This window comes from Pagrus pagrus (genome assembly GCF_965226575.1).
Source record: "Pagrus pagrus genome assembly, chromosome: 1".
Lineage (NCBI taxonomy): Eukaryota > Metazoa > Chordata > Actinopteri > Spariformes > Sparidae > Pagrus > Pagrus pagrus.
The window spans coordinates 2578268-2650356 of NC_140185.1; the positions used below are offsets into that span (position 1 = coordinate 2578268).

General features: G+C 40.8%; 2 protein-coding genes across 2 annotated transcripts; one reads left to right on the forward strand and one right to left on the reverse strand.

The window, feature by feature from the left end:
- Positions 1–24975: 24975 nt before the first annotated feature.
- On the forward strand, positions 24976–31624 carry ccnd1 (cyclin D1). Its single transcript, XM_084352004.1, has 5 exons — positions 24976–25535; positions 26912–27127; positions 27617–27776; positions 28395–28543; positions 28647–31624. The coding sequence occupies exons 1-5, from the start codon at positions 25338–25340 to the stop codon at positions 28800–28802; spliced, it is 879 nt and encodes a 292-aa protein (XP_084208130.1). The 5' UTR covers positions 24976–25337; the 3' UTR covers positions 28803–31624.
- Positions 31625–48513: 16889 nt separating this feature from the next.
- On the reverse strand, positions 48514–56231 carry lto1 (LTO1 maturation factor of ABCE1). Its single transcript, XM_084361626.1, has 5 exons — positions 55998–56231; positions 55502–55607; positions 54183–54253; positions 50897–51014; positions 48514–49431 (listed from the first exon to the last, which is right to left on the reverse strand). The coding sequence occupies exons 1-5, from the start codon at positions 56054–56056 to the stop codon at positions 49360–49362; spliced, it is 426 nt and encodes a 141-aa protein (XP_084217752.1). The 5' UTR covers positions 56057–56231; the 3' UTR covers positions 48514–49359.
- Between the last annotated feature and the right edge of the window lie 15858 nt (positions 56232–72089).

Consider the following 72089-nt stretch of genomic DNA (forward strand, 5'->3'; position numbering starts at 1 on the left):
CAATACTGCAGCATTTTTTCCTTTTGATATTGCAAAATTTGGTATCATTACATCCCTAGTTAATAAAGTAATGCATTTGATAAAACTCACAGGCTTACCTATTTATCATCATAAAGGCCACAATAAATTGCTGACCATATATGAAGTGGATTCATTGAAGCTGCAAGGACTTAAAGGATAACGTTTTTTACAACCTGGACCTTATTTCTAGCAAAAAATATTATCATTTACTCACCCAGATAACTTTGGTGTCATTTGAAGTCGTTCGGACGAAATTAGATCCAGTGTAGCGCCGGTATATCCATATAATGCGAGTGACGGGGCACTGAAACACAGCCTCTATATAACACATTATCTGCCACGAAACTAGTTCATTTCACCAATATTTTGTTACGATATGCTAGCGCTATTCCCCTCTGAGTCCGGGCTCGTCTGTTATCAACATCCGGGGTCAAACTAGCAGTAGCAGCTACAGGTAAACAAGCCGGCTGTCGCGGGTGCGCGCGCAGCTCAGAGATGACATCTCCTTTGTCAGGCACAGGCACGGTTGATTGTACGTACGACGGTAAGCGTGTTGTGTCATTGCGTAATTTCCTGTTGTTGTGTTACTGATAGTGATAGCGTAACTGTGCTGCTCCGGCTCGTCCGAGCAGATTATTGTTATATTCCTTACTGCAGCAGCCGAATTCCCGCTTACAATTAAGCACGTACTAGTCCACTAAAGCATTTAACAGTACTCTGTGTTTATAGCTTAATCGCTAAACTTACTGCTGTTTGTAGCTCTCCTAGCTCTGCTAGCTAATCTATCGTATCCTAGCTTAGCCGCTATCAGCTAGCGATGGCATCTCTCTCTCCCTCTCGCTCTCCTCTTTTCTCTTGCTCGGTGTGCCAGATGTTCAGTTACACCTCTGCCTCCCTTAGTGATACTGGTACATGTATTAAGTGTAGTTTATTTGTAGTGTTGGAGGCGAGGCTCAGTGAGTTGGAGGCTCGGCTCCGCAGCATGGAAACTCCGACTGTAACCGCTGCAGTTAGCCAGGCCCCCTTAGCTAGTGCGGACCGAGCAACCGTAGCTTCAGCTAGCCGTCCCTCGGCAACTCCCGAGCAGCCGGGAGAGCAGGGCGGCTAGGTGACTGAACGAAGGAAGCATAATACCAAGTCAAAGCACACGTTACACCATCTGCCACTTCACGTTTCTAACAGATTTTCTCCACTCAGCGACACACCTGCTGAGAAACCAACTCTGGTTATTGGCAGCTCCATAGTACGAAACGTGAAGTTAGAGGCACCAGCGACCATAGTGAAATGCATCCCAGGGGCTTTTGAAATTTGAAACTGCTGGCTAAAGCTAAACGTAAATATAGTAAGATCATAATACATGTCGGCGGTAATGACTCCCGGCTACGCCAGTCGGAAGTCACTAAGATTAATGTTGAGTCGGTGTGTAACTATGCCAAAACAATGTCAGACTCCGTAGTTTCCTCTGGGCCCCTGCCAAATCTAACTAGTGATGACATGTTTAGCCCCATGTCATCATTCAACCGCTGGCTGTTGAGGTGGTGTCCAGCAAACGATGTGGGCTTTGTTGATAATTGGCGGACTTTCTGGGGAAAACCTGGTCTGATTAGGAGAGACGGCATCCATCCCACTTTGGACGGAGCGGCTCTCATCTCTAGAAATTTAACCCATTTCATTAGCCAACAACCAGCCTGACAACCCAGAGTTGAGACCAGGGGTCCGTTTCACAAAGCAGGTTCAACAAACTCTGAGTCTAACCTTGAACTCTGAGTTGATCTACTCTGAGATAGGAAACTCTGAGTTTTCGGTTCCAGAACAGCTGATTTGAGTTAGTTAGATAAACTCGGAGTAGTTTCACCTGGAGTTAAGCGCATGCGCCACAAGTATAAAAAGACAGCGTCAATGGAGCCTCGATTCGACGAGTCACCATGGCAACTGGGAAGAGGAGGGCTACGTTTTTCACCCCACTGGGCGTTTCAGGGCGAGGCACACTTTTCTGACAGCTCTGCATACAGTTGCCTTGCTCAAGTGCTCTGCATCTCCGACGTTGTATAAAAAAACTCCCTATTCAAAAAAAAGAAAAAAAACGCAGCGCAACACACAATATCTGCTGGGATGTGAGAGCATGACTTCAGTTGGTGATGTTGGAAATGTAAGGACGGATTAGGTTGTGTATGTAAATGATGGACTGTGACGTGAAACGGTACCGCTCAAAAAGATAATTGTCTGGAAATGCAAGAACGTCTATGCGGGGTCTGATAATCATCTCCCTACGAATATTTAATTCTCTGCGCAGTAATGCTGCACCTTCATCCACAGGATCATTATCAAAAGGACATGCCATGGTAGTGAAAATAGTCACCTAATATAACTCCTAATGTCGGCCTACTGACTGATTTTTGCAATGATTTTCTCAAAAAACAGACGGCAGAACTATGTTACGCCAAAACTCGTCTGCTGACTGAATGAATGAGGAAATCAAATACCGTGTGTGGCTGAAAGAGGGCGGAGACAGAGAGAAACTCGAGGTTTGTTGAGGAAAACCTGGTCCCGACCAGGTTAGGTTCATAGAGTATGTTACCATGGTAACTGACCGAGAGCTTAAGTTACCTCTCTCTGTGAAACAGGCTAGAGTTACCCCTCTTTCTCTGGTTTGAGTTACCTCCCTTTGCGAAACGGAAAACTCAGAGTTTCCCTCATTTCAGGGTTAACAGACTCAGAGTTTTCACTAAACCTGCTTTGTGAAATGGACCCCAGGAGGCAGAGCTGCAGTCTTACACGCTTCTCTGAGCTTCCATTAGATCAGTTGCACACCCAAAACTTTATTGAGACTGTGTCTGCCCCCCGACCACCTAAATTAATTAAATTAATCAAATCAAAAGTCTGCAGAAGAGGAGTTGTGCATGAAAATCTAATAAAAATTAACAGCAACTCTGCAATTTCAAAACAAGACAAGAGAATTAAATGCGGACTCCTAAACATCAGATCCCTGTCATCGAAAGCTGTATTAGTAAATGACTTAATTTCAGATTGTAATATTGATTTATTCTGTCTTACTGAAACCTGGCTGCATCCTGAAGAATATGTCAGCCTGAATGAATCCACTCCCCCTAGTCATATTAAAGGATAACTACCGTTTTTTACAACCTGGACCTTATTTCTAGCAAAATATATGATCATTTACTCACCCAGATAACTTGGGTGTCATTTGGAGTCATTCGGACGAAATTAGATCCAGTGTAGCGCCGATATATCCATATAATGCGAGTGACGGGGCACCGACACACAGCCTCTATATAACGCATTATCTGCCACGAAACTAGTTCATTTCACTAATATTTTGTCATGATACGCTAGCGCCATTCCCCTCTGAGTCCGGGCTCGTCCGTTATCAACATCCGGGGTCAAACTAGCAGTAGCAGCTACAGGTAAACAAGCCGGGCTGTGGTGGGTGCGCGCGCAGCTCAGAGACGACATCCTCCAGGTCAGAGGTAGTAGGTCAACCTACAGACCCCGGATGTTGACAATAGACGAGCCCGGACTCAGAGGGGAATAGCGCTAGCGTATCATAACAAAATATTGGTGAAATGAACTAGTTTCGTGGCAGATAATGCTCATAAAGGCTGCGCTTCGGTGCCCCGTCACTCGCATTATATGGATATATCGGGGCTCCACTGGATCTGTATTCGTCCGAACAACTTCAAATGACACCAAAGTTATCTGGGTGAGTAAATGACCATATATTTTGCTAGAAATAAGGTCCAGGTTGTAAAAAACGGTAGTTATCCTTTAATACTCACATTCCTCGAGCCTCCGGCCGAGGAGGTGGTGTTGCAGCTATTTATGACTTTAAGTCTGTCAATCAATCCTAAACCTAAATTAAATTATAACTCATTTGAAAGCCTTGTTCTTAGTCTTTCACATCCAACGTGGAAAACTTTACAGCCAGTTCTATTTGTTGTAGTGTATCGAGCACCTGGTCCTTACTCAGAATTTTTATCTGAATTCTCTGAGTTTTTATCAAGTCTAGTCCTCAAATCAGATAAAGTAATTATTGTAGGTGATTTTAATATTCATGTGGATTTTGTTAATGATAGCCTTAGTACTGCATTTATCACATTATTAGACTCTATTGGCTTCTCTCAGTGTGTACATAAACCAACTCACTGTTTTGACCACACCTTTGACCTTGTTCTAGCTTATGGTATCGAGATTGAAAATCTAACAGTTTCTCCACAGAATCCTCTTTTATCAGACCATCACTTAATAACTTTTGAAGTTCTATTACTGGACTACACACCATTAGGCAAAAACTCCTTCACTAGATGTCTATCTGATAGTGCTGTAGCTAAATTTAAGGAAATTATACCGCTGGCACTAAATTCAATGCCATGTCTTAATATAATAGAGGACTCCTCCGCTAACCTCAGTTCCTCACAAATTGATCATCTTGTTGATAGCACTGCAGGCTCATTGCGAACAACACTGGACTCTATTGCCCCTCTGAAAAAGAAACCTATAAAGCACAGGAGGTTAGCACCTTGGTATAACTCGGATACCCACAAATTGAAGCAAATATCACGGAAATTTGAAAGGAAATGGCGTTCCACCAATTTGGAAGAATCCTGCTTAGCCTGGAAAGATAGCCTTAAAATATATAGGAAGGCTCTCCGCAATGCCAGAGCAAACTATTACTTGTCATTAATAGAGGAAAATAAAAACAACACCAGGTTTCTTTTCAGCACTGTAGCCAGGCTGACAGAAAGTCACAGCTCTACTGAACCATGTATTCCTACAACGCTCAGTAGTAATGACTTCATGAGCTTCTTTAATGATAAAATTTTAACTATTAGAGACAAAATCCATCATCGCTTGCCCTCAACTGGCACTATTGTATCTTTAAACACAGGAACCTCAGAAACAGTTGTAAATTCTGACTTATATTTAGACTGCTTCTCTCCCATTGACCTCCACCAACTAACTTCGATGATTTCTTCATCTAGACCAACAACTTGTCTCCTAGACCCCATCCCAACTAGGTTGCTGAAAGAAACTTTACCTTTAATTAGCACATCTCTACTAGAAATGATCTACCTGTCTCTATTAACAGGATACGTACCATAGTCCTTTAAACTAGCTGTAATTAGACCGCTCCTTAAAAAGCCTAATCTTGATCCAGAAGCTTTAGCCAACTATAGACCTATATCCAACCTCCATGCATTTGTTACTTCCAGGCTGGACTATTGTAATTCTCTATTATCAGGCTGCCCTAACAAGTCTCTAAAGAGTCTCCAGCTGGTCCAGAATGCTGCAGCACGTGTACTGACAGGAACTAAGAAAAGAGATCATATTACTCCTGTATTGGCCTCTCAGCACTGGCTCCCTGTAAAATCAAGAATAGAGTTTAAAATCCTTCTCCTCACTTACAAAGCTGTTAATGGTCAGGCACCATCATATCTCCAGGAGCTCTTACTACCCTATCACCCAACTAGAGCATTACGCTCCCAGAACGCAGGATGCCTTCAGTTATCAAGCTCCTCTTCTGTGGAACCATCTTCCTGTTTTGGTCCGGGAGGCGGACACCCTCTCTACCTTTAAGAGTAGACTTAAGACCTTCCTTTTCGATAGAGCTTATAGTTAGGGCTGGCCCAGGCCTGTCTTGGACCAGCTCTTAGTTATGCTCCCAGTCCGGGGGACAAATGACACACTGAGCTTCTCTCTCCTCCTCTCCTCTCCATCTGTATACATTATGCCTGTATACATGCCCCATCTCTGCATGTCACTGACTTCACTTCTTCCTCGGAGTCCTTGTGCTTTCTAGTCCTACAGGCTCCCATGGATCCTGGCCGCGCCCGGGTCGTGGATCGTGGATGCGCCTACTGCTATGGCCCTGCCTGATCGTGGATGCGCCTACTGCCATGGCCCTGTATGATCGTGGATGCGCCTACTGCCATGGCCCTGCCTGATCGTGGATGCGCCTACTGCCATGGCCCTGCATGATCGTGGATGCGCCTACTGCCATGGCCCTGCATGATCGTGGATGCGCCTACTGCCATGGCCCTGCCTGACATGGCCCTGCTAATATTAGTCATATCTGTGTTACATACGTTTCACTACTATTATTGTAATGCATTACTACATACTATCCTTACCGTTAACCACTGCTACTGTTATCACTAGTAATCACATTTCCATGTGCATTTCATTATTATTGCTGTAATACATCTTTATGTACTTTCATTCCTGTCAACCATCCATTATAATTGTATACATTGTGATCTCGTTGATCTGCTCTGTACATGCGACATCTATTGCACGTCTGTCTGTCCTGGGAGAGGGATCCCTCCTCTGTGGCTCTCCCTGAGGTTTCTTCCGCATTTTTTTTTTTCCCTGTTAAAAGGGCTTTTTTTGGGGGGGCAAGTTTTTCCTCACTCGAATCGAGGGTCGAAATACAGAGGGTGTCGTCTCTGTACAGACTGTAAAGCCCTCTGAGGCAAACTGTGATTTGTGAATTTGGGCTATACAAATAAAATTTGATTTGATTTGATTTGAGGTAGTAGGTAAACCTACAGACCCCGGATGTTGACAACAGACAAGCCCGGACTCAGAGGGGAATAGCACTAGCGTATCGTAACAAAAATATTGGTGAAATGAACTAGTTTCGTGGCTGCACTTCAGTGCCCGGATCACTCGCATTATATGGATATACGCAGTGCTCCACTGGATCTAATTTCATCCGAACGACGCCAAATGACACCAAAGTTATCTGTATGAGTAAAGCATCGTATTTTATGCTAGAAATAAGGTCCAGGTTGTAAAAAACGGTAGTTATCCTTTAAGGGAAATAAAGGGGCTGTAATTTCCTGTTGCCACTAGCTGGCACTATGACTATGAGCTAATATGAGCATGTAAATGTTGTCAGACCAGGGGTCTCATTTAGAAACATTGCGTACGCACAAAATGGGGCCTGAAAGAGGCGTACGCCGTTTTCCACACAAAAGTTGTGATCTATAAAATCAAACTTGACAGGAGAACGTGTGCGACTGCAAATAAACTCTGACCCATGCATACGAACATTTTGGAGGCAAGGGGAATTGGCAGCACATATGTTGAGGTGGTGAATTGAAGCAGATTGTAGAAATTAAACATGAGAGGCATTATTCTGTGCATAATAATACATCTCACAATTGATTTCACTTCATATCAAATGTTACCAACTGTCCTGGTAGGCCTTTTTTTAAAACGGCCATCATCTCCTCCCATCATGCTCAATATCACAACCCTCTGCAGCTAATCATAAACATTTAATTCAAGTTTTCTGCAAGTTCTGTCACCATCTGCTCCTCAGAATACTCCTGTTAACTTTGGTCTTTTAAATATCAGATCAACAAAAAATCCTTTTTATTTTCATGATATTTTTTTATGCTAATTTTCTTTTTATTATCACAGTGACTTGAAGATTTTAGTTCACTTATGAAGCAACCCCCCGATTTTACTCATCTACATCAACCCTGGCTGTCGGGCAAGGGAGGGGGTGTTGCTGTTATCTACAAGAAGGATTTCAAATGCATCATCCTGTCATTTCACCGATGTCACACAAGAAACATATGAAAAAATAAAGTTAACGATATAAGACAAAAGATTATCCCCCTGACCGTGATTTACATGCCCGTTGGCATATTCATCACAATGTTTCTTTTCATTGCTATGCAGATGACACACAGGTATACCTTTTCCTGAGACCTGATGACCCAAAAAGCCTAGCTGCTGTTTTAGGTGTCCCAACAATATCAAATGTTGGATGGCACAAAATGTTCTTCAGCTCAACAACTCAAAATCAGAAATCATCTTTTCAACTCCCCACATTAGCCCAACTGACCAACTGAGCCAACATAAAGTCTGCTGCCAGAAATTAAGGAGTTATATTGGATTCAGACTTTACCTTCGAACCACAAGTCAAAAGTCTTGATTAGAACCCCATCGAGAACATGTGGACTGTGCTGAAGAAACAAGTCTGTGCCAGGAAGCCAACAAATTTGGTTGAACTTCACCGATTCTGTCAAGAGGTCACAAATTCTGCCAGAGGACTACCAGATGCATGAGGAAAAGTGCCTAATTGAGGTGTGAAAAGGAACATTTTACCAAATATTAGAATTACTGTAAGCATGTTTGACCTAGCAGATTTGGTCACATTTTCACAAGACCTATAATTATTGAACCAAATTTCATGAATGTTTTCTGTGACGCAGTAGTATGTGTTCCTCATTCCATCACAGAAAAATGAGAGCTGTAGAAATAATTGGAACTGAAGACTGCCATGATAAACCATGCATGATTTATTTTTACAAGTGTATATAAACGTTTGACCATGACTGTATATTTGTATGTGTATGTATGTATGTATGCATGCATGCATGTATGTATGTGTGTGTGCTTTTTTTTTTTTTTTTTTTTGCCTTCTTGTTTTTACTTCAACTAGGCTTGACTGTTAAGCATCCTGTCATATTGTCTTCCTGAGTCAGGTTTTTGTTCTGTCAAAGCACTTTGTAAACCTTGTTTTTAAAAAGGTGCTCTACAAGTAAAGTTATTATTATTATTATTATTATTATAATTATTATTATTATTATTATTATTATTAAACTGGTAAAAAAAAAAAAATTAAGTAAACTGCTACATTTAGCCATCCCTGCTGCATTTATAAAATACTAAATAAAATAAAGAGCCCCTGAAAACTGAATAGAGCACAACTGTGAGATTTTCAATTAAGATCTTTCACCTATAAAATTGAACTTGAAAACTGTCCTCTTACACCCTTTGACCTCATAAAAGTGGAAAATAAGGTACACAGGAATTTAAATAAGTAAAATATCTATTTCATGACATAAACTGCTACATTCAGCTGTTCCTGCCCATCCAGTGACTGCTATAAGAATAAATATAATAGAAATATAATAGATATAAACTGTATATGTGCTGCCTTCACCTGACATGCAATGTCTCCACCAGTGGTGGCTATATTCTAAACATTAGGAATTTTAATTTTGAGTTTTGACCATTTGAGCTTGCTGTACATGTCTCAGTGTTGTGGATGCAGAGCAGCAGATTGAGTTAACAATGTGAAATCAGCAGTTTTAGTTGGCTTACAGAGCATACAAAATAATATATACACCTGTTAATATAAGCACACATGTAATTTTATGTTAAGTATGTAAATTGAAGTGGAACTTTTGTAAATATACTTTTATCGTGACCTAAGCTGGTGCACTGACCGAAAGCCTATCTATACAGAAACATACCTTGGATCACACTAGCTGTTTTTTGTCATGACACAATTGACCACCTTTAGATTTGCCAGTTTCCTCCGTCCTGTCCATGGAAAACAAAGACAATGTTTCAGCTGGTTAAACAGTATTAACCAGCACGGAAGCGAGAACCGTGTCTCTGTGAAACAGAGGATATTAATGTCTCAGTTGTCCTTTTGGAAGTGAACCCTGGCCCTGTAGTCCAGCTCGATATTCATGGATTGAATGAGAGCAAGCAGGATACTGGGTGGGGGTGCTTCAGACCCTGGCACATCCCTGCCATATTTTGCCAGTTTGTAGCCCCTTCATATTATACGTCAGATATTAGTTGGTCACAACCTAGCTAGGAGTAGAAGTTGCCTCATTCAGAGACACATACCAAAGGAACACCCTGTAGACTTAAGTTGTGTGAGTCTGATATGGATACATGCATTCCAACCCACCCTTCCCCCCTCCCATTCTCCAACTGACTCATTGTTCCAGGAGGTTTTTCCTCTTATCCTTGCCCTTGGCCCTACATGACCCCTTAGCACCCACCCATCTAGCCAGACCAGAGGTGCTGTTAGGTTATTTGTGGTGCATCACAACACACACACACAGACCCCCTGCCTATCCGTGTTCGCGGATCACTTCACAGGACAAGCCCCTATCCATCTTTGCAGGGTCATTGTGGACCTGCCCTCGGCTGAAAAAGGAGCTTCATTCACAGGGAAGAACCCTTTCACTCAGTTCCTCTGGATGATAACTGGAGGAAGGGAAGCCTTCGTGTGTGTGTGTGTGTGTGTGTGTGCGTGTGTGTGTGTGTGTGTGCGCGTGTGCTGTTGTAGGTCACATTTAGAATGTGAAGAGGCATCAGGACTTCAAAGCTAGACATAGAATGAGGGTGAGGACAAGTGTCACCACTTCAACACCCCTGCTAACTCACACAGCAGCTTTCCTTTTAGGTGTTAATGCTGTGGTTAGCTGATGGCAAGACAACAGAATAGCCCTTAATATGCGAGAATATTTCTTTGCGGCAAAAATATCCAAAGTTAGCAAGATAAAGTTTCTGTAAGCATATGTACGCTTGTATAAAAACCTACAGGCAACAGAATTAGGAGGATAATCTGGTACGCAAAACCAAAAGAAATAATCACAGGCAAATGGTTACACATGCAGGTATGTATGTTACAGTGTAATGGTTTGGTGGCAAGGGTCGGAGGAGGAGATCAGTGAGCACACACAAACACACACCAGCAAAACCACAGAATGAATGAAAGGCAGGACGGATGAGATGGATGGATGGATGGATGGATAGATGGATAGATATTTTGTATTTCTTTTAACCAATCATTATTGTCTTAAGTGGCGCAAGACCTAGAATGCAGCAATGGTACCTCTGCAACACAGTGTCACTTGTGTCACTGGAACATTTGTACATGGGGAGGCTAGTTTGTACAATAAAATGGCTAAATCCCAGCAAAGGAAAATAAGAAATATACGCCATTATCAATCATGGTTAGGGTTAGAGTAACTTGCAGTTTCCAGCATGTTGGTTGCTAGATCAAAGGTTGTTGTTGTTTCCTGTGGAGACAGGGATTTTCACAGATATAAATCACATATGAAACATATTCTATCTTTTATATATCTTTTTATATCTTCTATTTATTTATTTATTAGAAATTGGAACAATTAAATTTATTCACATACTGTATGTATGCAAGAAGCATATATTGCCTTATAGGTACATTTGAACGTATCCACCTACCAAAACAAAACGAAAGATGTGTGCTAAGTGTGGAGAGCCTGACAGGAGGGCAAGAACCGCTGCTTCCTGTATTTTGACAGCTACCTTTTGTTCTTGCATTGTGACTTTTAGATTTTATATTGTTTGAGATTGTTTTTTCAGCTTTATGTTAATAAAGCTTGCTTTTTGTTCTGTTACCTGCCTGACTTTGTGTCTTGCATTTGTGTCCCTTTTTGTTTAACCTTTACACATATACCCTGTGTGCGGTTGCTTGCAAACATTAGCTTATGGCTAGTTCACAGTAAAGTAAACTGGCTGTTTGGGGCAGATAAACACTGCATGAGTAATGCAAATAAACACAATTGTTCCTGCCGTCAAACTGGCTTCACTGTTGATGTATAAACAATCAAACAAGCACCACTGCTGATGAAAATCTATCTGACCTAAGGGATGAGGGTAATGGTTTAGCCACGTCTTCTACGCAATGAAAAAAAATCACCCCCTCCTAAACAAAGCTATTGACCAATGGTAATGTCTGATTGATAAGAGATAGGATAAATACCAATGATGCTGATTTGTTTTTCAAATTTGTAGTAGTGGTTTAACTGTCATATTATTGGTGAGCCTAAATAAGCCAACCTAACCTGTCCAAATCAAGGGTTTTTTTTGTTTTCACCTTGTCAAAGAAGTGAAATTGAAGAGCAAAGTGAGACAAAACTGTGTGTGTGTACTCTGAGTATTTATCATTTATAATAACAATTTTATAAAGGAGAGGTTAGTCATTATAGTCATTATAATGACTTAATATTGACTTAGTATGACAAAATAATGAGATAGTATTATATAAAATAATATATATATCCAAAAATATCAGACTATCAATTAAGAATGAGAATGGAATCACTGATGTACTTTGATTTTAATTATTTTGTTTCATTTTAGGAGCACTTAAACCAGTCCTTTGACCGATAAGGACATCTTCTCACTACTAAAAATTCATTAAATGTAACAAGTTACAGCATCCACCTTCGCCGGCTTTACTAGATATTTGTTCTTAACAACCAGCATTGTAAGAATTTCAAAATTAGGTTTTGAAAAAAGTTAAGACACTTTTTTCTTCTCCGTGTGTTATGTTTTATTGCATCTCGCTCGTCAGTCTATATTACAAAATGGCTTTATCAGCATAATAACAGTTACTGTAAGAGTAACTAATAATGACTAGAATGACACTCAAAGAGATGCAACACCTGCGTGTGAGCTTGCTGAAAAATTAAAATGTAAAAATTATAATCTACACGTGCTGCTCTTTTATACCTTTGTTGTTAAGGTAATATGGAGCTACAAAAACATATATAGCAGTGATGATAATGATGATGAGAAAAGAAAACACATTAACTTAAGGTACTACCTATGCTGAGATTCAAACCCATACAAGAGAATGGTTCTGCTTACGGAGGAAGCTGCTCTACCAGGTGAGCTATACATCAGCCATAATGCTGCAATGTGTCTACCGTCTTTAAGAGTTGCCGGCGTTAAAACAGCTGGCCCCAACCGACTTTTATCTTGATCACATCAGCAGGACTGCATCTTCACGCAGCGGTCGCAGTCACCTCGTCATTGTGGCATTTGCCCACATCCCCGTATGGCCAGACCGTCACTACTCCCGTTTCATAGCGTAAATGCGATATTGTTGCTGTAACGTGTGATCTGTCAGATTTTGGGCCGAGCCCATCTCTCGCTGCGGCGGGGGCACGTGGGGGCACGTCTTGGTGGATGATGTTACCAAGGGGAGCCAGGTCATTTCATTTAGGCTACATAAATTATTATTATTATTTGTTAAATGTTATTCTTTAAGGGCTACTGACAGGCCTTCGCACAAACACATGCAAAAAAAATAATAATAATAGCACCGACAAAAGGGCACTTTGGGCATCAAGGAGCAAAGGGGCAGGTGCTTCAGCACCCTCCGCCCCCCACTCTGCATGTGCCTGTTTGACGAAGTCTTAGATAAAGGTCAGTAATTTCATACACATCATCAGACATTGCAAGGTTGTGCTCAGCCATAAATTCCATACATAAGTGAAACACATCCTCATCACAAGGATAGTCCTTAAAAACACAGTCCTCTCAACATATTTCTATCTTCATTTGATCAGCTAGCTGCAAGAAATTCTGAGACCCATAAAGTTTGGGAACTGCATAGATTATAGAAGGGCGGCCATTTGGAGGCCGAGGATTGTTGGTTGTTCTTATGCGATGATCATTCCAGACAGTTACAACTTCATCAAGCTCCTCCTATAGAAAAAGAGTGAAACGGTTGTGTGAAAATAATCTGTGTCTATGCTGTTATATTTCATAGTTACATTTGTGTTAATAAACAATATTTTGAGGATACTATACCTGTATGGTATTTTGGAAGCAAAACTGGATCAGTAATTTGTCAATGAAGCTGTCAACAAAATAGCCATCTGCTTTCAGCTGGTCGAAGTGAGCATCCAAAACTGGACGTATTCACTTCTCAAAGTGCACCACCAACGTTCAATCCTTTGATTGCCAGTACTTGGACCTAAAGTGACACACTCCGTACCATTCTCATCCTCACTGTTGTGCAGAAACTTTTGCATCACTGCAATGTGTGTATTCTCAGTACCAAGATCTAACCTGACTTTTTGTGGACATCCATTGTTTTCGATCACATCTATAAAATAACCTGCAATAATACGAGGGTCACTGTTGATTTTGTATGCTTCTAGCCACATATATTTTCTTGAAAGCCATCTATGCAACCACTGATACATATGCCATATGGCTTTAATTTATTGTACCCATCTATGTGCCATACATAGTTTGGCCCACGACTGACATACATACGCCGTCTCAAACGGTTGCATGCTCGCAGATCCACCCCATTTATGTCCATCAGTCACATCAGTTGACGCACAGTTGGTCAATGAAGGATGCCACTTCAGCTTCATCTTCTTATTTCGTCTTCGCCAAAGTTGGCTCTTTTGTAGCTTTCTCTCTCTCTCTTCACGATTTATGAATCCACGTCTAAAGTAGTCTTCAGTGATGGTATCCATTTAGGTCTGCTAAGCCTGCTACACCCACTTGCTTCTGTTGCTTTGGCACATAGGAGGAAGCAAGACATAGGCCTAAGTCATTATTTTGGGATACTATCTCACTATTTTGCGATACTAAGTCATTATTTTGAGATACTTAGTCATTTTTTGAGATACTTTCTCATTATTTTGACATACTAAGTCAATATATTGAGATACTATCATTATTTTGAGATACTATCTCAGAATTTTGAGATATCTCATTTTTGACATACTAGGTCAATATATCGAGATACTATCTCATTGTTTTGACATACTAGGTCAATATATTGAGATACTTCCTCATTATTTTGACATACTAAATCAATATATTGAGATAGTAAGTCAATATATTGAGATACTATCTGATTCTTTTGAGATAGTAAGTCATTATTTTGAGATAGTAAGTCATTATTTTTGAGATACTATCTGAATTTTTTGAGATACTATCTCATTTTTTGACATACTAGGTCAATATATTGAGATACTATCTCATTATTTTGAGATACTATCTCAGTATTTTGACATACTAGGTCAATATATTGAGATACTTCCTCAGTATTTTGACATACTAAATCAATATATTGAGATACTAGGTCAATATATTGAGATACTATTCGATTCTTTTGAGATAGTAAGTCATTATTTTGAGATAGTAAGTCATTATTTTTAACGATACTTTCTCATTATTTTGTGATACTATCTAATTATTTTGACATACTTTTGAGATACTAAGTCATTATTTTGAGATACTTTCTCATTATTTTGAGATACAAAGTCATTATTTTGAGATACTATCTCATTTTGACGTACTCTGTCAATATTTTGAGATACTATCTGAATTTTTTGAGATACTAAGTCATTATTTTGAGATGCTTTCTCATTATTTGAAGATACTAAGTCATTATTTTGAGATACTTTCTCATTATTTTGACATACTAAGTCAATATATTGAGATACTATCTCATTATTTTGACATACTAAGTCAATATATTGAGATACTATCTCATTATAATGACTTACAGGATCTTTTTTTTCATCGCACTGGCGGAAATGGGCTTCCATATTACTCTTATTTGGCGTGAGATTTGAAGAGATGAGGGTGTGGGGACAACAAAATGTAAAAGTGAATTATTTTTACTGCTTTACTATAACTTTTACTATTACTAATTACTATATTACTCTATTTAAATATTGAGGTAGAAATTACATTTATATTGTACAATTTTGTCTAGACATACTAACCTAAAAACCTGTGACTGGGAATCACATGAAAGTGTCAGAGACACAGCATCCTGTGACCAAAGTAATTCATTCACCTGCCTGCATGGACACAGCTGGACAGAGAGGAGAAGGAGAGATGCTGACTGAGATTACAGCATGAATTGGAGTGAATTACTGTAAAATAAATTTGGGGATTTTTCTGACATTTCCCCTGATTATTTGGATAACCCGCTGTCACACTGTGCTGCCCTGTCTTGTCTGTCTGTGCACTGTAGTAACGTCCTCCTGCCACAACATTATGATTTATTCTTCATTGCATAGGAGACATGTGGCTTGAGAGCTTGTAAAAAGTGCCAGTTGCTGAGTCTCACGGCCAATGTGTGGCAGATGGCAGCCCTGAAAGTTATTATGCTGATTAGCTAGCTAACCATTAAGTCTACCTTAAACATTGATATTTAGGTGACATTACTTCCACAATTTGTTCACCTTAGGGTACATTCAGACCAAATCTGGCACTGGGTGAAAACAAAGGTCTTCCCATTCCTTCTAATGAAGGCGCGGCAGTTCCAAAAAAAAAAAAAAGGGTAGCCATGTGAGCTAAGTAATCAGACCAGCGGCATGAATGACTGAAACTCCAGTGGAATGTAACATCATGTGTCATGTGTATTCACACCTGTAGTACCAGCATGCTTATGTAGCGTGGTGCAGAGTGAAATTGCCCTCCACTACACATTTATTTTAAAGTTTTCTTTATTTTGTTCTGCAAAGAGCAAAAATATATCTGTATTATCATCACAGTTCGCCACATACACAGTAACTTCCTGCTCAAGTGTGTGTTCTCATTCTGTGAACGTATTCGATACTCTAACACAGAAAAAAATGAACATTTATACCAACATCCAAACAATAAATCATGTCCGTGTATCGCTATTCAAGACCATTTTCATCATGTACATTCAATTTCGACTTGTTTCTCAAATACACAGTCAGCTAATCATGTCTACCAAACATTGTCACATTAACCAAATCAATCATGTATCTATTTTAAGTTATTTATTTATCTATGAACTTCACACGAGCAGTGCGGGTTCTTTAGACTGGCTCATTGTTCTACTCTCCAGCCTCCCGCTTGCTCGAGGTAGCTAGGTAACCAGTGCTAACTTCTGGCTAGCCATTTTAGTACGTTACATTCCCTGAACGAGTAACGTTCATAACGATTCCACATAAAGTCCAACCGGGCTCATAACTAACACATAACATGTTCACCCATCACTTACACAAGTCCAACTCTCCCTTCTTACCTGCAAAGAGCAAAAATATATCTGTATTATCATCACAGTTCGCCACATACACAGTAACTTCCTGCTCAAGTGTGTGTTCTCATTCTGTGAACGTATTCACGCGAGGCTTCCCTTGTCCCTGCACACACAGTGTAGCGAACGCGCCCTCTGCTGGTCAGAGTTAGACAATACATACTGCTAGATAACACTACATTTTTCAAACAATAAACCAACCTCTTATTAGAAACCACACAGACAATTTTCATCACACTCTGAACATGAGCTGTACTAAATGGAAATCATGTTAAACATGTAAATAATAATAATGTACCAATGGCTCTGTATGCCACACTCTCCCCCCCAATAATAAATGTCCCCGGACATTTCCGATACCCAAAGTGTACCTTATTTACAACACATTGAATTTTCTCATTGAAAACATGGTATTACTTATTTTAAAATGGCACTTGACGTTAAATTCAATTAGTAGCCATTTATCAAAGTGTCTGACCCATTTAGACCTATACCACTAAACATCAGTAACTGTACTCTGGACCCCAATCAGGTCAACTCTCAAATGTAACAGAACTCATATCGGCCTCAGTTCTTTTAGTCTGTTACCAGTCTCTTTGTTTATACAGTACCAGTTCAATATGTTCTCCCGGAATTGTCTCTTCTTCACATTCACAGTCCATAGAGTTTCACCACTCTACTTTTCAGAGTCCATTTTCTCTGAACTGTTTGTGTAATGTGAGTTCAACCCATTACCTCAATGTCTGGTGATGCCCATGGTCGCCACATGACCGGTGGTTTGCAGGCTGGGAACATACTCACGACTTGCAGGCTCTCTGCACCCGCTTCCACCGACGTCGGCTCACCCAAGGCGTTGTAGGTCAGCATTCGGGGACGGTGCCTGTGTCGCTGTGGGTAGCTGGTCGCTGGCGGAGGGTCAGGATCATCTTCCTCTGATGACTCTTGTAGACTTTCCCCAGGCTCTGCAGTGTCGTTCTCACCATCTCCATCAGCTGTGATGCTTCTGTTGTCAGTCAGCCTCCTCTTGAACTGGTATAAATGGCTCTGCCTCTGGATTCAAGTCTGCAGCTCTCTGACTTAGTTCTTGGTCATATGGGAAACGACACACCAGCTCAACTTCATCGCTGCTTTCGCTGTCTGAGTCTTCCACTGGTTCGTTGATTTGGTGTTGTCTTGTTCTTGTCCGTGTCTGCATTTTCCTCTCTTGTCGTGCAGGGGCAGGTTCTGGGTTCCCCAAGGGCAGACTGTCACATGGGAGTAGGAGGTTCCTGTGCAACACACGACTCTTACCTCCTCCCTCTGGTGCTACTTCATACACCGGGCTGTCACTGCTCCTTCTCTTCACCACCATATGCACTTCAGTTTCCCAGTAGGACCGCAGTTTACCAGGGCCGCCCCTCTCTGTTCACTTGTGAGGGTGCGGAGCATTGATAAGATTGTTCTGTTAAACCTTTCACACTTCCCGTTGCCTTGGGGGTGGTAACATGTTGTGTGGGACCCCCGCACATCACAGCTCCTCTGTAGTTGGTCCATCAGCTGGTTGTCGAACTCTCTTCCCATGTCATGGTGAATTCTCTCTGGAAATCCGACACGCAGTGCAAAGTCATTGAATAGTTTGTCAACAACAGTTTTGGCAGACTTGTTTTTCATGGCGTAGGCTTGGGCGAAACCAGTGAAATGATCGATCACAATTAAAATGTACTCGAACCCCTGTTTGCATGTCTCTAATTGTAAAAAGTCAATGCATACTAGCTCACCCGGGCGTGTTGTGACAATGGTTGTCATAGGAGCCCTGGTGGCTTTGTGAGGTCGCTTTGCCTTGATACACTCACACTCTTGGGTGACAAAGTGTTCAATGTCAGAGTACATACGGGCCCAATAGAATCGATCTTGGATCAGGTTCAAAGTCCTCTCAACCCCAAGATGTCCCATTTCTCTGTGAAGCTCGTGGAACACTGTTTGACGATGCTCTTTTGGGAGGATAAGCTGTTGTTTCTCTCCTGCTTTCCTAAAGAGAATTCCATCCTCATTGACATACAACTTTGCCCACTGTCTCATTAATACTCTGACGTCCGCCGGTTCTGCTTTAAGAGCTCTCCTGGACGGGTGCTGATTGTCTCTCTTGTAATGCAGGACTTGGCCTATGACAGGATCTCTTTCCTGACTGTCTCGTATCTGTTCTGGTGTCAGGGACTTGGTTCGAGGGTGTGCACTTGCATCTCTCACTAAATCTAGTGTTTCTATGGGGACTGTTGCTACCCAGACCGGGGGGGTGTCTCCCTGCACACTGACTCCCTGCACTGCTGCACTGAACACTTCCTGACTCACCTCCTCTGTACACTGTGTCATGAATGCATTTATGTCTAATGGCATGCAGGATAGGCCATCCGCATCTGCGTTACTCTTTCCCGGCCTATACTTAATGGAAAAGTCAAACTCGGACAGCTCACCCACCCACCTATGACCTGTAGCATTAAGCTTAGCTGTTGAAAGGATATAGGTTAAGGGATTGTTATCTGTATATACTACAAAGTGTGGGGCATGATACAAACAATCTCGAAAACGTTCACATATTGCCCATTTTAGTGCTAAAAACTCTAATTTCCCTGAGTGCATGTGATAGTTCTTTTCAGGTGGTGTTAGAGTTCTGGAACCATAACCTATGACTACCATCTTGCCGTTCTGTCTCTGATACAGTACTGCTCCCAATCCCTCCTGGGATGCGTCTGTGTGGAGGACGAATGGTTGGGTCATCTCTGGGTACCCCAGAAGGGGAGGCTCTATCAGTTTGTCTATGAGAGAGTTCAATGTCTTTTGGTGGTTCTCTGTCCACTGTATAGGAGTGTTAGGTGGGAGGTTACCTTTCTTCCTGGTTGTGGCCTTGACCTTCTCTCTGTTCATTTGATCAGGTGCTGTTGAGAGCAGCTGGTAGAGAGGCTGGGCTATTCTGGAAAAGTTTGAAATGTATGAACAGTAGTATGAGAGGAATCCCATCACTCTTCTAAGCTCTCCCACTATTGTTGGCGCTTTCTCCTTTAAGGCTTGGACTGGGGCCACTTCAGATGGGTCCATAGTGTAGCCTTCTCCAGACACCAACCGTCCCAGAAATCTCACCTTCCTCTTCAACACCTCACACTTGCGGGGGCTGAGTTCAAGCCCGTGCTCCTGATATCTCTGTAACACAGTTCTCAGGTGCTCGATACGGTCCTCAAAACTTGGGCTATGGACCAGATTGTCGTCCAGATACGGTTGACACATAACATCTCTCAAGCCACACAAACAGTCTTCCACGTTCCTCTGGAATTCTGCGGGCGCCGCACTCAACCCAAACGGGATTCGGACCCACTGGTACAGGCCCCAGGGGGTTATGAAAGCTGTCAGGGGCTGGCTTTCTTCGTCCAGGAACCCCTGGTGATAGGCCTTCCCCTGGTCGATCAGGGACTGACCTTTTGTTCAGCAGGGACTGACCTTTTTTGCAGCTCTCTGTAGTCACAACACAGTCTTAAAGTCCCATCCTTCTTTCTCACGCACACAACCGGCGAGGCGTACGGAGAGCGTGAAGGAGTAATCCAGCCCCGATTCAACAAGTCCTGGATATACTCTTTCACCTCCTGGTGCAGTGGCTTTGGGACTGCCATATACGTTCTTCTTACTGGGGTGGTGTCGTGCAGTGTGATGTGGAGTTTCAGTGAGGGGATGGAGCCAATGTCGTCATCGTCATACGCGAACACGTGACACTCCTCCCTCAGCAGCTGTTTTGTGATCCTCCTTTGCTCCTCGTTTAGGTGAAGAAAGGTCGACTGGAGGGTCCCACCAGGCGGGTTTATGTTTTTCTGAGTTGTCACTGCCTGGGGCTGATGCTGTGTTGACTGTTTGCAGGTGACCAAGAACGGTGCGCTGCGTCAGGGTTACACTGTGTTTGTTTGTGTTGGTGATGGGGACTGTCACATAACCTGACCTTTTACTGGGGACACTGACTAGCTCTGTATGCCACACTTAACCTGCTCTGGCAGAGGCATGAACAGCGATCATTAGCAGAGCAGAAAGGGTCTGTAGTGGGGCATGTTTATTTATGGATAAATGCTACACAACTCACATTATTACAATAATAATTGTCACATTTTAACGTGGTAGTGTTTTTTTTCCCCTTGTAATACGCAGCAATACGCTTCCGTAGTCACGTATCCTGGTTGTTACTGATATTTTAAATCTGTCAATGAATGCAATCCATCACTCGTTGGACTAGCATGCTAGCAGCAGAACAACATAGCAGCTTCGCCTTTCTGCAAACTGATCAGTGGGGGCTTCACAACACATCTCACACATGGCCCGTGGAGTGACACTCCCACACTCCCATTCCGCCACAACACCACTGCCAGATTTGGTCTGAATTCAGCTTTATATTTTCCTTAACAAATGGTAACAGATTTAAATAAATAATCAGGAACTATCTCGAGACAGATTCGTTGAAAGAGTTCACCAAAGATGGACATTTTAAACATATTCTCTACTGTATATATGAGGGACAGAGTGGCATTTTCTCAATACTGGGAGGAGACATGATCCCCCCAAAGAATGTGTGGTTACACCCTAGAATGCAGAGATAAAGGAGAAACAAGTAGTGCTACCATACATTACATGATTAGATGATATAACTGGGCACTTTATAATGGTGTGAGGTTATGGAATTTTATGAAATAGAAAACAGCTTCAGTCATTGTTGGTGGTTAATGCGTCACATCGATTTAGATATTTCATTCAATGGTTTTATGTGATGAATTTGAAGTTATTTTCAATTTGAAATGTTAGCAAAATACTGTATGTAGTAAAAAAAAAGGTAAAATAAGTATTTTTTAGCCAAAAAAGTACAGTATATCATGAGCCTGTGCCACAAAGCTATTATAGATTAGTCACTCAAAATACATCATTTAAACTTTTCAATATTTCAAATATGTGATCTGGGGCACTTCCTTCAGCTGAAATTGCAAAATGTAGGCCTACAAATTTTTGTCATGATAATATAGTCAGAAAAGGTATCAAACCACCTGTTAAATGCACCATATGCAGGCATGTGAATTGACATCTACTCTGTCAAATAAAATTTTATGGAAGAACTCCCAAACCTCTTAAAACTTGTTATAATTGTCCCACCCACATTTTAAGTGCTTCCTACACCCATGCTGCTAGGTAAGGTTTTAATTTTTAAATCAACCACTTAGCTAATTATTAGTTTACATACTACGTAAATGCCTTGATCAGATAACCACAATCAGGTGTAATTAATCAGAATTACAGTAAAGAAATAAAGGGCTTTTAGCCAATCTAGTGATAGGGTTCTGGCTTAGGCAAATGGTCTGTGGTGTTCCATCACTTCGTCTAAAGCTTTGGTTTAAGTCCAATGCATATTATACAGACAAATTCCTAAGCAAATGTTAACATGTCACCAATTCTAAACGAAGATCAGCATATTGGAATTGTAATTCTGAGCATTTTATCATGCTGATATTAACATTTAAACTTATATTGCTGCTAGCAGGGCAGTAGTTTTATTTTTCTAGCCTTTTCTTCTTTTTTTGAAGTAAATTGACATTTTCTTCAATCACTTGGAAGACAAGTACTAATGTCATTCATTATCAAAGTGCCCGACTTTAGAAAAATGTCTGACTTAACCATTGTGGTTTAGAAAATCCATCAATCAGAAATAATTTTGTATGTGTTGTAGAAACAATGAAAATTAGGGCGCATATTAGTCAAAATGAAGGAACATCACATGGCGCTGCAAGTGAATGAAAACAAAGGCAAAAGCGTAGGCCTTGATGTGGTAAATCTCAGCCTTGTCATATAATTTATTTTCCAGCCGTGTACTCCGTCTCGGTATGATCAGCAATATGAACCAGTCTGTGCCCTGCTGGTTTCACTTTAGCTTTCCACTGTCCCTTTAAATACTTCCTTCTCCTGTTACCATAAAGCTGCTAGGAGAGCCTCACTGCAAAAGTCACATGCTCTAGCTTCCTTTGTTTCTCAGAGAAAGCCTCTGTCTGTGTATGAAAGGGACTGAGAGAACAGAACATGTTATTGAGAAAAGTCATATCTAAGGAAAACAAACTGGATCAAAGTTACAACATTACTCTAACTTTATGTGTCGGCAAGATATATATTTTATTTTCCAACACTATGTCTTTAGAAACGTGTTACAAGAAACTCTTACTAAATAAAGTAAAGCAGTTAAGAAAAGGTTTTCCCTAGTACTTTATGACATGCATATACTATACAGATAAACTGCTTGAGTAATAAAAGATCTGTTAAAGGGTATCAGGCAATTTAGGGCTTATGGATGTGGAAAAAGCTTAAAACCATAACACAAAAAGTGTTTTGGAATCATACAATGAGAGTGAATGTGAAACATGGAAAAATAAGCATGTCTACAATTCAGATAAATATACATGCATGGTTAATATGTATTTTGCATTACAGGATCATATTTGAATCCCTCACAACAACAAAAGCAACAGAGCGTTGATATGTTGTGTGGCTCCAGGCTGTGTATCCACAAAGGTGTAAGCCTCTTCAGGCATTACGGTAGTCCACCCGGTAGCCCAGAGAGGAATTCAAGGAATGTGAAAAGCTCCAATTCATATTGAAACTAGATTAAAATGTGCACAACTTAACACTAAATATTGGTTTTAACTGGAGTAACTAAATACATGGCCACCAACCAAGTTGTAATTGTCAGAATATATGGCTCTGTTAGGTTCATTGATCTGTCCACTCGTGTCTGACTGAATGTTTTCTTGCTGTGGGCAAAGACAGCAGCAGAGATTGAAAATGCCCCAATCACTTATTTGAAAGACATACTGGGTCAAAGGATTAGGGTTATCAATAGCATTGTCAATTTTTCCAGTGCACTGAACTTTTCCCCACATGAAAAGTTACACAGACATCTGCCTAGTAACAGCAATTCCTCCCATTGGTCCAACTCAGAGAGTCTCCTCCTGTTTGTGTGTGTGTCTGGGTGTGTGTGTTAGTAGTCTCTAAACTTTACTATTTGCACTCTAACATTACTCCAGCATTGCGCTGAGCTTTTGAGTAGTATGAAAAAAACAGTTTTCCTGAACAAACTAAGTTGACGCAGGTACAGAAAATAAACTGCAAATTTCTTTTTGCAGTAGTCAATAGCATAGATATCTCCTCAATTCCACTAATGATTGATGAAATAATCATTTATTTATGAATCAATAAACTCCTTGTTTGAATTCCAGTTGATTCAGTGTGAGGGAGCAATATGTTGAGTTTTGTATTCTTCACTATCTAACTGTATCAGTCATGTATTACATTACAGATATTCTCAGCCCAGTCACCAGAATAAAATGTTGGCATGGCTCCTATCCACAGGGTTATTTGGATTAGGAATAAATGGAAATAAATAAAGCTGCACTGTATGTTTCAGACTGCACTATTGTCCCATGTGCTCACCTCATGCTCAGCACAGTTGAGGGAGCTGCTGCTTTCATTGGCCCAATCCCAGTGTCCACACTCCCAGACTCACAGACTTTGAGGCATGTTCCTGTCTGCGAGGGTTTAGGACTGTCCCACTGTCAAACCATCAAGAGGGCTTTCTCACAGCCATTTTGAGTCCTTTATGATCACTTTCTGTAAGTCTACCTCTTACCTGAGGGAATTACCCACAGTTCTTAGCACTGTAACATTAAACACAAGGTTACCCTTGGTTACCAGGGGAAGCCCGAAAACATTTAAAATCAAACAAACAATGATAATCCAGATGTTGTTGCTCTTGAATAGCCTATGATTAATTTCATTAATCTTTGTGCCAGGTTTTTTTATTCACAAACATAAATGCTCTAAATCGCTGCCTAAGACCTGTCATAACTGATTCTTTTTCACTCAATGTATTCAACAAAACAAACAAATAAACAAACCAAAAAAACCTTGGAACTTTAAGGCCTAATGGGGACACTTGGAATGGGCCACTGAGTCTTGTGCACAGACAGAGGAAGAACGAAGGGGTGGAGGCCCTTATCGCCCCCTGCTGACGCTAAACTGCCAGCCTCCCCTGGTCAGCTCTCCTCCCCGGGGACAGACGTCCCCCAGACTCGGCCCCGGACCTCCCATGTCCTCCTCAGACGCTACCAGGCTATAGGAGGAGGGGCAGGGCGGGGGCGGGCCTCCCCCTCTCTCTCTTATATGTAGGCTATAGAAGGCCTTCCTCGCGCGCCCCGCAGCAGACAGCTTGTCTCTTTGATCCTCCACCTCTTAACAACAGCTGACGTCATCGCGCGCACCCACCCACCTCCTCAGCGCGCTCTCGCCGACAAACTTTGCGTGTGTGTCCGCGCGTGTTTTCGTTGTATGTGTGTGCATGCCCGTACATGTGCGCGTTTGGTGAGCGCGAGGCAGGGGTTTTTGTTTAGCAGGGGGAAGCGGTCTGTGCTCCAGACAGAAGGCTCGCCGCACACCGGAGGAGCAACAGCACGCTGTAGCAGTAACCCAGCGAGAAGAAAGTGATTTAAAATTACCGGACTACAGCCGTCTGTCTGCTGGGGCCTGTTCCTTCACCGCTGTAGTAACATTGTGACACGGTGATACTAAAACTGAGAGTACCGACGGTGATAAAAAATCAAACCACAATTAGCCTACTATGGAGGACCAGCTGCTGTGCTGCGAGGTGGACTCCATCAGGAGAGCCTACCAGGACGTCAACCTGCTCAACGACCGAGTTCTACACACCATGCTGAAGGCAGAGGAAAACTACTTACCGTCGCCAAACTACTTCAAGTGTGTTCAGAAAGAAATTGTACCCAAAATGAGGAAAATAGTTGCCACCTGGATGTTAGAGGTTGGTTTTTAGCTAATTTACTTGAACTTTCCTCTTTGCCCGAGTTTCGCTGCTGACTTGTTGCTTAGGCTGTCGCTGTCTCTTATGCATTGGCTAAAACACGAGAAAATGAGTCTTCATGTGAAAGTTGTGAGTCGTGAGAGATGAATGTCTGTTATTTCACTGTTCATGTTACATAAACGCTCTGACAAATAGCCTATGTCCTCAGAGTGCTGGGTGGTCCTTCGGCTATAAGAGGAAATATTGGCTACAGCCTGCCCCCAGTTTCCACCGTGAATAGGCCTGCCTTTGTCAATGATTATTTCTTAGAATAGGCCTATATTTTAGAAGGTCATGAAATGTAATTAGCCTAGGCTACATGGAGAAAATATTCTAAAATAACACCAATGTACACGTATGCAGTCTTGGCCTGTGCCAGTATTGCGCGCCATCTTTGTTGTCGCATATGAGAAGGATTTTAATATCATTAAAAATCTATAATATCTGCAAAAATGACAGTAACTCGGTTAAATAAGCCAGAAATGCAGCTATATCATAAGATGGTTACTCACTAACTACAAAAGCTTGTTCGACTGGTATCAACTGGTGAAGTTTGTTTTGCTTCACAAGATTCAGTGTTGTGTGTTAAGGTCGCTGAGGAAAGAAGGACATTTTTTAAAAGTGCGAAAGTATTAAAATACATTTTAACAGTCGGGTTTGATAGATTAGATGTTTTTGAACATTAACGTGGACTTTTGGTTTGAATTCTTCACAGATTTATATTTTTTATTAATTTCTGAAATTGTGCATCGGAAAGCCGAGGCGAAGAGTCGCCTACAGCACTTGAAAAAGCCCAGTCTGAGAAAAGATTTTTTTTATTCATTCATACGTGTTACAATCCGAGACATTTTACCCAGATCCGATCAGGCATTCTTTAAGGATCATTTACATGTTAATTGTACACACCCTGATAATTTTTAAATATTTATAAATATTTTTTGAAAAGATGACGAAGTTCAAATTAGAGTGAAACTTGCATCGACGCCACCTCTGTGTCTCAGTCAGAAGTAGCCGCAAACTAATTCCCGACTGTTGTCATTACAGCCTCAGACTTACTTATCCTATAGATCGGACTGTAAATGTTTTCATTTGCACGTAACATTGATTTCGCGTTAAATAGTGTGTTACACATGACATTTAAACGCTAAACTCAAATGAATAAAATGCTCAAAATGTTTCTTTGAATTTCTGTTCTGATGATTCTGGATAACACTGCTATTATGTGCAAACAGCTGTGCACAGAGCCACTGTGTGCTTAGACTTAATAATTCACATGAATGGGGGAATTTTCTTGCAGTAAGTGACGGCAACCTCTATGTGCTTTTCTCACCTTCCAGGTCTGCGAGGAACAGAAATGTGAGGAGGAGGTTTTTCCACTGGCTATGAACTATTTGGACAGATTTTTATCAGTGGAGACAACCAGGAAAACAAGACTGCAGCTGCTGGGAGCTACATGTATGTTTCTAGCATCCAAGATGAAGGAGACTGTACCCTTAACAGCAGAGAAGCTCTGTATCTACACAGACAACTCGGTCCAGCCTGGAGAGCTGCTGGTAATTGAGTTCTGCAGACATGGATGTTGCATAACACATACAGTACATGAGCAGCATGCACTGGAGACCACATGACCAGAATACAAAGTGTTTGTAGTTCATCTGGTTTGTAAGTGACACTGTGGTTGGAAAGTATAGATTGCATTGAAATGTCATAGATAGATTTTTGGAATAACAAAGGAGGAAATGTAGCTTTGGTGCAGCAGCGTCTGAATGGCTGCCTGTGACTTCCTCATGGCAACTAGAAGGCCTACCTGCTTTCATGAATGGTCTCAGTGACTGCCAAGAAAACACTGATTCACAGCAACACCTAGTGGCCATAAGACAAAAGTGCAGGCTATTGGCAATGAAATTGAACGTGAAGAACTACAGATACACTCTTGTCTTTAGTGTTTGCTACATATCACAGCAGATATAACAGGAGTACATTTTTCTCTACAAGTAAGTGGGTCAGTATGAGTGAATGCCTCTGGTCTGGTCCATCCACAGCAAATGGAGCTGCTGGTTCTCAACAAGCTGAAGTGGGATCTGGCTTCAGTCACGCCTCAAGACTTCATCGAGCACTTCCTGTCCAAGCTGAAGATCTACCAGTCCACCAAGCAGATCCTCAGGAAACATGCCCAAACTTTTGTGGCTCTCTGTGCTACAGGTGGGACAGCAGGCTTTTGTCTTGATAGTTCAAATCCATGTCTTATACACATAAACAGTATTTTTCCTGTAACCATACACTGATACTTATTATTCATTTTCTATATTTAAAAATCCTTCATATTTCCACTTATTGATGTGTTTTTGAGTATGCTCTGCTGCTGCAAACTGTATTTTATTATCTTTGTAATTGTATATTGAATAGCTCCTGTTGCTATATAGGATTGAGGACTATTTTGGACTCCAGCAGCCCCAGTTTGGGTTTACTGGTTTTTGCCCCACTTCAGCCTAGTTTCTGGTCATCTTTGTCATTCTGATTGTCATTATTGGTTAGATAATAGGTTTTTCTAAGAGGAGCCAAAGTGTGGCACTCTGTGAGGATATGTGTTGTTATTTTTCTGTGGGAAGACGGCAGAAATACTGTCTGGTTGGTAGTTGGTTTGTATTTGTTAAATGTAACGCAAGGCCTAACAGAAGGAATACAGAGTAGGAGCTCGTTGGGTATAATGATGAATGGTTCTGTTCATTTAAAGACAAGTAAATATAATGTTATGTAGTCATTGTCAAACTGCGCTGTAGATATTCCATGTTGTAACACATGCTTGTGCCATTTCCACAGATGTCAACTTCATCGCCAGTCCTCCATCCATGGTGGCAGCGGGCAGCGTGGTGGCAGCTGTTCAAGGTCTCTATCTGAAGAGCCAAGATGCCTCTTTGTCATCACAGAACCTCACCAACTTCCTTTCACAGGTCATTCGCAGTGATCCGGTATGCAAACACTCTTTCTTCCAAACAGATATTTGTATGTGGAAAAAGCTTTTGATGTTAGCAGAATGATGGTGTTTACTCAGTGTTGACTGTGTGGTTGCAGGACTGCTTGCGGGCATGTCAGGAGCAAATAGAGTCTCTGCTGGAGTCCAGCCTGCGGCAGGCTCAGCAACACAGTAGCACAACAGAGACCAAACTTGTGGATGAGGACGTGGACCTATCCTGTACCCCAACAGATGTCAGAGACATCAACATCTGAATTGACTGAGCTATGTCGCACGATGAGCTGATGCTTCAAGGAAAGTTGTCGACAGAGGGTGGTGAAGGATGGGCTGGGGAGGAGGTGCCCCCTCCCCTTTCTTTCTGGTGGGCTGCTATCATGGCTGACATGCCACTCACATGTCTGCTGTTCCAAACAACTGCCACGATGGGACCAAGCGCACCCCGCCAGCCCCACAACAAACCCCAAGTCACATTTCTTGCCAGTGTCCTCTTCCATCCAGGGAAAAGAAAGGCACACTACAGAAATGTACAAGAGAGAAAAGACACTAAATACTGATGGCCTGCATGAGCTGGAGTTGAAGCCACAAAGCAGACATTTTAGTAGATATTTCTTGTTATTCCCTCAAATATTAAACTAGGAATCTTAAAATTACCACAGACTCATCTTGCCTACTAAAACATCCCAAAGTGTCATGCACAGTACGTCCTTGTTGCTGTTTTCAGGTCTTCACCTGAAATCAGACTTGTATCAGAAGAAGAGGCTTTTTTTCCCAATTTCTCCTCTGTGACATGTAGAATGTTTAGACTGTGTGTCCAAGCTCCTGTGTTTGTCTCGTTGCAGTGCAGACATTCATTAATCCCTGTTTGATTATGTTTAGTCACTTTATTTTATATTATTTTAGACCTCTTCATCAATTAGTATCATACCTCTTTTCTTTCAAGCTTTTTTGTTTTTTCAAACCAAGTGTATTGGGAGAAGCTCCGTTTATTTAACCCATGTTGGAGCAAAAGACTGTGGACTGCTGATGTAAAGGTCTGGACAAATGTGATTCTTTGTACATTCACAACATTCACTTTACCCATTTCAGTTTGCTGTTATTTGATAAGATCAAATCGATGCACAACTCAGCAGAGCAATCCACAGTCTGTTTTTTCTTTCTCCATGTAACTACACCTAAATCATTCCTAAACACCTAAACTTTGTTTTCTAAAAAAAAAAAAAAAAGCACTTTTGGTCAGCACTGCTGGTCCTCTAAAATAATCACAGTGATAAGGTTTGTAACGCAACATGAAAATGGAATGGAGGTTTTCGCAGGAGGCTTTTGGTGATGGAGAGTCAGAGCAGTGCCTGCAGACAGTGGCACCTGGATCTGATTCATCTTAGTATGACAAAAGAATTTACTCAAAAATAAGACTGAATGCTGCTTGACACTGTCATGAGTCTCAGAATGCCGGTGGCTTGCTGTCGCTGCCCTCCAAGTCATAGATATTATTTTTAGTTCAACAAATGTATCGTATAAGCAGAGCTGCTCTTGTGTTTGAATACATGCCATTGCTTTAGTTATATCTCAGTGTGCAGAGCCAAAAGCTTAAGGTAAAAGTAAAAAGAAGTGTTTTCTTTATAGTTAAAATAATACTTCATTTTCATAGAGCAAAACATATTATTTATTTTTTTAGCTTGCATTTTAAAGAATTAACAGTGGCTCCGCCTACTGATATTTAACTATCTGTGGCTCCAGAGCAGTCCTGCCAGCCAGAAATATTTTTAAAATAAAACTAAAACCATACATCAAATACTGCTCATGGATTAATGGAAGGGGGTGAAGCTAAAAGAAAAAAAGGCAGGGGGAGGGGGGCATGGAGACTGTTGACATAAGACATAATTTTGCACAAAGCTAAAGGACGTGGGTTGCATTTCTTGGGGACTTGCCAAAAAAAGTGGAGAGCAAAGCTGGCAAGAGCACAGAGGGTTTGAAAGGCGGTAAAAGTGGCAAAAAGGGTGAAGGCTCAGCAGGGAGATGAGTCTTAATGCTGTAGAGTTTAAGTCAGGGTTCCTACACAGGACATGAAAGTTGTCTGGATCAGGTTGATATATACTTCATATATGAAGATGGACAGTAGGACTTTATTAAATCTAATTTTGGAAGAAAGAACTGAGCTCTTGAAGTTTCCAACTGTGTAGGGACCCTGTCATTTAGGTTTCTGATTGTACATTAAGGATAGAGAGTAGGAGAGAAACACTCCTTGTTTTCCGCTGCTATAGAAAATAAATCCCAGCTGCGTGTTTAAAAAGAAGATGACAAAAAATGTAATGGATTAAAAACAATGCTTTTCTGTTGTTTGCTGCTACATTTTTGGTTGAATTGTTTTATATATATAAATGTCAATATACTGCCATTCTAGGTTTGAATTTTCTCATAGAAAATTGTGTTATTGACATCCTCATTTGTGTTTTTTATGTAGATTTTATGTTAGCAGTTTTTTGTTTTGTAATTACATATGATTTTCCAAACTACTCCAAAAAACAAGGACAAATGAGACGATGTACAGATATGCTTTGATCCATAATACCTCATGTGACAGTCAAGATCTATCTCTAATTTTTAGTCTTTTTATTTGTTTAGTTTGTATTCTATTGTACTTGCTGGTTCAGTGCCTACTAGCTCTGTTAAATCTGCTTGTGATGAAGCATCTGGGATGGAACCCAGCAAGTCTAGGGCATGCTTTGATACTGGTGCCATAACAGAAAATGGGATATATATAACTCTGTTGAGTGTAAAACTGTCTCAGTGAAAGAGACTTTATCCCCCCTTTGGTCCATAGTGGCCTTCTTTCCTTTCCCGTTTTATATTTATAAAAGAAAAAAGCTTTTTGCTCCAATTTTCAAACTGTCAGTGAGTTGATTGAGTTTGTAAATAGATTTCAGTGTTGTGCTCGGTAAGCCATAGACTGTTTTTGTTTTGTTTTTACAAATCATTCCACAGAGTTGTTTCTACTTCATGCCAGTTATCTGCAACTGGGACAAGCAGTGTATTCATATTTGTGCCGACTACACAATAAAAACATGAATTAGACAGAGCCTGGAAAACTGTCTGTTCTTGTCCATGAGATGAGTCGTGTGAACTTACACTTCGTGTTATTGATGTTGAAAGCATGATGCTTGGTTCATCTCATGAGATGAAAGGTAGTAGACAGAAGGTTGTATGATTACAGAGCTAGTCGTTTGAGGGTTTAAAAAACTGCACTGATTATACCATTACAGTGTGTACATCAAATTTTGTCTCACAGATTGATATGAGGCATCTGATTTTGTTTGGATTTCAGTTACTTCCATATTATTAAGCTGCAAGCCAATAAACTGGAGCTCTCTCAAAAGTCTTAGTTTCCTATTGTATTGACGACGAGGATGTTAACATGAACCCTATCAATAAGTTAGAATCTGGGTTATTACAATTACTTCAACATGGGACTGCCCCCTAAAAGTCGATGATTTCAGTCATCTGACCATGAGTCAACTTGGTATGGTGTACTGGGATTTTTCATCTGAACGACGAGCTTTCTCTGACTGTGTGGATATCATGTTTTCATATCACAGATGAATACAGGTATTCAAATGTAAGGCTTAGAGGTAAAACATGAGACTCGTGTAAATGGACAGTATTTATATAGTGTTTTTCTAGTCTTAGTAGCCAGTCAAAATGCTTTACAACACAAGTCAGCATTCACCCATTCACAGACTGGTGGTAGAGGCTACCATGCAAGGCGCCAACTGCTCATCAGGAGCAATAACCATTCATACACATAAATGACAGAACCACCAGAAGCAATTTGGGGATCAGTCTCTTGCCCAAGGACACTGCAACACGTAGACTGAAAGGGCCGGGGATCGAACCACCAATCCCCGGCCCAGTCATCATGATTGGTGGGTGACTGCTCTACCTCCTGAGCCATAAATAAAAGCAGAAACTAATGGAATGCTGTGTAACTACATTCAGTTAGCAATATAAAAGTCAATCAGATCTTTAATTCACCCATGATGCAGTTACACTAAATACATGGTAAACATTTAAACCGCCAGGACACCTATGACAAAACTGGATCAGAAACCGTGATAGGATTAAACACTCAAACAATTTTGATAATTTATGGCTAGTTTAATTTATTTACCAAGCAAAGATTCTGCCCAGCTTTTTCAATTTGGGGAATTGCTGCTTTTGGGCAACTTTTTGCCACTCACAGATATGTAATATTGGATCATTTTCCTCAATACCTAAATGGCCAAGTATAATATTTTTGTCTCATCTGTTTAATTGGGTTCTCTTTATCTACTTTTAGGACTTGTGTGAAACTCTGATGATGTTTTAGGTCTCATTTATGCCGAATAGAAAATTCTACAGAGTTCCCAAACTTTAAAGCACCACTGTATGCAACAAACCCGATCATTACAAGCTGTAACCTGCAATGAAAAACAGTCTCAATAGGTCTCAGACAGATAGAAACCCTTGAAGTCAACACAATACAGATATCTACCGATGAAATAAAACCAGTGAAGTTGATATTACAGCCAGTGAAAAGTGTGAAAAAATAGCTCATTAATATATATATAAACAATGAAGGAGTGAGATAACATCTTTATGAATATCAATACTTTCACATGCTAAAGTTTCAAGGATATTAAAATAATCCTTCTTGGGAAAATCTACTGTCAAAATAACCCAAAAAGTGAGTTTTTAAGCTCTGAAGCTATATTTAACAAGATCTGTCGTCTCTCAAGCTGCCTTGGCAAAAAAACCTATAGAGAGAGGTACAGTGCATAAGTAGGCTATGCAATTACTCTTAACCTCTGTGTTTGTCTTCGTACACTTAGCTGCTGTGTGAGTGGACACAGAGAACAGCAGTATCCATTATGATCATTGTTTATCACAGCAGTGTAGTCTTAATCCATATACCCCACCTGTAATCCTTCCACTGGAATGGTGTTACATGTATTATGTATTAGTGAGTGATGGTCTGTCTGTCATTTTGATGCATCTTCTTTTGATGGGACTTCCATTCGCCGCTATCCTTTGGAAAGCATCTACATGTACTTGAAGTTGACTGGAATCTGCATTGGGGCAGAGAAAGTTGAATTCCCATCACATGACAAAGTTAAGTCAGTCCCACTGTTGCCCTTACACCCTTCATAAACACAATGAAGAACCAATAGTACCAAAGACTCAAAAGGTGGCAGAGATAGGAGGTGCTTGTTTTATTTTATTTTTTTTAATTTAATTTTAATTTTAACCGTTGATAATATAATATAATATAATATAATATAATATAATATAATATAATATGATATAATATAATATAATATAATATCAAATGATATAATATAAAACACCATGAACTATGAAATAATTAAAGACACATAAAGGTCTGTAAGTTCTACTAATGTCCTCCTGCCCTCATTTTAGGTGAGAAAAAGAAAGTTCTGTCTGAATCCTGAAAGTTATTGTTTGGCTGATGATTAACAGGGGTGTGTGTGTGTGTGTGAGAGAGAGAGAGAGTGTGTGTGTTTGTGTGTGTGTGACACAGCACTCATTGATTTGTTATGCAAGGAATGTCTTTGATGGGGCTTCAGTGTAGAGGAAAAGGCGTGAAAGTCTAATCCTTTCCCACAGGCCTGCCAGCTCAGACAAAGACCCTCAGCATGCACACACACACACACACACACACACACACCACAGGAGTACAGAAGAATTACATTTAACAGCCCTCATATTCAGCACACACATGCAGTTTCACCCTCTATAATGTTTTATGTCACAATTGTTTACTGTCAGTTGCAACAGAGAACAGTATTTGTATGTGTTTCCACAGGTTTTATGTTCCAAATGTCCTTCCAGCACCAGCAGCAGTAAAAGTAGTTGTAGTCACCGGTGGGCTCCAGCAGGAGTACGCAGAACCCAAACCATTGCCACTGTGACATCACCTGTAAATTTCAGAAGGGCTAAAATGAAGCCCAATGTCGGCCGTACTGGCTGTTACTATCTTGATAGTAAATGACTCCACCCTGGCTATTCAAAAATGAGCAAAGAGGTGGAGCGTGCCTAGTTAGTTATCAAGCCCACCTAGCTTGAAGCTACCTAGCTGGAAGCTAATAAGCTATCACTTTTCAGACATTAAGATAATCGAATTTCACCTCACATTACAACAACTGGCACAGAGGGTGTGTCTGTCTGTGTTCAATCTGACCAAAGTAGCACTCACCAGATATGGTTTCTTTCTCCTGCAATGTATTGTCTTTCCCCTTATTACAGAGGAGCAATAGAAAGCATCCTGACTGGAAACATCACAGACTGGCATGGTTCATCACGGCCCAGGACAGGAAGGCTCTACAGCGGGGGATTAAAACCACTCTCCTCGATTTACAGTGTTTTCCTCTAGATGCTCCTCTGCCACAGGCTGTCTCTTCAAAAACTTGCTGGCTCCAGCAGCTGTTTGCCAGTAAACGCTAAGAGTCGCTTGTTACACCCAAAACAGCAGCATGTCCCTACATTCCAGTCTTTTAGTCCAATTAACTGCACAGATCGATATGTTATTTGTCAGATATTTGCATTAAAAATATAAGCTAATATTATACCTAATAAGGTAAGGTGCAGTTTTTGGTACTTCTGCATTGTCTTAATTTCTCAGCCCTGGAGGAATACGTTTAGGTTAGGGCTGTGTAATATTGGGAAAAAAACTGCCAGTGCGATATTTTTCTTTTCTGCGATATATAAAAAAAATACAGGAATTCTAAAATATTATAACATAGAGAATAAATGATCTCTGTTAAACCATACAAAACAATAAATCAATAGCAGGTAGCAATCAAATATACAACAACAACTCAAAATTTCACTCCCCACAAAACACCTCCTCTTAGTCAGGGAACTCCTGAAGAAACTCAGGGCGCACTCACACTGCCCAGTTGCTCCGTACTGTGCCAAAGCACAACTGTCCCTCCTCCACAGTCCTCCGCTGGCCTGCGCTCACATTGCTCCGGCTGCAACTGGGCCTGAGCACGGTTACCTCTTGTACATATATACATATGTCGAAGCGTGGACGCAGCACAATGGAGAGCAACACAGAGAACATGACTGTAACTTCACTGACTTTATTGTGGCTTATTTTGTGTCGTTTTGGTCAGTCGGCCCTCTCACATTCCTGGATTTCTTGATTATGCAAGGCAGAGTAATACGCATGATTATACTATTTACATACTACATTGTCTGCACCCTTGCTTCTGCTCGTGGATGAGCAATCGTACCTTGCCAAAGCACACCTCTTCCAACCGTGCCAGGGCCAAGGAATAGTACCATGCTTGAGCTTGGTATGGAGTGCTCACACTAGTCAAACAATCTGGAGTTTGGGGGTCAAATGTGCTTGGGCAAGGTATGGATTGCCTAGTGTGGGTGCACCCTCAGACTTCGAAAAATGCACATCTAGTGCGTGAAGGGGGCCAGTATTCACGCTATATTCGGTGCTCTTTTCTAACCTCTCCTTATCAGCGTCTCTGGGAGATTAACAATAGCCCTATATCACCTGCGCTACCAGGAGCCACTACGTGATGATTACATTTCGACTGTTGCCTGCTCTTCTTTTCTCTGTTGGTTTGTCTGTCACTTTATCTGTTTGACACACTAAAAGTAGAGACAGTGCCCAACGCACACACCAACCAAGTTGGGAGGGATTTCCAGGAGTGAAACCGATGGCCAGTCCGACAGTCCCGATGACGGCTCTGTGGGCCACCTGTGCCGCTGTGAACCCAGCCTGTGTTCAGCCACACTTCACGGCCTGAAATAGTGCCACAGCTTTCTGTCAGCTAGCTGGACCAGTGCAGGAGCACTGAGCTGCTGGAGATCCACAGTTAAAGACATAACCAGTACAGTTCAGCAGAGGTTTGCACCACAGAGATAACCAACGCCACATCCCCAACTGGCATGCAGCAGCATGATGGCTTCGTCATTAGTACTGTCTCCTCACAGCAAGAAAGTTCTGCGTTGGACTCCCAGCTGGGGCAGGGGCAGGGGCAGTTTGCATGTTGGCTCCATGTTTGCGTGGGTTTTATTCTCCTGCCAGTGCCCTCGACAGACACATGGCTTGGTGTTGAGTAATAAGTGCTGACCACTGAATATCTGACAAATTCTTCTTCTAAATAAGATGTTTTGTATACCAGCAGCAAGGGGAGGAATACTGTCAGCATGGCTTTAGGTGCAGGAGTGGCAAGCACTCCGAGACAACATATGTGACCCACATTTAGATGACAACCTCTTGTACACCAAAACATTTAAAAACCATGTCAGTGATGTAAGAAAAGTATTGCAGGTTCTAAGGCAGTATTGAATCAAATTAAAACCAAGCAAATCAGAAGAGAAAAGTATCAGCTCAAAGAAATATAATGGATCCTGCTGACACCACTGCCATCAGAGGCTTGAAAGACAAAACAGTTGCCGATTTACAGATTATGGGACTGTTTAGCTACTCCACTATCACCAGACCACCATATTGCCATGATCTAACTAAGGAACCTGCCCATGTGGAAAACCCACAACCACAGGAACCAAGGTAAACAACACAGGGTTGCTAATAAAATGAAAGTTTGTAGTTGGTTAATGCTAAAGTTATTTCAGTTTTCTTTGAGAGACCAATTCCTGGCCATCAAAAGGAGTTCCAGCTGCTTCAGGCCTGCTTAAATAGTGCTGTTTGTCAATTGGACTGTATCATGTTCCTCCTTCACCATGGAGATGGGAAGTGGGGGAGATGGGGAAGTTTGACTCTAGCCATTATTACTTATAGATATATTAATATTAGCACAATCAGTGAAGTAAATAAAATGTTTATTATAGGAGATGACGTGATATATTACAGCAGACAATGTGTGATAATGAGTCTTGTCAGAAAATCTTTGGTACTTTGATTCTACATTGAGATTTCATGATTGAAAGGCAACTGCCCTGAGCAGAAGCAGCAAGAAGAACCCCCCCCCCCATGGGGTCCAGACACTGGTGGTGGTGGTGGTGGTGGTTGATGACTCTTCTGAGAGAGATAGACTGATGAAGTGATTAAGCTGATGAAGCTGGTGAATCTGCAAAGACTGTGATGACGGTGATGGGGAGGTGGAGGACGCATGCAAAACAGCAGCATAAATGAACTAAAGGCAGGAGACAATTGTATTTGAAAAGAGAGCAGCAAGATGATAGGCTCACAGTGAGGGTGTGTCGCTGTGCTATTGGATTGATGTAACAGGTTGATATGAGCAGCTGATATCAATTGACAGCCCCAGATAATGACAGGCAATTATGAGTGTGCATGTGTGGGAGGAGTAAATGAAAGGATGGTATGAGAAATAAACTGCATGCGAAAGAGTAGTCTTCCTGTTTGAACTTTCTCTAGAGCTTCATTTAGCACTATACTGACATGTTTTGTGGTTAGTGTAGTTATTGTTTAAATGATTATGTCCTAGTCCTCTTTCATTGGCCCAGACTTATTCTTCAGAGTACTTTTGTTTCTGCTTTATGCTTTTTGTAATTTAGGACAAAAACTCCTGTACATTATTCACCTAACTTGCCATCAAGAATTCATTTTAATAACAACATTTGGTGCAAAGACCTTCATCAGGTTATCACATTTTTGTCCTGATTTTGTCAGCCCTTGGTGTTCTCCTATGCAACCGTTGATCCACAGGCGTGCACAAGTTTTAACTTGTGCTTTTTGTCAATAAAATTTAAATTAAAATAAAAGATTTTTTCAAAAAAACACCTGTCTCTCTTGCCTTCCAGCTTGGTCCGTGACTTACTAGGGAACTAGGGAAATGATTATGGGTGATACTTTTGCAGCTCGGTGGAACTAGCGTAACTAACAAAGTGTCATCATAAGGCTCTAAAAGCATTAGCTATGTGGGCTAAGCAATAATAATTGTGTTAGTAGTATTTAATCATGTCGCTTCATGAATGAATGATACACCGTACCAATCACTGAAAGAGGATAAGTGTCCTGCTACCATGAAAAACAGCAGTGGTGGTTAAGTGAGGGGACCCATAATTTGTGCTAGGTATCATGGGGGCTAGGAATGAGGTGGATATAGTTATTTATACACGTAAACATATAGACCTCCAGGAAATAGTTCTGTAGACCATTTTTTAAATTTGCATTGGGAGAATTGTAAACAGCAGCAACAAGATATTGATGATGATAGTTTTCATCCACACATTAACAGTTCAACATCAGGTAAACACTGTCCACAAACTTTGTCTGTGTGTGACCAGCAAGCATCAATAATGTCAACACAGAATCCACCTCTCCTCGTCCTGCAGTAATCCAGTGGTCTGTCGGCTCAGAACACAGTCCACCTGTTGAGTGCAACAGCTTGATCAAGGATGTTGTGGTGGTGACAGGACTCTGTAAAGATACGGGCAAGGCAGTCACTAATTTTCTGTTCCTTGGCCAGCCTGAATTCCATGCATTTCCTTTTCCTGTGACCAGAAATTAGCCAAGAGCAGCCTTGACTCCAACCTGGATTAGTACAGCTCTAATCCTGACTCTCCTTCCTTTTCCTGGGACAGTCCGGCCGGTCTGGTGGGAAGGTCAAAAGGTGCTGTGGGCAGGCCTTGTCTCAAAGTCCACTGCTCTCAATCCAAAACCTGTGCTTCCTTTTCCACTGCTGCTGCAAACAGAAAATTTGAAACTTTAACCTACTGGAAAGCCATGATGTTCAGGATGACAATGCACTTGATACTGAGGAGGAGGCATCACTGTTCTCAGTAGAAAACACAGAGGAAAACAAGATGGAGATGAGACCTCAATGGCCCCAGAGACAGCATAGGCTGTACACGCTGTAACCAGTGCTGCCATACAATAACTAGCACATCTGTTTGTATTTAATGTGAACTGAAAGATTTATTTCTGACAGTTTAAAATGCCTTACACTCATATAACTGATATACACACATGATCACTTAATACAGCATACACTTGAGGACTTAAGAAAGCCAGTGCTGGTGATGTTACACCTAGTGGTGGCTGGAGAAGTTTTTATTCCACATTACAACGGTGTACAGCCCAGTTAACAGGAAAAAGTGTTGGCAACTATTATTTTTGCCCAACACTCATGCATCACATTTGTGTATAGGCTACGCAGCATATTGACATTTCTACAAAACGTGTCATATCACGTTTACATTACATGTTTATTACCTGACTGGGGAGGTGGAGGGGATGGCGGCGGAGTTACAGGAAACCAAAACAGGTTTTTTAAGCCAAACATGTTTTCCAACAGTGTTGTCACAAGGTAAAATTGAAACCAAAAGAAATGTCAAGTTGACACCCAAAGAAATGTTTCAACGTGCCTCATTTTCCAACCATCAGGTTAAAATCAAGCTGAGCTTCAGAAAGGTGTGATTGAATAAAGCAATTTTAAGAAAAGTTTGAGGGGCTGCTTAGGCTGTTTTCAGTCCTTGTAGTCAAAAGTTTACATACACTTGATGTATATCATGGCAGTGTTAAATACTATTTAAAAATGTAAAAGATGTGACAAACTATTTAAATATTTACAAGCTATAGGAACACCCTAATCCAGAGATCTGTAGAGGAAGAGTGCGAGAGAAGCTCAAACTAATGATATATAGTTTTTATAGCCACAGAATTTACATAATTTTGGAGAGAGAGAGAGAGAGAGAGAGAGAGAGAGAGAGAGAGAGAGAGAGAGAGAGAGAGAGAGAGAGAGAGCATCTTAACGTAACCATAAAAAGTCACCTGTGTGAGCAGCCAAGTGAGAGACCCTGTTGGCAGAGGAGCAACATGCCCTGGAGTTAATTACAATATGACATATTTGAATATGTTTCTTGCCTTTTTCCTAATGGTAAGAATAAGAAGAATAATTTGTCGATTGTCACCTGTGAGAAATAAAGTCTCGAAGAGCGTCTAAAAAGTTGCTAAATCTAGCAAGAATGTTGCCAAGTTGGCAACACTGTGTCCATGCTGTTCATTAATAATGTTCCAAACTATAGAAATATGATCTGGATGTATATTAGACATATTATTCAACTGAATGCAAGTTGCACTAAATCCTATCTAAACTATGTGTATTCAGGACACCATTTGTGTATGCTGTTCTTCATGAAGGCCCCTCCTCCTTGTGGAGCTGTTGATGTGCTTGTGTGGAAATTCGATGCCACCAGTTCATTCAGAAGGCTTTTCTGCTGCCGGCCGACTGGCATTTGTCACCGCTGCTTTTCACGTCACCACTCACCACCTGCTCCCCACATTCCTTTACATTCTCTCAAAGACTTCAGTCCCTCCTCCTCTCCCTCCTTCTCATCCTTTCCTTCCTCCTCTGATTATTATTCCTCTAACTCCTTACTCTTTCGCCTCCTCCACTTTACTGCAGCTACAATCCATTCATTCCTTCTCTTTTTTTTGGATTCTTCATTTGATAATTGCTTACTCTGCCTGCCTTTGATTTTTTTTTATTTTAAGAGGGTACAAGTCTTACTAAAACACTCATTTGAATGCAGCCTCTCTCATTTGGCCCACACCCCCTCCACTCCATCCTCCCCCATGCTGCCCTCTTTCTCTTTTCTGTTTGCCTTCAGAAGCTGCCGACTAGAGGACAGTGTTCACCCGCTGTCTGACACCACATAAACCAGCTGCTACTCCTGTACCCCCCCCCCCCCCCCCACACACACACACACGCACGCATGCACATGCACATGCACATGCACATGCGCACACACACACACACACACACACACACACACACACACACACACACACACACACACAGTTTGAACATAGAATAGAGAGCAGGCTGGCTGGCAGACTGCTGTTGTTGCTGTTTGTTTGTCTGCATGTGTGTGTGGACCGAGCATAGACTGTTCACAGTAGAGGTTAGTGACCCGGTGACCAATGGCTCCCGTAGTAGAAATACCAAATCTAAAAGCAGTCAGCCTGTATGCAGTTTAGTAGTTTAGTCAAATTAGAGAAGTGCACTGTTGGCTACTACAGTACATCATAGCTGTCATCATGGCCAACAGTGTCAGTGTTCTCTTTGTTCCTTTTCATAAAATGCTGAACTCTAGAGTTATTCAAATTAATCACAACTTGTGTCTGATTTTTGACCAGCCTGGGACCTCATGCTTCCACACTTCCTAACCAGCCAGTTGATCCAAGGAGTCATGCACCAATACATTGACATGAAAAATAATCATGTAGCTGTAACATGTAAAACACCTTGATATTGTGGGGACTATTAACAATAATCTGACAACTACACATGCATGATCCAAGGGTAGATGGTATTTTCTAAAGCGTAGCTACCTATACAGTGACTTGGCGACAGTGATCATTTTTCCTCTGGTCGTAATGAGGACTTTTGTTAAACATATGATTGTTGACGGAGCAGAGGCCCGACGTCAGTTTCTTTTTTTTTGCTGCATTATTTGATAAAAAATAAATATCTATATTACATTTAAGGTGACAGAGGTTTATACTATGTATTTTACTTTTTCCGTGCAAGACTTACTTTACATTTAATGTGCTGGCTGGAATACTATTACTATGTCTCATGCTTATTAGTGTGCTGATTGTGCAAAAGCAAAGGAACATTACTATTACTCACAGTTATTCTTCTTACAATTTCATCTGCCGTATGGACTTTTGTCTTGCTACCAGTACTGCACCATTGCCACATGCAAAAGTACATCAAATCGTGTGGCTTGATCAGGATCGGTGTGTGACGTGAAGATAATATGGCATTCACTGATGGCAGTAGCAGAGGTTTATCTGCTGTGTCTGCATCGGATACACGTGCTGTCTTCCCGTGCACCACAGCCGTAACCGTCTACATGGCTTTGGCAATGTGCTGTGCGCACACATGGTTCGTTTTCAAAAGTCAAAGAAAATGTCGGCAGTGAGGAAGCATTACACTTTCTCAGAAAAAGATTGGTGATTTGCAGTTTGCAACATATGACTCAGTATCATTTGTTGACAAGATCTCCTTGGTGAGAGCCCTGAGACATCTTTTAAGTGGAGGCTGACACAAACCATGGTATTAAAATAACAAAGGCTGCATTATTACAGGCTGTAAACAAATGCCTTTTCTTTTGTGGAGTCCAATCCCATTTTCTGTGTTATGACCTAACTAGATCCCAGATATAAATACTGCTTCTTTGACGTGGATGTTAAACAATGTGCATGAGCAGCACTTGATGCACAACTGATGGAAAGACCTGCTGCTGGAGCTGGACATGAGACGAAGATGAGATGCAGGTTAGACAGAGTGAAAGGGCATTAACAGGGCGTGATCCACTCTGCATGAGATTTTGGAGGAAAACGGACCATGAAGGCCAGGTAGGAGGGCATTCAGCCGTCTGACAGCGGTCAGGTTTTGGTGGACGATGACTTTTTTTTCTTTCATCTATGGAGAAACTCTAACAGCTGGGATCAGGATCAGGTTTACTGGTCGGGTTATGTCCGAGTTTGCCTCTTCTTCCATATGAACTTCGTCCTCCAACCAATTCTGCTACTGAAACTTGCTTCATTGCCCGCAATTTTCACTCATCATTCAGTCATCAACATGTAGAAAAACCTGTTTCCATCACAGACATGTCGTTTTGGAACCAATCAGACTTATACTATTGGCATGATGGCCTCAAACAACAGGAGTTGGCCCACTGAGTCTGTTATTACCTGACCCAAGAAAATCTCTCCTAGTATTTCTCTCCTTTAAATCTGCTGTATTTTTTTCGCATTTTACACCACAAACATAAAATGTACATCAGTGCATTCAGCAGATGTTTTTGGTTCTGATGAAATTGTTATTTTAGGCAAGAGGATCAAAGCTCAAGGTGTACTGTCATGATGAAGTATTATGTCCCAATTGTATGCATACTGCATGTAACAGTATGTACTTAATGTACATACGTACGTACTAAAAAGACAAAGGTATGCGATAGGGAACGCACCCTTGGTTCCGACTTGCTCTAACATCATGCGTACATGGGCAACGATAATCTCAAGAGGTCGAGTCAGCTGCAGTGTTTGGAGCCAGGCGCTGCAGCTGCAAACACCTGGCTGTTGATGGTGTAACAGCTGATTGGTAGATTAGGATAAATAATGAAGATTTAGAAGGTTTAGGCAATTCTGTTAACAGAATACTGTGTGGCTGATGGTGACGTTAGGGAGACCAAATAGCCTACATGCATATTATAAACTGCACACAATATATCATCGTTGTTGTCTATGCTAACATTGTTTAATATGGCCTAATAAATTATCAAGCGAATGTAAAAGAACAACATTTTTTTTACTTTATGACATCTATGTATTGTGTTGCAGAGATACCAGCTAGCTCATCATCCCTGTCCAAAGCTCCCATGCTAGCGATGTAAACATCAAGACTTCCCCAGTGCTCCAAACTGATAGCTGCACAGCCAATGAGCTAACTAGCTAACTGCAGCTACAGTCAGTGGCAGTTTGCAGTTATTCTGGTGATATGCTGTGCCCTATTTGTTTTGAGTATGTATTGGACATATGGCAAATTCTTACATATTGCACCTTTAATGTTAACTAAAATATTAATGTTTTCAATTTAGCATGTTTGTAGTTTGAAAGGGGCATGTCTGCTCAGCAGATTTAAGTATACACAGCAACAAACTGATATGATGCTGATTTACATGAGAATTTATGTAAAATCGAGGTTGATCCATGAACATAATAAACAGATCACCCGTGTAGCATTTTAATAGACTATGGTTTCATAATTAGCAACAAATGAGGACCGAGTACAAACTGATATATCGGTCCAAAAACATTTTACACACTGGAGACATGGAATCCCTAAGGTTGGCTCCTAAGGTTTGTGACAAATGAAACCCAGGCCTATGAATCTGTTTAAGAGGCCGTTATTGGTAAGCTGCAGTCCTAAAGCAAAAATCTTGCTCATTTCTGCTCATAATAGGTCTTGTATTATATTAAAAAAAAAACATATGGACAGGTTAACAAAGTTACAAACTTGTCAAAAACTGCTGTGGTCAGATGAGTCATCCTTTACCATTCTTTATGGAATAACTTGAAACTGACAAAAGTAATAATAAATAAAAACTTACTTAAAATTAACTAATGAAAATCAGACAATGGTTCAACAGAACTTAATATTTTGTTGCACAACCTTTTGAGGCAATCACTGCAAACGAGCGATTTCTGTAACTCATCAACTCATTATTCATGATGATGGAACTAAAACTGCAGCGCAACTAGAATGACTGCCTCGCAGTTGTTTGCCTCCATGCATCAGTGAAGTTGCAGTTTACATCCATATCTGTCCAGACTAATTCTTTATAGCCTATATAGTGAAGACAGATATTAAGTGCAAGTGTGATTCTAGTGAATAATCTCCAGTGAGAAACATGCCATCTTCACCAAGACTATGTGTACAGAGTACTGATAGAGGTTCATCACACGGTGCAACAACAGTCACCTAAAGATCAATATCAGCCAAACCAATGAGCTTGTGTTGGACTGCTGCTGTATGTCTGTTAGTGTGTTCGTGAGTATGTGTTCATATGTTTGGCCAATAAGGCGGATTCTGAAAGAACACAAAAGCTACAAATACAAAAATATGGAGGCTTCACACACACGTTGAACCCAGAAGTACAGACAATTTCTACAACGAGCAGAGTTTGAAAGTGGACATCCAAGATTAGTGTCACCACTCCAGTAAATGTGAAATACGGTCAATCTCCCCTTCTGTTCCTGAGTAATGGTGTTAAATAATGACCTGAAAAGTGCTTTAGCAGGACATTAGGATGTTACAATGAACTTGACCTTTGACCACTCAGATCTAATAGGTTCATCCTTAAGTCCAAGTGGATGTTTGTGCCCAATGTGAGGAAACTTCCCTCCTGCGGCTCCTAAGATTTCATGTTGGAACAGTGTCTAAAAGGATTATTTCCACCATTAGACAATTCTTCCCAAAAAGACAAAAAACTGTAAGCCACTCGTTCCCTTCAACAAAAGTGACTTAACTTTAACAGGGCAGCATGTGTTTGTGTGTGAGAAATTGCCAGCAGTTGTGATTATTGTATAGACCTAATTGCTGATTGACAGCACCCTCTAGTGGCTTGCTGCAGCTATAATCTGCTCCCACTTTTATCCATGTTCATACCAGGTATCTGGGAATTGCCATCACTCAGATTATATTAAAGGATAAGACTGCTGTTATCATGGTATCATGATCATAGCCATAGCCCTCCACTGTTGTCCAAACCACAAATACACAAAACACCTGAGGTACACAACCCCATTAGTTAAATCAAAATACAGATACTCCCAATGAAATGCAGTACACTTTCTTCTACTTTGCAAAAATAATCCATCCACTTGACAGGCGTGGTTTATCAAAATGCTGATTAAACAGCATAATTAGTGCACAGCAGTCCTTTGGAATGGTCACAATAAAAATCTGTGACACTTGTCAGGTAGATGGTTTGTCTTGGCAAAGAAGTGTTCACTAACTGAACTAAAAAAAGGGTTAGAGACTTTCTACAGGACAGATCACAGCATGTAATGGTCAATGGCAAAATATCCACCAACACTATCATAAACACAGGGGTCCCACAAGGTTGTGTCTTATCACCCATTCTTTTTTCCATCTACACAAACAAGATAACCTGCAACATGGACAATATGACACTTTTCAAATACGCAGATGACATGGCCTTGGTGGCTCACCTGACGGACTCTAACAGCCTAACAGCATATCAGCAACAGGTGGACTCACTCACCACTCTCATTGAGGAGAGCTTCTTAGAACTGAACATCTCTAAGACCAAGGAGCTGTGCTGCTGCAGGAGAGTGACACCTAGTGACTCCGCCCACCCACTACTGCAGCCACTAAAGATCAAAGGGCAGGAGGTGGAGCAGGTGGAGGCGTTCAGGTATCTTGGCATTGAGGTGGACAGAACACTGTCCTCTGTCCACACTGAACACACCTACAAAAAGGCACAACAACGTCTCTTCTTGCTGAGGAAAGTGAGAAGTTTTAATGTGAGCAAATACATTTAAACAGTTGTTTACAGATCACTCATCGAGTCAGTCCTCACTTACAACATCTCATCCTGGTACACCTTTCTTTCCGTCAGAGACAAATCCAAACTGTCGCGCATCATCAAACACGCAAGTAAAATAACAGGCACCACACAGTCCTCCCTCTCAGACCTCCACACACAGGCAGTCAGACGCAAAGCCACCTCCATCATACATGACCCCTCACATCCACTCTACAACTCATTTCAACTCCTTCCTTCAGGCCGTCGCTACAGGGTCCCACTAGCTAGGACAAACTTAGTGAAAAAATCATTCATCCCATCCGCCATCAACATCATCAACAATGCACTATAATATCCTTTTTAATGTCCCCATCCTGTATTGTATGTATTGCACTGTATTTATTTTATTTTACTGTGCTGCTGTTTTTTATGTTGTGTGTTTTAACTTGTGCACATCTGGGAACATGTCAAAGACGAATTTCTACTGCTATTTGCAGGAGACAATAAAGTTTTTCTGATTCTGATTCTGATTCTGATTCGGGTTAGAAAAAATTAAGTTAAAAAATGTATACTCAAAATCAGATTAAAGTCATCTGAGTCACATTCATCCATTTAAATTTGAGGTCAAGTATTTCTCTGATCAAGCTTCTTACAAATATGGTCTATTATTCATATCATAACAGCAGTGATGTGGAAATTAGATTAGTGATGACTAGATCAGTGTTTCCCAAACGTTTATCAGGGGACCCACTTTTTTTAAAATGACAAAACATCTCAACCTAATTCACCATAAGCCTTATAATCTCAAGACAAGCAAATTTCTGCATAAAGTAAAATTCATGAACATGTCACTGATACCGCTTTTCCACCAAAATTAGCGTGTCGACACAGTTTTTTTTAAACGCGGGTCAACCTGCTAAAAATCCCCTATTCACCCCATTCCCACTTCCCACAGGCAAGACCTCTGCGATTTTTATCTGAAGCGTTACATTGTACGTCACTGATGTCACGTTTCAATTCACAAATGTGCAGGAAACAGTTGTAACAGAAGAGAAAACAATGGTGAATAAATTCATTTGAGTGTCACAACCTCTGCGAAATGACTCGTTTCGTCCAATAACATTTGGAAAGTCTAGAAGAGCCGCACGATTTAATTATTTTATCCCCCTTCAAGTAAGCCGGGCGCTAAACCGGAAGTTAGCCAGCTTGGTCAGTGATCCAGATATTCTCATAGCTGGGAAGTCGAGCTTTGTTGGCTTTAAAACACCACTGAGCAGCTTTCATAGGAATGTCGCGACTCCAACACTGTGTGCAGTAAATGATCTTGGATAGATGCATCCCAAATTCCCCTTCTTTATTTACGCACCACCACGGATGTTGATAACGTGTCATCACTTCGCGTGGCGCAATTTAGCGTGTTCACCCGGGTCTTACGTTTAGATCAAAGCCGAACCCAGGTCTACTGCAGAGTCAATGACCCGGGTGTAAATGCAGAGTTTAGACATTCCCATTGCACACAAAAGCCCGAACTTAGTGGTTTAAGAGGGATTTTTGACCAGTGGAAAAAGGGTATTAGTTTGGTTTCTGCCTGCTTGCATTGTTGCAATTCACAGACAGAAGGGAAACAACAGGAAAGTGAAGGAATACAATCTTACCAGTCTCTGGGCTTGACTGGATCAGATGATTGAATACAATATTGAAGAATTAACAAGAAGCGTTTTGATATGCAACAAATAAACAATAGGGCCCAAGATCTAATTAGGTTAGGTCTAAAACTAGAGTCAGACCGATATGCAGTTTTTGGGGCAGATGTTGATATCAGGGAGTAAAACATACACACATTCTTTTTGCAGTGATCTCTCAAATGTGGTAATCAAACACATGTGACAAAAAATATGTAATGGAGGCAGGATATTTTATAGTTTTACAATATATTTTATTGTGTAAAATGAACTGTAAGCATAAAACTTTCTTTAAAACCAAAGTCTCATAATATTAAATAATAATAATTTCATAATATTGGCACTCTATCTAAAACCAGAGTTAATGTGTATCTGCACTTAATAGTTTGCCATGTTGTGATGGTTTGAGTAACAAAAATCAAAAGTAACAAAATCCTGATGCAAACGATCCTGCATTCAGATTTTCATTTAATTAAATGATATATAGAAATAGTTATGAGCAATATAGCCATTTTTTGTTGCCTTAATTTTTTGTAATACTAATTGCATAAAATCTTTTGGTTGCAAAGCAAAATACAGGTGTCGGTTAAAAAAAAGAACAACAAAAAAACAATGGAGTGGAGCACAGTAGCACCAGGTGAATATTACTTGAGCACCTGAGCAAATTGTACGTGATTACTTTCCACCATTGCAGAGAAGTAGCATGAGTTCATTCTTTTAGCCACTGTAGTGACTTATGCTATCATCTGTCTTTGTTCTGTGAAGTATTTCCAGAAACAATCCTGGAACACTGACTGCAGTCATCTCAGATTTTCCCTGTTCAAATGAGAACTGTCGACTCCTACATGTCAGACCTTTCCATCAGAATTTCAAGGCAAAGACTACTTACAAACCAACAGTAAGTGCTTCATACTGCAAACCCTTGAATTAATCCACTGCACACAATGACTGATGCCACCTGTGAGACGGACATCTGGGCAGCTGACTAATAGCAGCTTAGCTTCCATCTCTTTTGTCCAAGATGCTGAAGTCAGCTCGGCTCCTCAGCATCAGGAGAGATTCAGAAAGATGTCCCTTCAGAAGTTTTGATGTAGTCCTTGAAGTCAGTTGGGACACTCAGCATAATGCAGACCTGGAAAACACCAGAGGTTAGCTTGCATGCAATAACTGCTTTGATAAAGCAGGATAGTTAGATGTCATTAGGAGTAGGACAAGTTGGTATGCCAGACATTTTCATATTACACAATGTCTACACAGGCTGTGTAGAGCAAGCAGCATGCTAGCAGAGCAGCAGAAGCTTCAGTGCTCCATCTGTGTCTGCACGTACAGTATTGAGTGCAGGGCACCTGTGTTTTGGCAGCAGTTAGTGCCATGTACACAATCACTGTAGTTATGGATGTAAAACAGAAGAATATAATCTTGAAACATAAAAATAAGCTTCAGGTTATGGTTACGTCTGTATAGAATGAGTTGATACACAGCCTGTGTAGACAGCAGAAATTGCTGTGTTTCTGTCCTGTCGGGCGAGCATGAAGGCCTACACGCAGTGAAAACGATAATTAACACACCTAAATTTAGGAGCATCATTTAATGCTCCTATGGCGCAATGCAGTTATCAGATTTGAAAATGCCAACACTACAGAATCAGCAGTGACAAGAGATTTCACAGAGGTGTGAGGGCACAGCGGTGCGCTACATCTCTGCTGTGATATCTCTTTCTCCTTTATAGTTTGTTCCTTTTAACTCTCTCCAAACGGGTACCGCAGCTAAAGTTAAGCAGTAATGGTCACTGGGTCCTCATTTGATGCTCCAAATTTGATTTTGACGTGTGTTTGGCCATTTAAAACAGTATATGTACTTCAGTGCGTTTGACTCTTAAGAACGGAACACATAATAGTTTTTTTAGACATCTGAAATTAGTAACTTGATTTAGGAAGCACAAGTCATTGTGAATCAATTTCACCTGACACAGTGGTGGCACATTCCAAAGTGGGCTAACCCAACTGGCTTGCTGGCCCTTTGCTGGAGCAGGGTTATTACATTTACATTTAGGGCATTTAGCAGACGCTTTTGTCCAAAGCGCCTTATAGTAATTCATACATACATTCATACAGTGGCCAATTATGCAAGGTGCCGACCAGCACATCAGGAGCAGTTTGGGGCTCAGTATCTTGCCCAAGGACACTTTGACATGCAGACCAGGGGAATTGAACCAGCATCCTTCTGATAACAAGATACTGGCTCTACCCCTGAGCCACAGCCGCCTGGTTATCCTGGAGTTTGTGGGGTTATCCTCTGAAAATCTGCTAAATATGGGGGTACAAGGTTCCAGAGTGAAACAGGGCTAAAATAAACACTGGATATTCTAGAATGTAACCATTAGTCATGTGTTCCAATGGACATATTAACCCAGAGCCAAAACAAGTCAAATGTGGAACGTATGGTCCTGGGCCAAGGTTTACCCTGGATTTACAATGTGTGTGTGAAAACCCAGCTATAATGATAAGCAGTGTAAAAAGTCTGAGTGTGTTGCTAACACAGGATCAGCAGCTGGTGGGAAACCCTTCATTATTAGCAATTACAGGTAAATCGAGTACCTGTCTGAACTTGGCACGAAGTTTCTCCATGTCTTCCTTTAGCTTTGCAGACTGCGGATCAGCATGGGGGGAGTTTTGGATCAAAGACAGGAGGGACTCCAGCACTTTCATACGCTTTCTGACAGCACACACACATACAGACAAAAATGTATTAAAACAAAAACTTGATAGCTCTACATCATTCTAAATTTTAAACTATCTATAACTGCCTAACCATAATTTAAGATCACTACATCTGGGATCCGTATACCATCGTACTCACTCATAGATTCAAGCCACCTTAATATGCCTGATTGTCTGCTATCAAGATCCATGCATTATTCCCTGAGAAATTGATCAAAATGTCAAAAAATGCCCTATCTGGCAACGTTAAAGTGAGAAAAAATCCTGGATCTGTCCCATGGGGTCTATTCTGGGTTGAGACCCATCCTCCATCCAAGTTTCCAGGAAATCAATTCCGTGGGTCATGTTGCATGGCCATATCTGGAAAACAGCTTCTGAAAATTCTCAAGCACCCGTAGTACATGGATCACTGTGTCAGCTTGATTTGATTGTTGATGATTCAACACAAGACAGGATTTTTCTGTTTTTCAGGGTGAACCATGAACATGTTTAGATAACGATTTTAGATGAGAAAGTATGCCGTTTTAGAGAAACCCTTACCACAGTGTTGCCAGACTGTAAACATCAAACTATTGTACCAGAGGATAAAAATGATTGCATTTTGGGGGAAATGATTGTACGTGAGTCATAACCTATTGAATAAGCTGGTGTAAATGCGTAATATTACAAAACACTTTTGCATCTTTTGATGTGCCTGCAAATTCACCAACATGTTTTTTTAAAACAAGCTGTAGCTCATGTTGCATTGGAGGGGTGTCCATAAGTCAATCAGTGGTAACAGCCTACCATTATAAAATACAATTTTAAGACAGCACGAATGGAAGCCTGTTCATATTCTGCATGAAAACAGTTAAGACCATAAGGAAGGCTAATTAAATAAACAACTGGGCTTACCTGACAGTTTCTTCTTGAATTATTGATTGTACATCTTACAGGGGGCAAAGTTATCGTACAAATATGATGATTATCTTACATCTAGCAACACCCAACCATTTCTTTTGGTGTTATTATTGAGTAGGCCCAACTTACTGCATTAACATTTAGTGAATTTTCATATATAACAGTTAAATACCAATATAAAGTAAAATACACAACAAAAATAAAATAAGTGCACTTAAATAAAGAACCAACCCTCAAAAAAGAAAGACAGGACCTCAATTACAACTGTTTAAAGTCTGATGGACACAGAAACACAGTTTTCAACATTTATATTATAGCAAGGGTAGGCAACCTTACCACGCAGTAATTCAACCAATTGCACACTAGCCAGAAGTCTGCAAGAGACTTTTTTGGAAATGTTGAAGTCTCATCTTTGTGGTAAATTTCCTCTTTCACAGCCATTGGCAGCTGTGCAGCCTTTTCTTACCTCAGCAAAGGAGGTTAGGTTTTCACCTGTGTCCATATGTTTGTTTGTGTGTAGGCTAGTTTGTAAACAGGATTACACAAAAACTATTGAAAAGATTTTGATGAAACTTCGATGGAGGATGGGTCTCGGCCTGGAATAAACCCCAATCTGGATAAAGGGACGGATGACAGATTTTCTTTCTCACTTTCTTAAACATTATCAGATAGGGCGTTTTGATGTTATGGTTCATTTCTCAGAGAATAAGGCATGGATCTTGATGAAAAAAATCTGGCGTATTTAGGTGGCTAGTATCTATGAGTGAGTACAAAATATCAGAATAAGTAGGGGACTTTGTCCCATTACGCAGTTCATTCAGCGTAACATGATCAAGAAGACATTTAGAAATTAAATCAGAAACTCAGTCATGTGACAGTCTGTGACATCATTAAAAACAGCCCTGAAGATCCCTATGGTGCCACAGAAAGGGGATTTTTATCTCTCCATAATATTTGATATTGTCACCTGTTGTGGTAACCAAGGTTACAACACTGAATGTCATTGAGTGAAATGCCAGACTAAGACCAACTGTTAGATTTCAGAATAAGCACATGTTGTAATGTACCGCTGCCTTGTTTGAAGATGAATTTCATAACTCTAGCGTGTGCATGCTGTAAATTGTCTCGGTGCTGCACCCCACAGTTTAGTTCCACTTTTTTTTTTCCATCAACATCAAGCTACTAATCCACACTTTCAAAATAAATTTTTGACATTTGTGAATAGATTAAAGAGATAAAAATCTCAATTCTTATGTGAATTGATTTTTACCATCCCCTATTAATGAGCAGTCTATAAAATTGTTAAGGTTATAGTAACTAGTTTAATAACAATATCTTACAAAACAATAATAAATGTTAATTATGCTATTATCAACCCCTATATAGTCTTATTAACGTTAACAAGCATCTTATAGTGGCTTATTCACAATTAATTAACGCATATTAAAAGGTCTTCAATCAATATAAAGCGTTACTAGGCCAGTCTGCCGTCACATCTAGAGGCTGCAGAAAAACAGGGGGGTTTGTTGTTGGACTCCTCTGGTTTTGCATTGCTTCGGTGATTGACACATCTTGGTGATGCTGTCTGATATGAGTTAGCTTTTGAACAACACCGATACACCGCCCTCATCCAATCCACTACTCGCTCTCTCTCTGGAATTTTCCCACAGCTGATTTAAAGAAGGTGGGCAGGGCTTTAGCTCCAGTCGTTGTCTCACTTCTTCGTCTTTTGTTATTGGCCTCTTCTTCTTCAGTTTAATGGTGGTTGGAAAACAACTTTTAGGTGCATCATGGCCACTCTCTAAATTGGAGTGTGGATCAGAGCGGTTTACTGACATACACTGGTCAGCTCCAACATTAAACCACTGACTGGTGAAGTGGAACGTGGCATCCACATGAATTCCGAGACCCAAGGTTCCCAGAAGCACACTGCATTGTAACAAACTGATCAGTGTTATTCATTTCACCTGTGAGTGGTTCTTATGTTGTGGCTGATCGGTGTATGCTCTCGCCATGGTGTGACACTATTCCTCGTATGACTGCATGGCACCAAACTATGACATCAATACTGTTTCAGTTCAGGACAAATACTTGTACCTCTACTGCCTACTGCTTTCAAAAATGTTGGATTTAAGTCATTTGCATGATGCACGTAGGTTATAAGATGTACAAGAAAAACTATTAAAGTCTCCATACGGAGTGCTTTGGTAAAAATGGAGGAAGAAAATGACTTTTCCTTCCTGAGGACCTGTGGAGAACATACCTTGACTTGATATCTGTATTCTGTTGGAGGAGACATTTCCATGTGATGGCGAACCCATAATAGAAGGAAATCTGTAAGAAGTTAGAGAGCAAGGGACAGTAAACAAACCTGGGAGCCCAAAGAAATTTAAAGCAACACAACCTTCTTGCACGGTAACTCAGTTTGTGAGGACAGCCTGCTTTAGGCGGATTTACACATGTGCCATATTCCTTCCATTTCTTAATGATGGATTTAACTGAACTCTGGGGGATGTTCAGTGACTTAGAAATGTTTTTGTATCCATCCCCTGACGTATACTTTTCAATAACCTTTTCACAGAGTATTGTTCTTTTGTCTTCACGGTGTAGTTGCAGCCATGGATATTGATTAACCAGTGACACAGGTGTCTTTATACTACAATCACTGGAGACACATTCACTGCACTCAAGGTGATCTCAATTTCACTAATTGTGAGACTGCTAGCACCAATTGGCTGGACCTCTGTTGAATTAGGTCAGTCATTTTAAAGGTGGTGAATATTTATGCAATAATTTATTTTACACTATATATTACATTAACTGACATTACTTTGTAGAAATATGTTTCCACTCTGATATCTAAGAGTATGTTTTTGTAAATTCTCGTCAAAAAGGCCAAATTATATTGACCATAATTCCATTTATAAAAGCAATAAAAGGAGAAAAAATCTCAAGGGGGTTTATCCTTTTATAGGCACTGTATATTATCAGCAACTTTATGCTGAAAAACGATTTTAATATTTAATGTTCTATTCTGAATGAAAACAAATAATTAAACTTTATATAAATACATATTACACAGTACACCATATTAATCCTAGCACAGGTCACATACAGAGAATGGATACATTTGCTGCTGTGCTTTGCATTAACTTTTCCTGTCTTATAATTATAAAATAATTCTGAACAGGCATATTTGCGGTAAATTCTTCGTATGACAGGACCACTTTGGCGCATGTGCAGGACGGATCGGGAGCCGGCACGGGTCGAGTACATAAATCTGTGATCTCATACTATAGTAGCCTACTGACATGCGCCCCTGAGCAGCTTTCATAGGAATGAACAGGGGCCGGCGTCCGACAGTGCATCCAGTTGTCATCATAGGTCCATAGGATTCGGGAGAGTAAATATCAAATAAGGAAACGATGTACTCTTATAATCAAGCAGTCATGTTCCGTAGAAATTGTACTAACTTTTACATCAATATCAAATGAAAAGTACACCGACACATCGGTCTGGTGTGACTGGTAAATGCTTACAGTTAACGTTAAAGCACTTAGCCAATTCGCTGTGTTGACTCACCTCAGTGGACAGCTTGGCCCCATGAGAGGCTCCATGTCTGCGGCCGTCCTGCAGTCCTCGGCGGGCCCCTATCTCAAATCCATCCCGGTAGCCCTCTCCTCGGAACCTCAAAAACAAATCACACCCTCACTTAATGGTTGTTGCGAGACACTTGTTTTAATATGATGGACGCTGTCGAGAGGAATAAAAACGACATCATTATTGTAAAAAAAAAAAAAGGAAAAGAAAAGAAAAGAAAAGAAAAGTAACACTATCGTCAGTGTCGAAACCTCTCGTTCGACACAACATTCAGCTCGAACTTCTTTCATTCCATTTCTACAGATGGCCTACAGCCGACTACCGTCCATTGACTGTCATGAAATAGCTGCTGTTTCGTGTTTCGGCTGTGTTCTGAATTCAGAAACTACTCGTAGTAATGATTCAGTAGAGGCTTTCATTTACTAGATAGGCACATGCCGTGGTAAACAAGACAACATTGGACTGCCAGACGACTCACCTTTCATCCGCCATAATAATACTGTCAAATAAATCTTCACTTCCAGACCCGCCAGCCATCTTCTCCGAGCTATTCTGTAACAACTGTTACCAAAGTTTCGACAGTCGTGCGCGCTAATACCTTTTTCTCAACACAGCTGACTGGCTACCGTAGGTTTCTCTGACCGCCGCTAGCTGTTCGGTTTCCATCGGTTTCCACCAACCGGTCCTGCTTCCTTCATCATCACAGCAGTACTGCCCCCTAGGAGTCTGGAGGTCTTCTTCGTCATCGTCTTCTTCTTCTGTTGGTGTTTTATAGCGGTTGGCAAACAACTTTTAGGTGTGCATTACCGCCACCTTCTTAACTGGAGTGTGGATCAGAATGCCTATAATACGACTACTGGGAGAGGGTCAATACAAGAATAAAATAAAAAATAACAAATAAGCAAGGAAAAACGAATAATAATATTAATACTACTACTACTACTACTACTACTACTACTACTACTACTAATAATAATAATAATAATAATAATAATAATAATAAACAAACAAAAAAAACATCAGAGTTCAATAAAGAAACATCAGAGTTCAATAAAGAAACATCAGAGTCCAGTAAAGAAACATCAGAGTTCAGTAAAGAAACATCAGAGTTCAGTAAATACACATAAGAGTCCAGTATAAAAACATCAGAGTTCAGTGAATAAACATCAGAGTTCAGTAAAGAAACATCAGAGTTCAGTAAAGAAACATCAGAGTCCAGTAAAGAAACATCAGAGTTCAATAAAGAAACATCAGAGTTCAGTAAAGAAACATCAGAGTCCAGTAAAGAAACATCAGAATTCAGTAAAGAAACATCAGAGTTCAATAAAGAAACATCAGAGTTCAGTAAAGAAACATCAGAGTCCAGTAAAGAAATATCAGAGTCCAGTAAAGAAACATCAGAGTTCAGTAAAGAAACATCAGAGTTCGGTAAAGAAAAATGATCCCACGGTTCGCACACAGGACGCCGCCATGTTGGCTGACAGCCGAGTCTGTAGGTCAATAGTCACCATTTCTTTTATTCTTCTTGTAAGCCTCATCCATTTTTAAAAGCAAGAAAAAGGAAGAAACATCAATAATTAGAGGTAAACCAAAGTTTTTCCCCATCCATCAGCTCATTCTTTGATAACTGTCTGAATCTAGACTCTGAGAGGACCTAAAAGGCTCTATCAAAAGCCTTCTTCTCTAGTACCTCCCACAATTTCCCAAAACTTTCTTGGGGTATCCACAACCCTTCTACTGTCTCTCTCTGCAGCACAGCTGATAGTCATGGCCACAAATGCCAAGAATGTAATTTAATTCTCACAAAACAATATTCCTCACACTTCCTACCCAACTTATTGAAACTGATCTTTCCTAGCTGCTTCCTCAAGACTTGGCCCCGTCCAAGACCTGATCTTCATGACTTCCATCTCTTTTGTTCTTGTGAGACAGTCTGCTAGCCATGCTTCATGATTTCCCCCACATTGATAACACCTGGGTTCTTTGCCAGTCTCTGCTGCGTCACAGCTTATTTCCACATTTATATCCCAAAATCATGTGTACACACAAGTGAGCTGTGTCCAGATGTTCAACAACATGTGCCCTGAATTGGTTTGGGAGCAAAGAACCTCACTGGGTAACTGATATGATCTAGGAACTCTTTGACAGACAGGATCTGTGACTCAAAATGCAACATAAAAGATACAGTTTTCTCCATCACTCAACCCTATATTATGAATCAAAGGGTATTATTAGATAAATTAATGTATTGTCGTTGTGTTTAGACTTTTTCTTTCATCTGTAGACACAAATAAATCACTGCATACTCAAGTAACCTTACACTCTTGTGCATTTGTAGGCTGAAAGTAACGATTATTTTCATTATCCATTAATGCGTCAATTATTTTCTCAATTAATTGATTAATCAATTCATCTTTAAAATGTTTTAAAGTGGTGAGGAATGCCCATGTTGATGTTCTGAAGTGGCATTTTCCAACTGTTTTTTTAGTCCAACAAACAGTCCAAAACCCCCAAATATTCTGTTTACAACTACACGAGACAAAGAAGAGCAGCATCCTAACATTAGATAAGGAGGAACAAGGACTCTTGGCTTTTTAATTGAAATAACTGAAACGATTACTCAGTTTTCAAAATAGTTGCCAATAATGTCAGTGAAATAATCATTTCAGCTCGAGAAGTCATAGCAGCACAAGCCTCAGGCATTTTTGACAACAGCCTTTCTGTGAGAAGTTGAAAATGCTCCTCCCTTCAGCACATATCCTGAGACAAGCACGTGTAGTCGTCTAGCAAGCATTAACCAACAAGTACTTAGGTAGTATGAGCCAACAAGAACCTTAGAACAGATGTAGCAGCACAAAGCACTATAGGACGTATTTTTTTCCATTTGATGATCCTGTGTGAGAAACGATCATATTGAATTTAATAAGCTCAATCTAAATCAGTACGATTATCCTGATTTTGCATTCCAAAATACTGTGAGTCCAAGGCCTACCTTGGATTCTGTCTTTTTAGATTGATTGTCTTTTAGGTGAAATCTGTCCTTGTCACAGCAGAGGGCAGTGTAAGAAAAGTGGAGAGATGAAAGATTCTCCAGCTGGGTCTGGCAGCAATTTATTATATCCTCTGAGAAGGAAGCTAAAAGCAAACATGGGCTGATGTTTATCACTGCTGATGAAAACAAATAGTTCTAAATAAAGGAGTGATTTATATTGATGCTACCAGGAAAGAGGAGGTGTTCTGTCATTGAACCCCCATTTAGTTGTGTTTTCTGTCCAACAGCTGTGAAAACACAGCTGAAGGTTTTGGATATGGGATAATCATCAACATTAACATTGATTAATGATTTAGTTCTACAAACATGTCTCTGAGGCAAAGTCTCACTGATCTTTCTGGGTGGACATCAGACTGAGGAGAAGTGAAAAAAGACAGCAGATTCACCTGTCTAGAACATAATTCTTGTTTGTTAATTGTCCTCCATTAACCCTCTAAGGTCCTGAATGACAGAACTATTAAAGTTTGGTTTTCCATAGTTGGATTAACCTGGGGTGGCCTTGGGGCAAATACTGCAGTTGAACATAAACTGGTAACTTAAAGGTATAGTTGGTAATCCTGTTCAGAAACACTTTTTGTTATACTGGGTGAAATGGTCTTTCCACCCTGAGAGTAGTCCATACATAATGTGTTCAGAAAAAGGAAGGAAATAAATCAGACCTCTGTGGCAGCTGCAGGCCTGTAAAAACTCTGACCAATCCCTCCCTCTCGGTCCGAGTTGAAAGAACCAATCAGATGCCTTCATGTCTCGTCCTGCCTGCACCCCCCTCTGTCCCCCCCTCCTCCCTGCCACACTCGTCACGTGTCACCGTTGCCGGATATATTCAGCACACTGCATATGGAGTTAGCAGGAGATACACACTCCAGGTCAGAAGGTGGCGGTAATGCACACCTAACAGTTGTTTGCCAACAGCCATAAAACAGCAGAAGAAGAAGAGTTAGCACAGTTAGCAGGAGATAACAGTGGCAGAGAAAATGCAGCTAAAGTAGCACTTCCAGAAGTGATGCAGAGGTTGCTGTCTTTCTGTTGGACAGGTAATTATTTGTTTTGCTTCGGGGGGGATTTGTTATTTTCATGAAATATGTAACGTTAGCCAACTTAGCTACTTCTATAGCTTGTATTAGCCCAATGCTAACGGCTCTCCTCTGCCCTGCTGACGGACTGTCTGATGCGGGTTCAAGTTTGTGGGGGCGGGGCTTTGGACGGAGCACTGACGGGAGGGGGAGAAGGGGGTGGAGCTTAGACGAGGTGCCACTTTCAAATCTTGCTAGCTCTCCAACATTACAAACTATACCTTTAACGCACCTCTTGCAGTTTTACCTGATCTCAGGGCCCTGTCTTGTAGAAGCGCCCTTCGTCAATAATTGTCTTTAATATTTCCATTGTTTTTATGCTGACAATGTGCACATTCCCAAATACATTTGAGTGTAATCAAATTATCACAATCGCACTTGTGGACAGGGATGAGTCGATCCAGTCGATGAGGTTGAGAGGGGATGCATTATGCTGCCGTTGTTTGGTTTGGTATAAAAAAGCTAAATGAATGACAGGCTTTCCTTATGGCAGTATTGTGGGATCTCTACTTAAGAAGGGCCAGAGAAACTGTGCAATACTGACACAAATATGCAAGTATTGGTACATAATGAATACAGTCAATTTCTGCTAGTGATGTTTTTGTACACTATTTTCCCAAAATGCAATGCATAAAGGACATGGAGGAGCTGCTCAAAGCTGGAAAAACAAAGTAAATTCTGGCTGGTTGTGAAAAAGCTCTAAAGAGTCTTGGAAAACAAAAAATATGTATGTTAAATTAGATTCTTTTAATCAGTAAAATGATGAAGCTCAATTCACAGAGACACTCCAACTGAATACTGAATTGAATTAGCATGGATTTAGGACACAGCTACTGTAAACCAGCGGGTTTTGGGACTCATAGGGTCCCTCTCCAAAAAATAATTTCCATAAAAATTTACTTTATGTGTTTCAGTTACATAAATTACATATAGGATTGCAATGTAATTCAATTACATAAATTCTACGTTAAGTATATTATTTTATGTAATGTATTTCTATCACATTTAGTTTGTGTGAATACATTAACTTAGATTGCTTACGTAAATTAAGTTAATGCCATTTTTAAAGTATTATACATAAAAGTAATCCTTGTGTAATGCATTACTGCAGACTTAGTTATTCATCATATTTACATCAATTCAATGATCCCCGAAGAATCGTCAACTTAACATGGTGGTGGGGTTTATGTGTTCCTGTGATCCTGGCCGTTATGCTGTTGGGAGCAATATCTCCTGTCAGGGTCTCCCTAGGCAGAGTGTGGCAAATTTTATTCCAGGATTCTGGAAAGGAAGCTTGATTTGATTGTCAAACCTTGGACTTAGAAGGAACAATGACTAGGATTCCATCCTAGTCATGGCACAGTGGACCAACTACTGGGGAGGGTACTGTGGGAGTATAGGGTGCCTGGCCCCAGAGAGTGTCCTGTTTAGGAACCTCAGAATTGCATCTGTGCTCTTTGCAGATGACATGGATTTATTGGCTTCTTTGGGACCGCGACTTCCAGCAGGCACTGGGGCAGTTTGCAGCTGAGTGTAAAACGGTCGGTATGAGGGTCAGCACCTCTAAGTCTCAGGCCATGGTTCCCTGCTGGAAGACGGTGGATTGCCTTCTCCGGTTGGGGGGTGAGCTCCTTCCCCAAACTGCTGAGCCAGTTGATTTACCAGTCCATCTATGTTCCAACCCTCACCTCTATGGTCACGAGCTGTGGGTACTGACTGAAAAAACGAGAACACAGATACTAGCAGCCAAAATGAGTTTCCTCTGTAAGGTGGCAGGGCTCAGCTTTAGAGATAGGGTGAGGAGCTCAGGCATCCACGGGGAGCTCAGAGTAGACCTGCTGCTCCTACGCATCGAAAGGAGCCAGCTGAGGTGGTTTGGGCATCTGGTTAGGATGTCACCTTGGAGGTTTTTCAGGCACGACCAACTGGGAGGGGATCCCGGGGCAGACTGAGAACCCACTGGAGGGATTATAGTAGAAAAGTAAAACTTTTGCAATTGAATTACATAGAAATCCCTAATGTAATTGAAATACATAAAGTCAAAGTTTGACAGAAATTATTTTAACAGTTATACAAGCCAAAGGATGTCAATCAAACTGCAACTTTGAAACACAACTGCCAAATAAACTTCACTAAGACTTGTCTTGATTTCTTTTAGATCTCCTGTCTTACAAGCATTCACAATTTATTTACATTTTTTAAAGCTGTGAATAATACCTTTGTGTCTTTTTTCCATTGCAGTATTAGACAATAGTGCACTCAAACACAGCATGCTCAAAAGCAAGTCAAGTCCAAAGGCAATAGTTCCGTGTCAGTATTCTCAACTTTCAATCTAAATGTGTTCCATTGCATTTGGGAGAACATAGACGCCTGCAGCAAATCGATGGCAGGTTTCTTAACAGGAAACATTTTATGAACAACTCACTTTTTCCATAAATTTGGGCAGCTGAACTGATGTGCCTACCAGCCCAAAAACTGTAAACTAAGACAAGTCACTTTTTTGATGGCTGCCTGGGTCAGAAAACATGGAATTCAGAAAAGCATTTATTTTGGCCTCTGTCTTACGTCAAGTGGAGGCTTATTTAAGTAATACCACCCACCCAAACACAAAACCCCTGACCCCCATGAATTGAAAATTACCTTTGCAAAAGTCCTCCTTTTTTCTCTCGTAAACAACAGCTCTGCTAGCATCATGTTGATGGTAAGAGTTAAGCACAGCTGCTTTGTTGTTAGCTGCACTGCATCCAACCACTACATCAACTCCCCACCTAATGGCTTGAACACACTACACAACTTTCAAAGTTGTCAGATCACTACACAACTGTCTGCCTAGTCAGGAGTCTTACGGTGTCTGTGGTATCCAGACCACATGACTGATCAGCGACATTGGGTCACAAACTATAGGGTCACACAAGCAAGACGTGACACAGGAATGAGGTGACCCAAACATTCCAAGTTGTTTGTGCACTGATTTGCAGTGGAGGAAAAATGGGAGAAAAAGAAAATAATGCCGGTCAGTGAGGGGATTAGGATGCACGGCTAGCAAGGGTTATTTTTGCACTAAAAACGTATGAATGGCTGCTCATATTGTGGTTACATATACTGAAATGCTTGTGCTCAGTCTTGTGGTTGAAATTACAAGCTATTATTTGCCCTCTCCATACACAGACATCAGATGGGACTTGGTTCTGGTAGACTACTTTTTTCATATATGCAGTAGTACTCCTCAAGACCTGTAAACACACTTTAATGTGTAAAGTTGGTGGACCCTTAAAGGCTTTGTCCTACAGACAAAGCTAAAAAACCACTGGATCTTCAAATGAATAAAACTGGCTTTCTGTCAAAAATATGTTGTTTGCAAATCCAAACCAAGGTAGCCCTCACAATTTCACCAGAATTATTTTCTCTTGATGAAAATATTTGTGAATTCCAACTTTATTTTGTATCAAGATGAGAATTTTGCGGGTGTAATCTGCTGTAAAAGGCAGTAAATTAGATGCCCAAAAATAGTTTACTATAAAATAACGGATGACAGTCCAGTCAATATTTTCTTTACTCTCAATCTCTGTGTTTATGTGTGTTCTGTACTACTGAGCAAGTGTGGACTCAAAACACTGGCAGGACTCCAGAGAAACACAGCTGTGCAAATGGCAGCTGAGCACTGTTTGTATGCTTGGTGCAAAGAAAGGGAAATGCTTCCCTAGAAGTCATTGTACCGATTCACAAAAGAGCAGGGACACCTAATCTGCCATTCAGAGATAAAAAAAATGTATCTCACTCCAGTGAACACCTTCAGGTTCTCTCATAAGGGTAAACTATCCACACTAAGTAGATTTGATCACAGTTGCTGTGAATGTACAGTATACATTATTCAAAGGTCTTCCAATACATGACCTGTTTCTGCATTTATCTCCAAACCTCACGTTTTCTTTGCTTTCACTTCCATTCACTTTCATGAAAAAAAAAACTAGCAATGTGGCTTGTGGCTGTATTACCAGCCGCAAACGCTGTGCGCAAGCTCGGCACCGAGCAAGTATCATTGTTCTTTCAGAATCGTAGTCACTGTCACTACAGCAGCACTCCTTGCATCCAGTTTTTTGTCCAAATATCATTGTTGTTGCATTGTCCACTGGGGCGTTGTTTGACACCATGTGATGTTTTCTTGCTTTGCACGCTTGACAAAGTTAGGCTGCACCTCTGGCAACCAGGCCAAAAACATACTGGCAGCACCTGATGGGACAAACAACTTATGGGCCATGTACTGAATTTCAAACCGGACCAACATGGCGGCTCATTTGGAAACTTCTCTTATGTTACAAAAATAGCTCAGTGGAATATGTTTATAAAGACATTTTAGGCAGGAAATAAGTCATGCAGTTGCCGATTCTCTCCCCATTTAAACTTGAGAATGTTTAGTTTTCCTAGTTTGTCAGCAGAGGCGGCCCACTGCGCTGGACGTCCCTAATTTGCATAATGTACCTAGAATTCAACTTGTGCTCTCTTGTGCAAATGAGGAGCGGCCCCTACACACTCCCCTTACCCACTCTCACTCTGTATGCGTGTTCAAGTGGAGGGGCTGCCACACAACACAAAACAGTTTGCATAAATGGGGAGTGGGTTGAAAAGCCCTCAAACACCAAGTCTGCATCAGGGACATTACATTAAAACCTGGATACAGTGTCTGAGGTAGAGCCCCGTTCACTCCTATGAAAGCTGCTCAATGACACATGAAGCCAATAAAGCTCGATTTCCCAGATCTCCCGTGCTGTGAATAGAGCATGTGCAGTAGAGACTTTGGCTGACCGAGCCGGCTAACTTCCAGTTTAGCGCAAGGCTAACTTGAATAGAGATAAAATGATTTAATCTTGTGATTCCTCTGGACATTAAAAATGTTATTGGACTGAATGGTTCAAATTATGACAGTGAAACGAGTCATTTTGTGGGGGCTGTGACGCTCAAATAAATGTATCCACCGAAAAACTGCCCTTCACCTGTTGTGTGTATTCTCTTCACGTCTGTGACATATTCTACAGATACAGACATTAAAACTGGTGAAACCCTGGTAAGATGTCTACTGGTGGTTTTCTGATCTATATTGCAGAGAACCGGTCTTGCAACTCTAGCTGTCCGGCAGCGCTGCGTCTTGCTGCACTCAAAACGGAGCCAGTGGGGGTTGCTGGACAACGGAGCAAAACCGTACCAGAACCGTTCCGCAGCGCACATGCATCCAGTGGAATTCCTGGGTTACCCTCCTTCTGGAGTGGGAGTGTTTAGGGATTTGTTTGGAATTCGGCTCCCACCTCCATCGCTAGTTACAACTAATGCAGTTGTCATTTTCACGGCCAGTGCACATGATGTGTAACCCCAAGATTATGCACTGCATTACAGCCACAATACAGCTGCAATATAGTTGCTGGAGCTGATGGCATGTTTGATGGCTCTCTGCTCTGAGGATATGCACCACATCTATTTTTGACCGAAGCAGGGCGCAGCTGCGTCATTTTGCACAGAGCAAATTGAGCCAGACAGGAAGTGCATCCGGTCGATTTTCAAAATAAAACACCCCATGCAGACTCGGGATCTACAGATCAACAAAGAAATATTAACAATATCAACAATATGCTTAAAATAGGCAAATAATGAAGCCATTTAACTACGTAGCCTACTTAACTATAGCAGAAGCCCAAAAATCAAGGGAAAACAAAATAAACACATTCTGCGCCAGTCAACAATCAGGCAGGCATGACGCTCCTGAAATGCTCCCAGTAGGATATGAAGCAGTGTGGAGGACGGAACAAAACAGCGTCGTACACACCAGGTAACAGAGATGTGCCCGGTGGAATCAAGGGGTGATTAGCAAATGTACTTGCACCCATCTGTGTGCCCACTGGCACATTGGTCTTAAATGAGGTGTGGTCAGGTGCATTAATGGTCAGTATTTTTCCTGATGTAATAGCTTCTGAAATAAAAAATACCACCATGGTTATGTTCTGGTCATGTTGTACTCATAAAGGGTTGCCACTCAAACGTGTATTCTACAGTGTTAGCATGTTAAGAAGAAGAACAAGATGGTATGGTTAACACAATTCAACAAATGAATTCCCCTGACATCAAAGGATTCACACAAAAAAGATGGAAAACATAGCTAAAATGGAAAGGGCTGTGGTACCATTGACTCAACAGATCCAGAAGCAATAAAGTATACTTCAATTGAACTAGGCCTAACGTCGTATCATCACATCACGTATAGCAGTGAAAGAGTTTCTACCTTTTTACAATGACCACACATGAAGTGAGGAGAAAAGCCTGTCATCATAACCTCCTCCTGGCTGCATCCCACCGGCTCCCTGATCTCTGTCCAAGACCTCTATGTGTTTTGGTTGTCTTTGTAGTCTAAACACAATGAATCGTACAAGTGGGGACACTGTAGCTACAAGTTAGCTCCTCTAGCCTGATTGACTCTGCTCACGGCAAGGCCAGAGAGTGCACATGTTTACACCACTGTCACAGAAGCTTTGGACCACTGGGAGGAGGAAGTTTTCAGGTACGGAGACTGAATAGGCACCAGAACCAGAGCTGGGTGGATGGGCAACAGTACTGGGCTCAGAAGCCTCTACAACATCTTCACAGAGGCAAAGAGACATTGAGGATATTTTCACTGAAGCTAAGAAGAGAGAAAGAGACAGTGCCTGAGCAAGAGACAAGAGTCTCAGACTGTTTCTTTTGTCGGTGGCATTGCACTTACTTGATGTTTGACTGTTTCAGCAAAGTGGTCAATTCGCTAGTTTTTAATCATAAGCCAAGTCAGTCCATTTTGACGGAGGTTTAGCTAATAGCCTGTTACAGCCAGGTGTTATTGTCTCTGGACAGGTGACACCAGCTTGGTGTGCTGTTACTGTTCTGAATTGTGTGCCGACTGACTATCGCATGGAAAAAATAGATGAGCATGCGTGCTTAACATCAAGACATACATTTTCAACACATAACATTATGGTTTGCAGAGTTTTGTCAGTTAGCACGTAACGTTGAAAAGTGACTAGGAAAAGTTGAATAGGTCAAAACTGCAGCAAATACTTGTAAAGAACAACTCTTGTTTTTCACTCCTCCATTTCTGACCCATACAGGTGCACAGGCACATGAACTCCAGTGAGCACTCCAGTGAGGCATCATGAATGTCATGCAGTTTCACTATAAGTAATACAGGTCAAGTAACTCTGCTATGTGTCCCGACATTGATATTGAACCACAGTAAAGTCACAGAGGTCAGAGGTTGTCTGAGAGGTAATAGACAAAGCAAATGGACAACTTCAAAAGAATCAGCTCTCCCTATGTCATCATAAGGGTGTGTGTGTTTCATGCTGTTGTGCTCGACATAAATAGGATGTACAATGACATAGAATACCCTCCACCCCCTGCTCAGCTTGAGGTGAAGGGCATGGCTTTGAAAGGCTGAGCAAACACAAACAGGATTATTCTATTTGCCCGGTTTTGTTCAGATTAAATGATGACAGAAATGTCTTCTGAGGTTACTGAGTTTAGCTGATAAAAATACCTTATCATCCTGGTTTACATAAACATACAGGGGCATAATAAACACACCATCCAGTTTGTGCCAGATTACTGGAGGGACACGTGTGCATGTGCAGCTGTGTTTGTAAATCAGGAAAGAGTTGCAAAATACATCCAAATGTCAAACGTGAGAGTGCTCACTCGCCAGGTGTCACTGAAGGTGGAAGGATTGTGAGATTTTCTTTTTAACCCAGTACGTTCTTTAGACCTGTTGGGGCACGCCCAAGTCAAGTCACAATAAGTCTTCAGTCACTGTGCGAGTGAATCTTTGTGCATCATTTAATCTAATCTAATCTTTCAGATCTTTAAATACATTTAAAACATTTATGCAGTGGCTAACCATGACTATCAAAAATTAGCAATTAGCGACACACCAAAAAGCAGCAACAGATCAAAAGACTTTGTAAGGGATATTAAGCGGCAAGCTGACAGGTAGTTTGCGGCTGTAGCTCAGGAGGTAGAGCGGGTCGTCTAGTGATCGGAAGGTCACTGGTCCGAATCCCGGCTCCCCCCAGCTACATGTCGAAGTATCTTGAGCAAGATACTGAACCCCAAATTGCTCCTGATGAGCAGTTGGCGCCTTGCATGGCAGCCTCCGGCATCAGTGTATGAATGGGTGAATGTGGCATGTATTGTAAAGCGCTTTGAGCTGTCCGAGAGGACTGGAAAAGCGCTATAGAAATGCAGACCATTTAGTTTGTGTGACAACAGAAGGTGTCTGTGGCAGTTGTTGCATGTTAGGTCCAGTAGAGGGCAGCAAACACCACACAATGATAGCAGAATAAGTCATGTTTTGCAACAGCTGTATGAGACTGCTGATACTTGTATTGAGCAGTAGATAATTGCCATTTGATATATTAATATACCATACATTTGTATCAATTATATAATGAAGTGTGCTTGATATTGAGAGCTGTAATACAGTAAATCATTTTGAGTTTCTTATTTTCTTCTTTTTCTGGTTCAGTACCACACACACAGTCACATGTAGCATTTATCATCTGAAATTGTTGAACACACATTCAGTCTCCATAATACAGTCCTCTGCAGATCCAGAAACAATAAAGTATACTTCAATTGAACCAAGCCTAACGACATATCATCAGATCACGTATAACGGTGAAAGTGTTTCTACCTCTTTACAAATACCACACATGAAGTGGGTGATCCAGCACTTTAATGACTGGATCCTTAAACTGCACTTCTTTCCAGAGGGGTAAAAAGACTGACCACACTAACCTTATAATAAAACCACAGATCTCAGTAAAATTCTTGGAAAGATACAGACAATACACAGTAAACAGCCTGTCAGTACAATTTTTGTGCATCAATTATTCATCCAGTTTTTCGTTTCAATTTCCCGTGCAATATTGTAACCTACATATTTGTAGTTATTTGTCATATTTTAGTACTTTTATGTGTCAGCACTTTTTATTCTTACATACATATTAACTTTCTCTATTTACATTTTGTTTACAGTGTGATATTTTCTACCTGTAACATATGCAATTTTTCCCACAGGGATCAATAAAGTATTTCTGATTCTGATTCCACTATTAGCATCTATGATGGTCTGCAAAGCTCTCACTGGATTGGAGGCTAGACGCTTTTTAAAAAGATCCCAAAAAGACTCCTACCACTGTTAAGTGCCCCCACCCCCACATTTTCTGTCACAAACTAGGGGAGTGTTGGTGTTGTTTACACCATTAATACAACCCCTCGTCTGGCTACTCTTCCTCTCCCGTCCCCAAACCTGTCTTTGTTAACTGCACAGCTGTGCTAATGAGCTGGCAGCAACTACACCTAGCAGCAATTTGCTTAACTTACCTGAGCAACGAATAATAATATCAGTAAAACTCTGTATGCCACCAAGAGACAGTTCCACTAAAATCAGTGAATAAGGTCAAAACGTTTTTGTTTTTAAAATCATTGCCCAACTGCAGCTGAATATACTAGAAACGGCATGATGAATATCAGTCTGCTGCTGAGCTAACTCTTGTGCATGCTCCTGCAGAGTTCTGCTGTGTCTGCATCCAGGTGACTGAAGACTCTTCAGTCACCTTAGTGTGAGCAGTTTAGAAGGCGTAAGACTGATCTGTAAACCCCTCATGTTACCAGATCATCTGTGTTGAATAGCGTGTTTTAGACGGGCGCTGCACTAGTAATGTCAATACAATGAGGTGTAAGAAGCTGTCCACAGAAGTCTGTAGGTAACCCTCTTTCACATTACATGTAGTCATTTAATATTTTGTGTAGTGTAGCCTTTAATAATGATAATTTATCTTATCACACATCTTGGTGATTAATTGTTATGATGAAAATGATGTGATGTGATAAAAGTTACATCTAGAACTTTCTAGAAATATAAAATGAAGTAAAGCATTTTTTTAAGGCCTTCAATTGTGAGCATAATTATGAACCTCGTACAAATATTTCTATGTTCAAATTCAATTCAAATTCAAATTTAAAGGGACTTTATTGGCATGAAAGTTCAACAACAATTTTGCCAAAGCATCTGTCCAAACACTTGGACAGAACACAACAAATAACAACACAAACACAACACCAAGATTGATTTACATTAATTATACAGTATATACAGTGTGCGTGTGTGTGTGTGTGTGTGTGTGTGTGTGTGTGTGTGTGTCGGTCACTCACTGTCCCTCAGGTTGTGGCATATGGCTACGTATGCTCTGCAGCTAAAAGTGTTTGTCATATAGAAGACCTGTAACTTCAGGCACATTTCAGAGTGTCACTCATCTGAGCAAGGTCTTATCTTTTCACTGAATAGTGTCTTTAGAGTCTCTTTTGCACATTGCGCATTGAAACTTACCTGTCAATTACAGGAGTTGTAGGAGTCACAGACAAGTAGTGATCCTTCCTGTGTTCACCATGTTTTAAACTTGCCACTAGATGGCAGGGCATCATCTTAATGAGCACATGTCACCACCATCAATCACATGCTTGTTGTTAAAACATGCAGCAGTCTGAAATACCATCCTTTCTTTCTGCAGTGTCTCATGTTAGGTTTATTCAGTCACTTCAACATCTGATCTGAATTCACCTCCAGCCTCTCCACTATAACTCCCCCCCCCATCACCCAACTGCATCACCGCCACTGACTACCATCTCCATCTTCAACACCACGTCTTCTGCAACTACATTTTATTGAAATTTGGATTTATGTTGAATTTTGTGGAACTGAAAAGTTAGACTAAGTTATGAAAGGTAAAAAAAAATGTGTTGTTTTCCTGTCTATGTATGTTTTAGTTTTCAAATATAAATGCTTCATTGTAAGACGGCATTCAGACTGGAAGGCAAAGAATTCCATTATACATGAAAACTTTTTTTTTTTAACTGTGCATATGCCAATAAATATTTGGACTTTTTGACTAAATGACGCTTTGTCTTAATTGCTGTACATGAGTATAATAAAAAAAAAAAAAATTACATTTAAGAAAGAAAAATCTCTTGAAATGCCTTGACCTGGAGAAATCAGTTCAGTTCATACGGTTTTAATGGATTATTACATTTTATACATAATTAAATCACATTTGGTACATGTCGGTATATATTTGAAATCAAATGACGTGAACAATTTCACTCTCTCAACCTTCCTCCACTGAGTGAATAAATGGAGCAGCAGGGTCTTACACTGAGGGCTACTGGGAGGTCTCTTCAGATTCCTGTCTGACAGCGAGGGTCCTCCACTCTCTCTGGAGAGCCCCTTCACCTCCAACTACCAGAGAGCAAGGCCTGAGCCCTGGCTAAACACACACACACACACACACACACACACACACACACACACACACACACACACACACACACACACGCACACACTCAATTATTCAAGACAAATTATGTACACTGGGGGGATGCTTCGACCCCTACGTGGTGTGGAGGGGTAACATTTAACTCATTGTTGCCCCTTAATCTTCACATCCACCCTTCCTGTGACCCCTGCTGCCAGGCCCCCACCCCCACCCCTTCACTACCAGCCTACTATAAATATGAGTCTATATTACACTCCCAATAGTTATGTTATTTGAGGTGTTGGTCGAAGTTTTGTCAACATCTTCCTGTAAATTTGTTTAAATCTTCTTTTTTTTTAAATTACATATTTTGATTTTTGGCAGTCGCCCCAAGCCACTTTGTTTTGTTCACATTAATGTTTATTTTTGTCAATAAGAACCTATTTCAAAATTGAACTTGATTTTGGATTATTTGGTGGGAAGGCTGTATCCATCCCACATCGTCTGGCTCTTTCCTTCTCAATTCTCATGCATTCTGTCACCATCAAAAATATTTGTGTATCTAATATCTGACCATAAGGCTAACAAGGGAAGAGTGAGGGAAACAATCTTGATTGGCTAGAGGGAGGTAGCGGTCAGAGGTTAAACTGGGTTGAGCCGAGATGGGCAGTAATGAGAGACTGATCCTCATTATATCTAACTCCTGATGAGATGACAATGAGAGCTGATTAGGACAGTCAAATGTAACAAGCAGCACAAAAACACAGGTCCACACACTTAAACAACAACAACAACAACGGCATTGTCCTTTTCTGACACATTTCCTTTTATCTGTTTATAACATTGTTATATATATAATGATAATGTAATTTCTGTCATAATTCCCTAAGCAGCCTGAGGAAAGATGTTGCTCTTCAGTCTGGTGGTATGGCAGTGAGTTTGAAGTTTCACAAAGGGACAAAGCAGTCCTTGATAAGAGTCTGGCTTGGCATACTGCAGAGGATTTACAAACTAAAATTAAAACTTAACAAAGGACATGACCATTGAGGAGACAGAACAGACTTACAGAATACATTCACCTACTACACCCTGTCAATAAATATAGGTTATGACATACATGT

Bases quoted from the DNA above. Each gene is read 5' to 3' on its own strand.
- lto1 (XM_084361626.1), bottom strand. From the start codon at position 56,056: ATGGCTGGCGGGTCTGGAAGTGAAGATTTATTTGACAGTATTATTATG. The intron at 55,608-55,997 runs GTGAGTCGTCTG...TTTGTTTTTGAG, and splicing joins ATTATTATGGCGGATGAAAG to GTTCCGAGGAGAGGGCTACC. The intron at 54,254-55,501 runs GTGAGTCAACAC...AACTTCTTACAG, and splicing joins GGGCCAAGCTGTCCACTGAG to ATTTCCTTCTATTATGGGTT.
- ccnd1 (XM_084352004.1), top strand. From the start codon at position 25,338: ATGGAGGACCAGCTGCTGTGCTGCGAGGTGGACTCCATCAGGAGAGCC. The intron at 27,128-27,616 runs GTAATTGAGTTC...GTCCATCCACAG, and splicing joins TCCAGCCTGGAGAGCTGCTG to CAAATGGAGCTGCTGGTTCT. The intron at 27,777-28,394 runs GTGGGACAGCAG...CCATTTCCACAG, and splicing joins TGTGGCTCTCTGTGCTACAG to ATGTCAACTTCATCGCCAGT.